This window comes from Amborella trichopoda, chromosome 4 (genome assembly GCF_054954075.1).
Source record: "Amborella trichopoda isolate Santa Cruz 75 chromosome 4, AtrichopodaSantaCruz75HAP2 v2.0, whole genome shotgun sequence".
In the NCBI taxonomy this organism is placed as follows: domain Eukaryota; kingdom Viridiplantae; phylum Streptophyta; class Magnoliopsida; order Amborellales; family Amborellaceae; genus Amborella; species Amborella trichopoda.
Genome location: NC_142339.1, coordinates 28287205 through 28338778, shown reverse-complemented (window position 1 = coordinate 28338778; position 51574 = coordinate 28287205). Strand labels below are relative to the sequence as shown.

General features: G+C 39.5%; 1 protein-coding gene and 1 long non-coding RNA gene across 7 annotated transcripts; one reads left to right on the top strand and one right to left on the bottom strand.

Annotated features, from left to right (window-relative positions):
- Window positions 1-14203: 14203 nt before the first annotated feature.
- Window positions 14204-32962, top strand: LOC18421756 (uncharacterized). Of its 6 annotated transcripts, none has more exons than XM_088865096.1 (4): window positions 14204-14246; window positions 15834-15969; window positions 16092-16189; window positions 32326-32962. In XM_088865096.1, the coding sequence occupies exons 2-4, from the start codon at window positions 15967-15969 to the stop codon at window positions 32549-32551; spliced, it is 327 nt and encodes a 108-aa protein (XP_088721222.1). In that variant the 5' UTR covers window positions 14204-14246; window positions 15834-15966; the 3' UTR covers window positions 32552-32962. The 6 variants fall into 6 exon arrangements, with proteins under 6 accessions (XP_088721222.1, XP_088721226.1, XP_088721221.1 ...); XM_088865100.1 differs by having other exon boundaries at window positions 14204-14320; XM_088865095.1 differs by having other exon boundaries at window positions 14204-14445.
- LOC148782391 (uncharacterized) lies at window positions 30291-38077 on the bottom strand. The gene is made up of 2 exons (XR_016054360.1): window positions 37923-38077; window positions 30291-31586 (listed from the first exon to the last, which is right to left on the bottom strand). It is a non-coding gene; the product is annotated as an uncharacterized LOC148782391 (long non-coding RNA).
- Window positions 38078-51574: the final 13497 nt, after the last annotated feature.

Below are 51574 nucleotides of genomic sequence, written 5' to 3'. Positions count from 1 at the left end.
CTCGCTCCGGGCCGACCCCATGGCCACCCTCACTACACAAGAGTATGATGCGCACACGCATATGCCACCATCACTATGGTTTCTAAGGGGAGGTGTCGATGCTGCAAACCCACTAAATCTCATTCCACATCCACTCAACTAGCTTTGCACCCCTACCTTAAAGCTGGGGATGTCTAGCACTCGGTCCACCTCGGCGCACCCTCCTGTCCTTTCTCTACTTGAGTCCACACTCTCAAGAGTGTCAAGGACAAGGTCTGGGCCACCAAAAGAGATCGTAGCAAGGGCTCCGGAGGCCATTATGGTGCCGAATTTTCGTCAGCTCCAAATTGGGGCAAGACAAGAAGAGGCACACTTATGCCCAACTGCCCAAGAGTTTGGACCTAGGAGATAGCCACCTGCACACCTACGACAAAACCATCTAAACTTCTTACCACTTGATACTCGAAGACTTTCCCTTCAATTACTCTACCACAAACATATGCCATGTGTGTTGGCTCTCGAGGAAGAACCTGAGGCAAGATCCACGTGCCAAGACAGGTCTAGCAACCTCCCCATCTCCCAGCAAGGCACAAACTTCTCGCCATGACAGTCACAAAACCTCCCGCTTCAAGCAACTATACGCTGTCTGAATTAATGATCTTTTCCTTCACCTGCCTGAAGCAGGCAGCTCGCCGTGAATTTCATTTGCAGTTTCAATTATGGGAATGCGCTACTGGATCTTAAGTGCCAAATATAAGACATGCATATTGATCCTTAAAAAAGCAGAAAACATCTATACATGTCAAACAAGTGAACCTTGAGAGGAAAAACCCATTCTATTTGTTAGGGAGAAAGTGGATCAATGAATGAAGGGCCATGCCCAATGCTTGACTATCGAAGTTCAAGAAGAGGAGCCAAGTCAATACAAACCACAGTCCTAAGACCATCACATACTAGCCTCCCTGCAAACCCAAAACCGTCACAATCCGACCTCCTTACGAACCACAAAATTCTCTGTAGTAGAACAAAATATCTCTCATCTTCCCATTGAATAGATTCTTATTTTTTATTTCCAAAGAATGTTGTTGTGTTCCCTGGAGTGGTGAACGAATCCTTTGAATCCGGTACCAACATGTATCATCCCCCCTAGAACAAGATTGTCACAAACCAAATCAGCTTACGCCACAGTCCCAAGACCGTCGAGAACCAGTGTTCACTCTAGCACTGAGAAGAGAGCAAGCCTAGTTGGGGCAACCTCAACCCTACCTACCCGGACTTCCAAAACGAGTCCCAAGATGGTGTAAGACCCCTGCCACACTCAGGGCATCATCACTAGAGCAGTGAGCAAATGTCATGATGCTCAATCAGGCCAATGACGATCATGAAGATCAAATGGCCCGCTTCACAAAAATGCTCAATCAATTTATGGAAAGGCTCAAAGCAGTGGAGATCGCAAGACAGCCAGTAACCGCTTCCCAACACGGGGGTACTTGCCCATTGTGCCACCATCGTTAGAGGAGGAACAAAGACCACAACCCCCTCTAACATCACAAGTGCCTCCCCATCGTGACCCCCAAGCCACACTGGTTCCATCAACTGCTTTGTCAGGAGGACATCCATACGATGATTCAGCAAAGCTTATGGGGCATTCAAGTCCCATGAATACAAAAGACAACATTGTACAAGAAGCCGTACCCAGCCTTCATTGACCAGGTCCCGTTCCCACCAACATACCCAAAGGAGAGATTGTCAGTTTTCAATGACTCTGGTTCATCACAATAGCATATAGCACATTTTGTTTCGGCATGCCAAGAGTTAGCGTCTGACGAATGACTTCTTCTCTATTAATTTGTGGAAACTCTAGACGGACCAGCGTTTAAATGGTATGCATGGCTACCTCCAAACTCAATCTATTATTTAGATGAAGTGGATCACCTATTTTACAAACGCTTCTACGAAGTCGAATGTGAGGTTCAAGTTATTGAGCTTCTCACTATGAACCCAGGACCGAGCGAGTCTGCTGATAAGTTCATCTAAAGATGGAGAGACCTCATAGTATATCAAAATAACCTAATGCTTAAGAGATTTTATTACGTGTCAAAGTCATTCAGATCTTGAGCAAGCCTAGATGCAACATGTGCCATCTCCTAGTCCAAGATGGACGGGATGCGATAAAAAAGGGACTTAGTCTCACCTTCAAGAACCAGAAGACGATGTGAGTCAGCATAGACCTCGAGTACTCGGGGACTATTGATTTTCTTCCACTCTGATGGGTAGTCAAGGACATGGATGGTTGAGAAAAGAGGCGGAGAGAAAGCCCTCCCCTGTTTCGTCTCACATTTCTGGAGACATACTAGTATGAGCAGTTTGTTTGGTTCAGCCAAAACCAATAGGCCTCAGCGGCCTACCCTGGTGATAATGAGGGACCACAAATTTGCTCAAACTGGTGAAGTCCAAGCAAGTCGGCCAAGTACCCATCACATGATTGTCTTCTTAAGATTCATGCCTCCCATGAGACAAAACTTTGCCCTTGCGAGCCACTGACTTCCCATATCGCTTGGCAAAGAGCACATGATATAAGCATCCTTGGTCAAGCCCATGCTAATGGGTAGAAGACACCCTCGAATGCTCAAAAAGTAAATCAACTCTTGGGTATCAGTGGGGGCCCCATCAAGCACATGGCGGAAGTCATCGATGAATATGTGGTCAGTCGGCCCACCAATGGGAAAAGGGCTCTCCTGCGAAAAGAAAGAACTGCCAAAAAATAGCTCGCGTGCGAAAGTCGGACCATGGAAGTGTGCCTTCATACCAGTTGTCCACAAGAGATGGGTGTTATATGTCATTTTTACGTACTTGTATTCCTGAGTCTCATAAGGAGAGAGCCAGAGATAACATAGCCTTCTAGTACCCAAGATACTGCCTGACCATGAGAACACTGTAAAATAAGCCTAAATGTGGGCAACCTTGAAAAGAGCACTGGAATGGCCTAAAAAAGTATGAAAAGGGTAGTTTCGGATGCCTGAATGATGCTCACAAAGTTTTGCCACACGCCGATGAGTTTTGACATGATCAAGACTAAACTCAATTCTCAAATCCACTTCATACCGTGCTGAAAAGAGGCCTTATAGCAATATCCCTATTTTTTAGGCTTCAAAACAATATCAGACCACCTCCATTAGATCCAGAGTGTCAAAAACCCCAATGATCAAATTTGGGCTCAATCGAACATTCAATGACCATTCTAGGCCCAAATTACTACAAACGAGTAGGATTCATATTGTTACAGTGTGGCTTTAATGGATTAGTTGTCATATCTGAAACTGTGTTTTTATCCCTGGGGACAATTTTCAAGTGCTCATAGGTCGCTCATTTGGAATCAGGACAAGCTCAAAATCAATTACGAGCTAGACCTCGATGGACCGATCATTTTGACATATGGAACATGCCATGGCGTGGTCCGAGATGTGCGAACTTCTAGAAAGAAAGTGGGCCCAAAACCATGAAAATCATAATTTTTAAAAGATGACATCTCGTACTTCGAGAGGACATAACCTAAGATCCAAGTATCAGATCGATACAAATATGGGTCTGTTGAGACCACATCAAGAAGTGGTAGAGTTTGCTATGATGTTTGCCCTCGACTAAAAGCCTGATAGTGCGAATTTCAAGGTTGAAGATGGCAAGAATTTCTCGATCGTAGGAATCCTATTTTTCGGTGACTTCCCATATTTGGAATGTACTCAAATGAAGATCAAACCAGACAAAACTTAGTGCAAAATGATCACGACAATGTCCTCTTCAAATCAATATCAACAAGGGGATTTGGAATGCCACGGATCGTACTACATTGGCGATCAAAAGCTATGAACTTGGCCGGATTTTTACCCTTCGGGAAAAGTTTGTTCCAAGTCAATTAAAGGACATCAAAATGTTCATAATCGATCAAGCATCAATTCTATAACAAAGGATCGCCCCAACCACTATCACAAGAGTTCGAAAAAGCTCTCAAAGTCCAGCAATGGCGAGAGGTCCCTCGAACATGGATGCTTTCATCATTAGCCCAAAAGATTTAAGGGATATTTGAGTCATTTTGTCTGAAAATGGGATTTTATTTTAATTCTTTTAATGTGTAATTTTCAACAATTTAGCTTAGTTTTGAGCGTTCCACCCATATTTGGGGGTTGCTCTATATAAACAAGCTTAGGTCAATATAAAAGGGTCAGATTATTCATTAATAAAATTGAGGCATTAGCTTGCATTTACTTGAATTTGCTTCTAATTCTTGGATCCAGTAGAGAGAAGAAAGAAAACTTTTAGAGAGAGAAGTTACCCTTAGCCCAGGCACCCTAGCCTACCCCGTCGTCCACACGTACCAACTATGACTCACAGCAGACTTGCGGTCCCGTCTTTCTCTCTGCGCTCTTTCATTCTTTCGTCACGTGATAATTTTTGAAGCCACAATACCTGTGACCCCGTCTCTCTTTCCGCACCTCTCTCTCATTCGCCTTGCGTATTAACTTAGAACCGTAGCAGACCTACGTTCCCGTATTTCTCTGTACGCCTTTATCGCTTTCATTGCGTGATAAGTTTCAGAGCCACAACACCTGCGACCTCATCCCTCTTTCCGCGTCTCTCTCGCTTCCACCTCGCGTAGTAATTCGATGTCGTAGCAGACCTGTGGTTCCATCTCTCTTGCATGATAAGTTTTAGAATCGCAACACTTGTGACCCTGTCTCTCTTTCCGTACCTCTCTCTCATTCGCCTTGCGTATTAACTTAGAACCGTAGCAGACCTACGTTCCCGTATTTCTCTCTACGCCTTTATCGCTTTCATTGCGTGATAAGTTTCAGAGCCACAACACCTGAGACCTCATCCCTCTTTCCGCGTCTCTCTCGCTTCCACCTCGCGTAGTAATTCGATGTCGTAGCAGACCTGTGGTTCCATCTCTCTTGCATGATAAGTTTTAGAATCGCAACACTTGTGACCCTGTCTCTCTCTCTCTCTGCGCCTCTCTCTCTTTTTGCCTCGCATAGTAACTCGGAACCGCAACAGACCTGCGACCCCGTCTTTCTCTTTACGCCTTTCTCTCTTTCAACGCGTGATAAGTTTCGGAGCCACAATACCTACGACCCCGTCTCTCTCTCAGCGCCTTTCTCCCTTCACCTCGCTATCCATCACACGCTCAATTTGATACCTCCCAAAGTAGTCTCAAGAGTCTTAACACTCGAATCACCGCTCTAACTTCCTCTCCATACAGTGGAGTCGAGTCATGAGAAATATACATGCTATTGCCCTCGCTCACTTGGGTGTAGTCATTCTGAGTAGGTAGTTGAGAAAGTTTGGACTCTCTAGTTGCTCTAATCGTCAAGTTTCGTAGCGTTTGCACGAATAGAGGGACCTCTAACATCCCTCTCCCTTTATCCTTCATTTGTCAACCAATCCTTGTTCAAGTGAACCGTTACAAAGGGGTATTTTCGTGTGCACATTGCAAGCGCTGGAGTAACAGAACAAGAAGACACATTAAAGTTTGAGGAGAGTTCGTGTCCAAACCACGCTGGCAGACAGCCGGAGGGCTTCGTGATTGTTCTAAGAGGGTGACTGTCATAGTGTATCCCCGATCCTGCAAAAGATGAGGTAAGCATCTAAATCACGTCCTTGTCAAAAAATCTCTCTTGTTGTTGGTTCCTATCCGCATAAAAAATAGTACACGCGTACGCTTAAAACATGTTCCGCACGTACACCCCTCGTGGTTGTTTGAGAGAGGGTTTTCTCTCACCAAGAAAATTGGGCCCCAACCAATGGGGACACATGAACTTATCCAACCCATCATTGATCTCATATATTTTTGAAAAGTACGTTGATAGCCACCCTAATACATAGTGAACTGGGAATGCTATTTTACACTGCTTTGGGTTGACCTCTTCCCTAGTCGCTCTCTCTGGACTGGTAAGCGTCTTAGGCTTTCCGTAACAGATTGCCCCCAAGCAATAATAGTTATTGCACAAAAATGGTTGTGCCAAAGCATATTGGTGCCCATGAGTTATCTCGCAAGCCATATAAAAGCAGCTGGCATGGATGGAGTCGCTTTTAGAAGAAGGCAGGGTGACCTTGCAAAGAAACATGGCAATGTAAGCTACCAAATACACCTGGTCTTTCTTGACTCTGTGAGGAGGAGATGCTGACTCGATCACCTGCTTGTCCCTTTTATTGGCAACTATACCTGAGATGTTGTTACCACCAATGACACTATAGTCAGGTTCAACGTCATCCTTCCGATCTCCATGAAAGAAAGCCAGCCACTGTGCTAAACTTGCATGGGTGTCCTTACCCTCAGTCCTTAACAACTGGTGGATTTTGAACGTTGCGAAGCCTTGGAGAAGGGGCTTTGTCGTTCACAAGATCATCCTCGAAGATGACGCCATTGTTGGGGACAAATTCATTATACATTTCCCCTAGTAACAATAAAGTGCATGCTAAGGAGGGAAATACATGTTTCCCTATGATCGAAAAGCCATAGTTACTCACATTGCTCCATGTCTACCAAGAGAGCCTTCATGGTGGTGGAGCATCTGTCATAGTAGCCAGCAGAGCATTAACAAGAAGCTAGCAATGAGACTGAGCCAAGGTAGTCCTCGAACTCTGCAACACATCAAAGGTCCAGGAGCTATATCCTCGTAAGTACTGGTGCTCACCCAGGAAACGGAGTCCACCACTGGACCATGTCAGATCCTTCTACACCAACATCTTCTTCCCAATAGTTGGGAGGTCCAAGATGAAGCCATAATCTTAGTGGAGGTAATGAAACAAGATTGCACTGACATCCTTCTCGAGTGAGTCTCCATCATCAGTCTCGTGAAGATGAAGACATGCATTGTCACTCACAAAGCTCACACTTAAGGCCCACCACAGCTCAAAGTTGAGCGTGAGAAGTCGAAGAGGTCGTTGCCTAAGGAGGCTAACTCTAGTATAAGTGTTGGTCCTAACTTTCCCAACTTTGGGAAGACATCTATTATTAGGCACCTTGCCTACACAAAAGACAAGGAAGACATGGGTTCATTCCATGTCATGGACTTCACTAAAGAGGCAAGCCCACCTGGGGCCGACAAAAATTCAGTAGCATCTCCCCTATAAAGCGGAGATATGATGACAAGAAAAGGTTCTAGGATAGACCAAGGCACCCCGAGGGATTCCAAGGTTGCAAGACTTATCGGTCAAGCCCGACTAGATGATGCCCTAGAAGAGCCCCCTCCTAAGAAGGAAAAGCTTGGAAAAAGTAGAAGAATGTTGAGAGAAAGAAAAGATAACAGGGACTATGCTTACCATTGGCCCAAGAAGTGCTCACCATAGGTCCAGTTTGCCAAAAGCATCACTATCCCCAAGCTTTCCTCTTTCTCTTTCTAAGGAACTCCAATGCCTTTCTCTCCATATAAAGCGAAAAATGAACAAGAAATGGTAAAAATGAGCCCCCCCTCCTTTATACATGGGTAAAAGGAGAAAATGGGGTATTTCTCTCATAACTCCTATATAGCCTATATTCCAAGCAAGTCCTCTTGATAAAGGTAGGCACTTTGCCGAAAGAGGGCACTAAGGTAAGAAGGAGGAGGACAAAAGTCCACTCCTACCCTTGAAAAAGTTCTTACAGACCTTAGACAAGGTTTTCCCTCACAAAAATGCCAAGGGAATTATCGTCCAAATAGACCTTTGAACACCAAACAATGTTGAAACAACGCGAAACCAAGATACTTCCCTCTCTCCCTCTCCCTCTTTCACCAGTCCTCTTTTTTTCACCTCTCTTTCTCACATGCACACTTCCAATTTTATGCCTTTTAAAGTGAGAAAACAGAAGAAAACATGGAAGAATCAAGCATATTTTGTGCATGAATCTAGATCGAAAGGCCCCACAGTGACTGCTAAATTGTTTACAGCAAAAAATCAAAGATATCTTTAAGTGAAGACCCCGGATCTGACACTACAAACTTGTTATTTTGAAAATGATAGAGAATTAGGATCAATTAAATTCTGATATAAGGGATGATCTCTTTAGATATGAATAGACCTTTCCGTTGACCAGCGGCAAAGTCAGCATTGATCCTTGCACAAAATACTTAAATAGAAGTAATAAAACCATTCTAGATGTTACAAATAACTAAAGAAATGAATGCAGATTTATCTGACCGGGCCAGTTGGCCTAGGACACCCGAAGGTTTAGAGCCTCGCTCGTATCAGGACTGCGGCTGAGTTTATGTTGTTTTGTCCTCTTTCTTCTCTTTTGAAGTTATCAAGTAGTACCTTTGGTTGGATTAGGGTTATGGTTTATTGACAAAAGGATTGAAAGTTGAAGATGAGTCTCATAAAGTTTGGGTTGATGATCCTAGGGTTCTAGGTTTAGGGTTTCACACACAGTCTTTAGGGATTTTTGCTCACCAACCTTTACATGGTCTTGCACTAGCCTTTTTATAGACCTAAAATGTTTGACACACAGTTTTTGGATAGGTTGGCCGACCTGCCAGCTCAAAATCGTGATTTGGTGATTCAAAGGTTGTGTGACACAAAATGTTTTGCTCAAACAAGAACGGGGCCAAGTGACACAGTGAGCTAAAATATGACCAGATTCAATGAATATACTCAAAGTGTGTCGATTTTGATCAACAGGGCTGGGCGACACACCTTGTGTCGCACTGCCCAAATCCCACCAAAATCGTGGGATTTCGATCCTTGCGATCAATCACACGTTTTTGAATGATCACTTCTACTTTTTGGGATTAAATGCCATTTTTAGCTTATTTTTTCAATTATTTCCAAAATGGGTGAGCTTTTAGGATAAGGGATCACATGGTAGGGACCATGGACTATAATTTTCTATGGTTCAAGGATTATTTGGAATGGTGTGGTCCTAAAGTTTTTTCTAAGGGTTTAGGAAAATAATGAAAACCTACCAAGTTCAAAATGGGTATCTGCAACGATTCTACAAGTCACAGTAAGACATGCTAGCCAAGATAACATAAATGAACAATTTCATCTACCAAGATTATGCGTGGAAACTCAAAATATCAAGATGAAGAACTTTCATGTTCAGAGCATGACCAAAAGAAATAAAATATTCGGTGAAGCATGCTATCGAACACTTGCATGCATATTTTCATATTAAAACTCATATTCAAAAGAAAAAATTTCATTCAATGGATGCCCAAGTTCCTAGTTTTTCAAGTGAAAATGAATTAAAATTTAGGGCAATTCATTAAAAGGAAGAAAAATGAAGTAAAATAGAAAAAAATGTACTAAGAAACTAAAGAAATTGTGTACCTAGCACTCTCCCTTCACGTTAGAAACGTATGGTCTCCAAGCCACCATTGTCCCTAATCACCCATATTGAAATATAGGGTATGGAGCCTAAAAGATGACTAAGCATGGAAGATAGGGTGTAGTGGACCCCAAAGGATACAAAAATCATGCAAAAAGGACAACTAGTGGCCCTCGGGTTTGAAACTCTAAAAGAAGAGAGAGAGAAAGAAAAACCAAGAAATGGGGGACACCATCGGCACCAACGTTATATAATTGCGTCGGGAGTGTTGCGCAATGTGCGATACGCTGCGTGTCACATACCCCCCATGGTCGGTCCGTACGGATTCTAAGAAGAAGAAGAAGAAAATGATGATGAGAAAATGAAAAGAAAAAGGGGCAAGGGCCTAATGGACCTTGTACCCCAATGGGAAAAAAAAAAGAAAGAGAAAAGGAGAAAAATCCAAAAAAATAGTATAGGGAAAAATGGTCCTTGGACCCAAGAAAAAGAGAAAGGGATCATCCTTTGAGAAAATAAACTTTATTATTCACTCAAAGAAATTCTGAGTAGAAAAATTTTAGAAAAATGAGTCTCTACAATAGATTTTCCTCCATCTACTCCATTGACTATATTGGGAAACTTGGAAAATAAAGCTCAAAAGATGAGACTGAAAAGTTAAAATCCTAGTTCTCCTTAGGAAGATCAAGATAGCCCTCCATTCCATCTTCCCCTATGTCATCTTTACCTATTCCTTCATTTGCACCTTGAGCCTCTATCGATGCATGCAAGCGTGAGAACAAAGTCTGTATTTCTTCTATGGTAGCTAGTTCCCTCCAATTTTTTGGTCTAGCTTTCTTGGTAGGAGGTTGAGGTACAACAACCTCAGGAGTTGAAAGAGTATGAGTGCTTGTAAGATGTTGAGGACAAGACATCTCCCACCATGATCGATAAATTTGAGAACACGATGGATCATTCTTGTTTGTCAGACCATCCTTCTTGAAAGTAGTTCGTACCTTCCAAGTAAGTACAACTGACCTCGAAAGACTGAAACAATGAAGAACCAAGGGATTGCTGATCAACAACATCAGATAGAGGGGCCACATGATATTTATTGAATCTGAATTGCCTCAACACCCTCTGAGGAAAATAGTGTTCCATGAAGAATTGACCCCTAAGTACTGTATAAGAGTGGCTTGGGTGGGGCAAAGTCAATATGGCATCCTTTAAGCCACGGAAAACCCATTGAAACTCGGAAAGATTATCCAATATCTCTCTATAAGAACTAGTTTCTACCATCTCCATTCGAGTGTTTATATAAGCCAGAGCCCTGACATTTGTTGTAGTAATATGAATTATGACTGGAGGACAGAGCACGACAATGTGCTCAAAAGCCCAAGCCTGCCCAGAAGAGAAAAAGTACAGTCATGAAAACAATCCCCAATAATAAAACATTATTAAGAGTTTTTTTCAAAATAAAAACAAAAATAGAAGAATATGGAAGGTAAACTATGAGATCCAAATAAAATTAGATATAAAGACAAGAAAAAGGTTACTTGCATAATTATCATGTTTCCCTCCAAATATTGGTGGTCATACACCACCCTACCGTAAATAGCCTAATAAATAACTGCCAACACAGTGGACAATAGAAGTTCCAGAATCCCACCATAAAGTTGATACCAAATGCACTAGAGTGCTATGATATATCTTAATACCCGTAGGAAGAAAGATGAGCCCTTCTAGGCAAACATGATCTATCCTTACAAGCAACCAAATCTTCCATATCGATCCAATCCCTAGAAGGAGCAAAACCAGCCCTTAAATTTTTTTTACTGAGGATCGAGTGATTATCTGTGTAAGAAAGACGTTGATACAGGACATCCACCGGAGACAAGCATGAGATTCTGGCAATCTCCTCCAAAGTCAATGTGGCTTCCATAGTTGAGAAGAAAAAGGAGTTAAAAATTATAATTGAGCTTCTCAGCCAGGGCCTCAATCATGGAAAAATTGATATGCGTTAGAGCCATAAGAAAGGCACCCTAGGGGGAGTGAATTCTAAGAAAATGTTTAAAATCTTCCCACTGACATGATGAATCATACCAAGAGTAAAACAAGGCATGAAGAATGGAACAACTTGTACTTCTCTCACTTGTACTCCTCTCAATATGCTACCAAAAATGTGAACAGTAAGAGAATTTGGAAAGTGGCATACCTCTCAAAAGGAAGATGACGATTCCTCCTTCTCCTTTTCTATAGATGATAGTAGAAGACTTCTCTTTGGAGCCATTGGACAACATTTTTTTTGTAAATTAAAGAAGAAGACCTAAAAACATTGCTGGAAATTGAAAGAAGAGAGAAGAAAAGAGCTCTAAAAGAAAACCAAGGAAGAGAACGAGTTTAAAATGAAGAAAATCTATCCAACAAAGGCCATATTGATAGAAACACAAGATAAATAATAATCCAGGTCAAAATAGGACACAAGAGGGCAAAAAACGCGCACCCTACTGGTATTGGACTCAAGTGTGGCATTCGGTGTGTCGCACAGGAAAAATGCCCTAAAAGTGTAGAAAAATAGTGAAAATCAAGGCAAATGAAAAATCAAGGATCTGATGCCTAGAAAAAGTGAAATCGGCTCCAAATGACGCACAAAATAGTCACAGGTAGCCCTCCACCATGTGTGACACATTCCATTTCAGGAAAATCTGAAACAAAGACCCTTCATCAATCATCTTCAGAATCACAAAATTCAAAAGTTCCTCTTTGGTTCGAGTTGACATGGCTCACCAGCAATCCAAAATCAAAACTCAGTCCAAGACATCCAACGCGTGCGATGTGAAACAGTCGAGAAATCTATCTTAATCAAATGTTAAACTCGTGCGATGAAAAAGGTCGAAATAGGAAGACGTCTAACCTATATGACAACACAAAGACTAGGTACTCAATATCTGAATTCAACATCAAACCTATGCTATGAAAAAGAGTCGGGGGCATGTACAAAATCCGTCCATCACTGCATGACATGAAACTGCTTAAAGGGCTCCATGGTTGCAAGAGCTGAAAAGCTAACTAGAATAAAATATTTTCAAAATTCCCCCCTATCTTTAAAATTCCCTTATATGTTCCTGTGAAGATCTCAGAAGTTCTAATTTCTTTAGTTAAATATTCGCCTGAAACTCTGCATTTGTTTTAAAACTCTTCATATTTTCAAAATCTTCTAAAATGTTTCAAAAAATGAAGGAGTTTTAAAATGGGCTTAGACATGTTGTTCCTGCTGCCACCACAGCCTTAAAGATAGTGCATTTTCAAATCGATGTATTATGGATAAAAAATATCCATTGGCATATTGCCTCCCTAAAAGGCACTGGTCATTCAAAAGGATGACTCCTCAATATTTTTTTTCTTTCCATTGTGTCTTAGGTGTCTACTTCTTTGTGAATACAAAAGAGGGATACTTTAAACTCCCCCTCAAACTTCTAGCTAAGGGAACTCCTAAAAACTATGATTATTAACCTGAATGACCACACAAGCTCTAGTGAGCCCTAGTGCACTTAAAACCCAGTTTGATAATCCCAAAATTTTGCAAAACCTATTTCAAATTATAGTAGACCCTGAGAGCTTTCCATTGGGCCAAGAATAATCCAAAACGGACCTACAAAGTAAAAGTTGGAAGTTTGACAATGTCAAGGAGCAAATTTACCAAAATACCACTGCCCGGGCCGCACGCCTCGCTCAACCTGATGGGCATGAGGCGGTGGGGACTTTTCCCGATTATTTAGAATTAGTCAAAATTATGCGAGTGCTTCAGAAAAATATGAAATTGTGAGAACTTTTTACTGAATCTGGACCCTTAGATCGAATCAATCTAATTTCAACCTTGACCCTACTTCAGCCTATAAATACTTCATCCAAAATCATCGGGAAAATCTAAAAAAAACATTGAAACATAGATTAGAAAATTGAAATTGGGAAAATTCCAGAAAATAGGATAAAACCCTAGCATATCAAATCGCAAAATTTGGATTAGAAAATAGGAGAACTCAAATCCTTTAAAAAATTAGGGAAAACCATCTCTCAATCTTAGAAAAATTTAGGTGAACCTTACATAAATCCCTAAGTCTTCTTCAAGCCTTAGGAACCTTAGATCTAGGTAAAAAAGCCTTAGATCTATCAAAATTCCAACAAGCAAATGTATCCCAAGAGGAAATGGTAGAACAGGAAGAACAGCCTGATCCAAGCCCTAAACTTCCGGTTTCAAGTCGGTAAGGCAAGTGCTTCCTCCTCCTCTTTAGTTTAGTTTTTTTTAATTTTAATTTATTTATTTTTATTTGAAATTTATGTTATTTTAAGGTAGTAAAATTTTAAGAGTATTTAAAAAACGATATACATAGATTTTGAAGCTGGAGCTGCCAATAGATTGAGAAAAAGAATCGAATATGTATAGATTTGCGATGTCTCCAAGCTTATAATTTGAACGATCTCACTCTCTCTGCTATTTCATAAATTTAACTCATTCTACATGATATTTGAGTTGATCTCGCTCTAAGAACTGCTCAAATCCAAGCTTAACTAAACCCGAATTTCCCTTAATCTGATTCAAAATACTTCAAAGCCATACCTGTTTGATTCAAAATACTTCAAAGCCATACCTGTTTGGTGATTTTACGAGCATTATTCAATCATGAATAATGACAAAATTTCAAAAAAAAAAAAGGCTTTAAATTCACAAGACGGGAAAAAAAGAAAAAAAAATTGTTCCTTTAATTATTAGGGCAACTAATTCTCTAGTGCCGAATTGCCGAGTTCCGCGAACCAAACCGGCCGGTTCTTTCAAGAAGCGCTCGGGACCCTATCTATTGAGAAAGTCGTAACGGTCACCGACCACTCCTGGGACGTTTCGGAACGGTTTGCCCTTTTTCATTGCGAACTGGAACTCAGCGCTCAGAAACTCAGCGATCGGAACTATTTCACGCTGTGCGCCTTCCGTAAGGTGTGCATCACTCCCTCACATTCCAGGCCTTGGCTTATTCCCCGAAGTTTTAATTGAGAGCCCTTTTCTTTCTGGTATTCTAAGAACCCTAGAATCAATATTAAGAGTTACAATTGTCTGTAGTGCGAGAGAAATATTGAGTAAGAGACAGAAGAATATTGATCATTCTCAGAGAGGAAACCCCACGCCATTGAAAAATGTCTGGAATTTACTTTTCTGGTTCCCTTCATATTTTATTGTTTTGATTTTTTAGGTTTTACTCTCTGAGCTGTGATTTGATTTTTAAGTTTTACTCTCTGAGCTGTAATCAAATTTTATGTTTTAGTTTTCTCATCTTATCCAATATCATTGCAGGTAAATTCTACAAATGCTGAATAGTTTTTTTAATTTTATTTTTTTATCCGTGCTGATTGTTTCTTAGTATGCCGTTGATTTCTGTGCTGATTGGTTTCTTAATCTCCTGTTTTTCTTTCCTTTATTTCATTAATGTTCCCCATCTCTCTCTCCAGAGTCTTGACCTCTTGGTTATTCGCATCATAATATAGTACAGGGTTAACATTTGGTTTATCTGGGAATTGGCATCATAATATAGTTCAGGTTGACATTTTAATGATGATGATGCAATCAAGGATTGTTAGTGTAATAAACTTTAAGGCAAACATTTTGATGATGATGATGATGATGATGATTCTATGTTCTATTGATTTTAGCACGGCTCGTAAATGTGAACTCAAAATTCTTGTTTTCTTAGAAATATAGAGTTTATTTGGCTTTAAGACTGAGTTCATTTGGATCAAAATTTTAACTGTAAATGCAGGAAAAAATGTGTTTTGAGTTTGATGGATTTTGGGTAAATCATTGTGGAAATATTTGAAATTCCTGGAATTATATTCTGTTTTGATGAAAGGGTCTTTGGATTCAGTTTGAAGTGTTTTTGGCTGGGTATTCTTTTAATTAATTCTGATAAATCCTATTTCAGTTTGATGGCATTCCTTTTGTGATTAACCTTAATATGGATTTCTGTATTTTCTTTACTGCTAGAATTCTAAAACATGTCTACAAATATTTTTTTTTTCTTCATGATAAAAGAGCAACCATGTCTCCGTTAGAGATTCTGTTGCATGTGAAGTCGTCCATGAATGTTATGCATGTGCTTGGTTTAGGGTTTACATTATCTTTGGCTCCTGGTTCAAGCTCCATGTGAAGAATGTGGAAGCTTACAGTGCAGAATATAGTGATTTGTTGTGTTTTTTTGGAGGTATATGGGAAAGCATATGCGTGCCATGGATGGTATCATGGCCTTGGCCATGAGCTGTTGAAGGCAGCCAAACTAAACTGAATGACAAAATGATTTAAGTGCAGTATGTAAAAATCTGGTGTATATAACAAATGACCATCTACAATTTGAAAAAACTACAGATCCATTTTATCTAACTAATATTCTCAATGTTTGTTCGTGTTGCATTGAGAGATTCACTAAGTATGAATTTTGGTATCTTTAATGTTCGTTTTCGTTAACTCCCCTCATAAATGTTCGTTTCCATTAACTCCCCTCATAAAATTAGAAAAAGCATATTGTCTGCTCAGGACTATAGGAGATGCATGGTCATAGGATCATCACCTTCCAATCAACATGTTGGATGCTGATTAGAGACAGTGGAATCCACTTTGATGTTCTGGGGGCCCATCTCTTTCTCTTAATCACTATTTGTCATGCTTCATGGTAATGACCATCATGACCACATATCCCTTGTTCACAAATGGATGATTAAAGCATATTGTGCTTCTCCAAATTAATAAAGGAAAAAAATGAACTTATCTATATACGTTTGTTGATATGCACAGCCGTTTGGAGGTGGGACTGGTGGGGGGTTGAAATTGAACATGGACAAAGTTGGAGTCTCAGAGAGCGGGAAACATCTTGAAGAATGTTCTGTTGCCAAGTGAGTGATTTTCTTTCTTTTACTTTTTCTTCTCTCTCTTTTGGTTGTTTGATGTTGAGTTTGTTAGAAAGAGCTAATGTCATGCAATGCAAACTAACTAGGACCTGAAATTTATGTTAGCTGGCTTACAATTCCATGCTTACCTTTGATTCTTAGCTTTTTTAAGAAGTAATTGCTTTACTTTCCCTATGTTCTTTTCTCTCAGGCTTTTGTCCTTCATCAACCATTTCCTGAGACTAGCTGTCACAGAGGCACTTTCTCACTACCTAACCCATGCGGCGCCAAGCCTAATTATTGCAATAAGTAAGGCTTGGCCAGCCTTCCACATGCGACAAAAGTGAACATGACAATCACACAACAAGGGTCTCTCGCACAAGCTAACAAGTCAAGGGTTATATACCACTTTATTACTTTGTACACTTATAGGAGTATGTTGCCACACATGGTCTACAAGAGTCTGGGTTAGGGGTTTATATAGACACCATTTAATACTGTTCAAGATTCAAATTCATACACGTGGTGATTAGCCTTTGTGCATGACCTGATCAAGTACACCTGGTGGCTCACTAGCAGCCCACCTGGTCCCTTAGCAACAACCCACTCCTTGGGTCAGTTATTATAGTCCCTCAATCTTAACTACCTACCTTTCCCTCGTCCTTGATTCATGGGCAGCTGGCAAATCAACCTAAGGCAGTTCCGTAACTGTCTCCCCATCCTAGTTGACCAACGCCCAATGGTTGTGCCCACATCTCTGGCCTGCCCTCCACGTGTACCTACTTTTGAATTTGAACTTGGCGCTTGCTCAGCTTGGGTGCCCACGGTCAACAATCATCCCAATCATGACCATTACGGTCTACACACCTGTCCAACCACGTGTATGGAAAGCCTACCCCTTATACATGGTCCACACCCATGTCCTGTTAGGTTGAGCCCTCCAGGGTCTATCCAACCAAACCACTGCTTCTTTAGCCTTAGCTACCTATTCAAAACTCTTTGCCCAAGATCTTGCATCAAGGGTTCTTTAGCCAGTAGCCCACCTGTGCGTGCATCATGCACCAATACCACACCACCCTAACCTCTCGCATGATCAAAGCTGAGTGATACTAACCTCCCTCATATATGGTAGGTGGTTTAGGCCAAATGGATCAGTACCTAGCTACTAGATCTGGGGTAGAGATCACCATATCCAAGCCCAAGATTGGGTTTTGATTGGAGCTGCATTTACCATTCCAAAATCCCTCCCTTTTGAGGTGAATCTGGCTGGACCCTCCTCATCCCATTTTTAGGTAATGCAAATTCGAGGCTTGTGGCCTAGTGTTTGAGTTGTGATAGATTTGGATAATGACATGAAACATACACTTTATAAATTTCTTCTAATTTCTCTTCAGATAAATCTTCACACTAATTTGGCTTTTCCTCTCATGACCAAAACATCAAAGAAAAAATATTCCATTTGGGAATTCTTGATTTAGATGTTCCAAAGTCCCATCAAAGCTACATGCTTTGAAAATATTTCTGCACTTTATCCCTTTGTTAAAGGGTCTGCAATCATATTGGATGATGGCAAATAACTTACGGTTATTTCATTTTTTAATAATATCATAAATATAATGATAGTCAATTTCAATGTGCTTACCCTTGGAGCTATAGTCTCCATTTCTAATTGATGAGATGGCAGCCTGATTATCTCAAAAGATTTTAACCGGTCCATTTGTTATATCCAGCTTCAAATTATTTATGAAGCGTTTAATTTGGACGGCATAAGTTATAGCAATGCTACAAGCAATATACTTGGCTTTTGAGTTGCACAACCTTGTTTCTTTCTAGGCCAAGAAACACATCTAGATCCAAAGAGAAATACAAGTCTTGAGGTTGATTTTCTATAATCTGGGTCTCCTACAAAGTCTGCATCAGAGAATCCAGGAGCCTCTAAGTTATTAGCTTGGAAGCACAATTTGTAGTTTTTAGTTTTTTTAATATACTTGAGTATCTTTTTTACGGCTTGCCAATGAAGCATCCCAGGATTACTCTGAAATCTACTGACAAGACTATATGTGTGACTCAAATCAAGCCTTGTACACAACATGATATAATTTATACATCCTACAACTTGAGCATATGGAATTCTTTTCATTTAATATTTGTCATTGTCATTTGATGGACACATTTTTTTTGACAATTTCAAGTCTTTACAAACGGGTGTATATATTTTTTTTGACAATTTCAAGTCTTTACAAACGGGTGTATATATGGGCTTACAATTTTCCATCTTAAATCTCTTTAAAATACTTTCTAAATAATTTCTTGAGATAAACATAGGAGTCTCGAACTTCTATCTCTTGTTATCTTAATGCTTAATGCATATAGGGTTTCTCCCGTATCTTTCATCTCAAAGTGAGAACTTAGCCATGATTTGGTATGGTTAAGTTTGCCAATTTCATTACCAGATAGCAAAATATCATTTGTATATAATGATATGGTAACAAATTGCTCTCATTATTCTAGACATATACACAATGGTCCAATCTATTGGCTACATAACCAATTTCAGTGATTGTGTTATGAAAGGTGAAGTACCACTGCATATAAGACTGTTTTAGACCATATAAATATTTCTTAAGTTTGTATATTGTCTTCTTGGCCTTTAATTACATTTCCTTCTAGTTGTCTCATGTATATATCTTCTTTTAATTCTCCATTCAAGAAAGTTGTTTTGACATCTGAAATAATTATAGATCATAATATGCAAGTAATGTTGGGATGATCCTAATAGATGAAAATTTTGCTACGGGAGAATAAGTCTATACATAATCTATACCCTTCTTTTGGGCAAGTCCTTTAGCTACCAACCTAGCTTTATATTTATCTATGAATCCATTTGCATTAAGCTGTTTCTTTAGGACCCATTAGCAACCAATGGCTTCTATCTTTAGGGAGGTCATTCAACTCCCGAACTTGATTCCTTTTAATATAATCAAGTTCATCATCCATGGCTTGAGTTGAGTCATGTGAACTAGTAGCTTCACTGTAGCTTTGAGTTTCATCTATTGTATCTTCACTCATGGGAAAATAATTATCTTCATTCATGAACACATAAAATTCTTCTAAAGTGGTAGATGGGGCTCTAATTCTTTTAGGTTTATCTGGTATACTAGTTTCAATTAAATCATTCTTACCAATTCTAGACACATCTTTATCAATTTCGTTTAAGTCAATAAGATTATTTAAAGTACGTTCATCATCTATATTTTCTAGGAAAGGTGCATCACGGTTCTCAATTAAGGATATAATATCATGGTTATAGAATCTACTAAAAAAAAAATATCATTACTATAGAATCTATAGCCCTTAGAATTATCTGAATAACCTATAAAGGAGCATTTGATAGTTTTACTTTATAGTTTATCTTTATTTTATGGTGGTACAAGCACATGTGCCCAAAAACCCCAAACTTTCAAGATAGTAAGGTCAGGTTTCCTACTACTCCATAATTCATAGGAGGTCAAGTCTATGGATTTAGTTGGGACACGATTAATAATGTACATTGCAGTGTTGAGCCTCACCTCAAAATGAGATGATAAATCTGAAGGGCTCATCATAGACCTAACCATGTCCATTAGAGTTCTATTTCTTCTTTCAGTCATACCATTTTGTTGTGGTGTACATGGTATGGTAGTTTGGTGTATGCTCCTTAAAAAATCAGTAAATAAGTCGGAGCAATATTCATCTCCTCTATTTATTCTAAGAATTTTAATTTGTCTCCCTAGCTAGTTTTCTACCTCAGTTTTATATTCTTTAAATGTTTCTAATGCATATGAATTGCTAGTAATTTAGTATACATATCCATAACGAGAATAATCATCTATAAATGCTATGAAATATTTCATACCTCTATGTGTTTTTACATTTAATGGGCCACATATATCAGAGTGAACAATACTAAGTAATTTAGTAGACCTTTTCCCTTTAGGAAAAAGCTTCTTGGTTAATTTACCAAAAATTCAGGGATCGCATGTTTTGAACACATTTTCTCCTAAGTTGGGGAGTATTTTGTCGTTTTTTATTTATTTATGTCCTAATCTTAAGTGCCATAAATATGAATCATCCACACACACATAAATATAAAGGAAGCATAATAATATGAATTTTCATTAATGTTCAATCAATACAAATTATCAACTTTAATACCATACAATAATGCTCGAGAATGTTTACCAATTGTGACCCAACGAGACCTGAACTTTATTTCATAGCCTTTGTCGTCTAGCCTAGGAACATAAATCAAATTGCGCCTCATATTGGGTACATACAAAGTATCATTAAGTAGGAGATTCGTTCCTCCAGATAGACACAACTTAAAAGTACTGGCATCAAGTACATCGCAATAGGTATCATTTCCCGTATAAATCTGTTGGTTACCATCTGCGATCTCCGTCAACTCGATGAATCTGTCATTGGTCATCGAAACATATCGAGTGGAGTCTGAGTCGACCCACCAATTCCTCTAGTCATGGTTGGCTGATTCTAAACTATGCAGATCAAATCATTTTTTTTATTTTGATTATTATTATTTCGATCATTGTTATTTTGGTTCCTATTTTTTTTTTTCTGCTTAGGATAATTAAACTTGATGTGCCCAGTTTTCTTACAATAAAAACATGTTTTGTCAGCCTTATTCTTGTGATTTTTTAAATTTTTCCCCTTTCCCTAATACCTATTATTGTTATTTTTCTGATTATTGTGTGGTTTTTTGGGAATTTGAGAAGATGAACTTTGAGCAAAGTGAAGCTCATTTGACTTCTTCCTCATTCTTCTCTTAGCTTCAATACTGAGGTTCATGAGAAGATTCAACTTAGTTATCGCTTGTGCTAAGTGGTTTAATGCAATTACAACAGGCTTCAAGATGGAGGGAGACTGTTAATGACAATGTACACTTGCATGCGGGCAGGGATTGGATTCTCAGCTGCAACAAGGTCCTCTGCAGCACTGTCATTTTGTTGACATGCTCGATCATTGAGTCCAATTCCTTCATTTTGCAAGAGTTATACTTTTCTAATAATAATTGCACATAGGTCTCAAAAGTGGTCCCCTATTTTTTAGATAGGGCACCCATCATACTTCGAGCTGTGGTGTGGTTCTGGCTATTTTATCATCTTCTAACCATTTGTCAAATTGCGTTTTGGCTGGACCATTGGCATTAGCCTCTAAAACTGTTGGTTCTGTATCTAGAGTATAATCCACCCTATCTTGGAAGAGATAATTAGTTCCATTGAGTTTTTCAAGTTTTGATAGAATTTCCATGCATAGCCTAGATGCCATTTGAAGTTTCAAGTTTGCCTAAAATTTAACGGTATAAAGATGTAGGCAAATTGAGCTCAAAAAAATTAATGAAGATTTGTGTTTTAGAATTGATTGTCTGCTAGTCAAATCAATTGGTTGCCGACTCTTTATGGGCTGCAACCTCAATGAAGAATACTTGAATAGTTTATGAGCATATTGGTGTGATGCAAGAGCTTAATTAAAAATACAACAGCAAAATGCTTTATGCAAGTTCTTGAACTATAAAGCTTAACATTATAGAGAGAGGAAGCAAGAGGATACAAGACTGATGTCAACAAATATGTCAATATGAGGGAGTTTGTTGTTATTGTTTATAATAGGTAATATTTGCTGTTCTCTACAAAATATGGACCACAATCAAGAAAATCAATTTACAAAATCTCATCATGAATTTTACCCACTTAAGCAGATCAAAGCATGAAAAAAAAATGCAAAGCAAAGACGATTATGATGCAAGTAAATATCCACAAAAGAAATATCCCTAAATTACCATCCAAGCATACAAAATAAGATGAATAAATAAATAAATCAAACTAATATGTAGTAGAAATAAAAGCTTTTTTTTTTTGTTTATAGTTTAAATGGGCAAAACCCAAAATTTAAGAACACGCTGGCTGTACAGCTAAACAAGGCGAGTGTTAAGAGCACCCAATGCATACGCCAACTGTTCTAACTTGAAAAAAGCTCGTCAAGGAACCCTACCACTCTCTAATGTATAATTTTATGAAATTTGGAAAGTTTTCCCTTTAAACCAATCTTGTGCAGCCAAATCTTCAAAGCTATTAAAGAGAGAGAGAGAGGGACAAAGAGAAAAGTTGGGGCTTCGTTCACCTACAATAGTTTTCATGTTAGTCTTGAAGCTGATAGAGAGAGAAAATATAGTTTTTGAAGGGGCAAGCAGCAACAAGGGATACATGCTTTAAACAAGCCAGCATCTATATCCAAAACTCAATTTTTCCTTGGAATAATATGTACTTAGAGAGAGAAAAGAGAAGACTTGATTTTATGACTCACCAATGGACAATAGATTTTCAAAAAATGTTAAACTTGATATTGGAGAAGCATTTATGGCTTCTACTAATATTTTATATTTTACATTTTACATTAACAAAGTTAAAGAAATGGAAAAAGAGTTTAGATTAACAAAAGGATGACAATCAATACAAAATAAAGACAAAGTACATAATAGAATAAGTTAATAAAAGAGATGAAAGTTAGAACTAGGATACAGACAATATTCATAATAGAATTGCCTTGAATAAAGAGAGAAACAATGGAGCGATTGTAAAGTTGCTTAGATTTGAAAAATCCGGTTTGGGATGATAAGCTAAATCTAAGTACGTGGACGTGGGAAAGGAAATACTTTTATACCAATGTTGAATTTGAAAAGAAATGAGATAACCCACCCAAAATCCTAGTTATTGAAAGGGAGCGCTGTTGGACAATAAATCATAGAGAGCCAGAGTTTTTTCAGAATGATTGAGAATAACTTTTTGTTTTTTTGTCTCTCCATAGCCATGAAACCCTAACTTATAGAGGGATGAGAGGAGGTCATTCTCTAACGTTCAGCTTTTGTTCCTGGAGTCTTTGAGAAGTGGCCCTCGATACTTAAAAGATGGGCAGTTATCCATTATCTGTTGGGAAAATGATTTTTACGTAAAAAAATCCTTGCAAAGAGAAACACTACTTAATACATAGTATTTGTAGGAAAAACATTAATTGGATTACAAAAGAAATATGTGGCACATGTGAGGCCCCATGGCTAAGTGGGAGATGTTGGTATGTGTGTGTAGCCATGGGGCCTCACCTGTGCTACATATTTTTTTATAATTTAATTAATGTTTTTCCTACAAATACTAACCATGGGGCCTCACATGTGCCACACATTTCGTTTTTAGTCCTTTTAATGTTTTCCTAAAAATATCATGTATTAATTAGTGTTTATTTCTTGGGAAAAATATTAGTGTTTATCTTTAAAAGGATTTTTTTTTAGAGAGAAAATCATTTTTCCAATAGATAATGGATAACTCCTCATCTTCCAAGTATTGAGGGTCACTTCTTAAAGATTCCAGGAAGGAAAGCCGAACGTTAGAGAACGGCTTCCTTTCATCCCTCTATAAGTTAGGGTTTCATTGCCATGGAGAGACACTGAGAAACAAAATGCTATTCTCAATCATTTTGGAAAAACCCTGGCTCTCTGCAATTTACAGTCCAACGACGCTCCTTTTTAATACTTGGGATTTTTGCCAGGTTATCTCCTATCTTTTAAAGTTCAAAATTGGTATCAGGGCGTTTATTTTCCCACGTCTAGGTACTCTTCTTTTGCTTACCATCCCAAATCAAAGTTTTTAGATCTATGCAAACTTTCCAATCGCTCCATTCTATCTTTTTGTTCGAGGGGATTCTATTATGTATATTCTCTTTATCCTAGTTCTGACTTTCATTTCATTTGTTAACCTATTCTATTATGTATTTTAGATTTATCTTATTTTGATTGTCATTCTTTTGTTAACCTAAACTACTTTTCCATTTCCTTAAATTTGTTAATGTAAGATATAAAATATCAACAGAAACCATAAAAGCGTCTCCAAAATCAGGTTAAATTTTTTTGACAATCCATTTTCCATTGGTGAAGTCGTAAAATCTAGTCTTCTCTTTTCTCTCTCTAAATAAATATTATTTTGAAGCAAAATTGAGTTTTGGATACTGCTGCTGGCATGTTTAAAGCCTGTATCACTCGTTGCTGCTCGCCCCTTCAAAAACTGTATTTTCTCTCTCTATCAGCTTCAAAACTCATATATAAGCTACTGTAGGTGAAAGAAGCTCCAACTTCTCTCTCTCTCTCTCTCTCTCTCTCTCTCTCTTTCGTTAATAGCTTTGAAGATTTGGATGCACAAGATTGGTTACATGAGAGAGTGGTAGGGGGTCATGAGAGAGTGGAAGGGGGTTCCTTGACGAGCTCTTTTGCAAGTTGGAACAATTGGCATACAGTATTGTGTGATCTTAAATTCTCACCTTGTTTAGCTGTACAGCCAGTGTTCTTAATTTCTGTGTTCGGCTTTAATCTATATACAAAAAAATAAAACCAGCTTCTATTTGTACTACATATTAGTTTGATTTATTTATTTATTCACTTTATTTTGCATGCTTGGATGGTAATTTAGCGATGTTTCTTTTGTGGATATTTTATTTGCATCATAATCAACAGCCAGCGTGTTCTTAATTTCTGTGTTCGGCTTTTAATCTATATACAAAAAAAAAATCAGCTTCTATTTTTACTACATATTAGTCTGATTTATTTATTTATTCACTTCATTTTTGCATGCTTGGATGGTAATTTAGCGATATTTCTTTTGTGGATATTTTATTTGCATCATAATCATCTCTGCTTGTGGATATTTTATTTTCATCATAATCATCTTTGATATGCATTTTTTTTTTTCTTTGATCTGCTTATTTAAATTGAATTTCTTGATTGTGGTTCATATTTTGTTGAGTATAGCAAATATTACCCGTTATAAACATTAACAATAGACTCTCTCATATTGATATATTTCCTCTCTCTAGAATGTTAAGCTTTATAGTTCGAGAACTTGCATGAAGTATTTCGCTGCCGTATTTTTATTTAGGTTCTTGCATCACAGCAGTGTGCACATAAACTGTTTGACAGTATTCTTCATTGAGGTTGCATCCCATAAAGAGTCGGCAACCTATTGATTTGACTAGCAAACAATCAATTCTAAAACACAAATCTTAATTTTTTTAGCTTAATTTGCTTACATCTTTATACCTTTTAATTTTAGGCAAACTTGAAACTTCAAATGACATCTATGCTAGTCATGGCAGAATTATCAAAACTTGAAAAACTCAATGAAACTAATTTCCCTATGTGGAAAAGAAAAATTGAATACATTCTCTTCCAAGATAGGGTGGATTATGTTCTAGATACAGATCCACTACTTTTAGAGGCTAATGCCAATGGTCAAGCCAAAAGGTGATGTAACAAATGGTTAAAAGATGATAAAGTAGCTAGGACCACTTGGTTGAATTTTATGGAGGATGAATTATTAGAGGTTTTGAGGACCACAACACAGCTCGAAGTATGATGGGTGCCCTATCTGAAAAATATGGGACCACTTCTGAGACCCATGTGCAATTATTATTACAAAAGTATAGCTCTTGCAAAATGAAGGAATCAAACTTAGTGATCGAGCATGTCAACAAAATAATAGTGCTTTCAAAGGACCTTGCTACGGTTAGGAATCCAGTCCCTAACCGCATGCAAGTGTCCATTGTCATTTAACAGTCTCCCTCCCATCTATTGAACTACTCTGCACAAGGGATAACTATGTTGAATCTTCCCATGCACCCTAGTATTGAAGCTGAGAGAAGAATGAGGAAGACGAAAAATGAGCTCCACTTTGCTCATTTTTTTCAATCAAACCTATGCTCTCTAATGCTTAACTTTTTGGCAACCTGTGCTCTGATATGACACAGTGGTATCAAAGCACTGGTTGCCAAAAAGATAAACATTGGAAAGCACATGTTGCCAAAGAGATAGGCATTGGTTTGGATTTTTATTACTTGGAGAGGAGATTTAGGACCAGCAGGTCAGAGACAGAACTCAAAGAAAAGGCGATAGAAATTTAAATTTCTTTATTTTATTTAATTTCCTGCATTATTCCATATGGCAAACCATAGCAGTCCAAATGTTTCTCAACCATCGATTCCAATTTTCAAAGGTGAATTTTATGAGCATTGGAAATATTAAAAATGAACTTTAATATTGGCAAAAAAGAAAGAAATTGAAATTAAAGATGATGAAGAAGAAAATATGAAGATGGCGTGAGAAGAAGAAATTTGTCAAATGAAGATACATATTGAAAGTCTTGAAGCCCCAGTGTCTACACTAAAAAAAGAAAATGGAGAACTTCATAAGGTCATTGAAAATCTTGTATGGCAAAATTAACAAAATAAAAAAAGGAATTTTGCATCGAGGGGGAATGTTGAAAATGTGATGCAAAAATATAGGAGTTGGTCCATGTCTCTAAGTGGATTTGTGGGTAGTTATAGGTTTTGCAGCTATGGTTGGAAGTTATCTTATAATGGGAAGTTATTTTCTACTCTCTCTTAATGGGTAGTTATCCTAATAAGAAGTTATGAGTTGTAGTGGGGAGTTATTTAAAGTTGTGTTACGTACCTAGTTAGTGGGTGGTTTTATAACTGTTGTAAAGCGTTTAAATAGGCACAATCTATTGGAAAGTAATGCACTTGTGATAAACCTTTTGAGTTTTGTAGTTCTCTCTCCAAGACCAATATAGTGACTGCGTATCTAAATTTAATCTCTCCAAATGGTAGTAGTAGCCACTTGTATTTTAAAAAACACCAACAGTGGTATCAGAGCTTTTGAAAAAACCAACAGTTGTATTAGAGCACTAGTTGCCAAAAAGATAAGCATTGGAGAGCACAAGTTGCCAAAGAGATAACATTGGTGTGGAGATTTATTACTTGGAGAGGAGATTTAGGACCAGCAGGTCAAAGACAAAATTCAAACGAAAGGTTATAGAAATTTTAATTTCTTGCATTATTCCATATGGCAAACAATAAGAGTCCAAATATTTCTCAACCATCAATTCTAATTTTCAAAGGTAAATTTTATGAGCATTGGAGTATTAAAATGTAAATAATGTTTGGGTTTTGATAAAAAATAAAATGCTGTGATTTTTTGCAAAATAAATTTTTTTTGAGTCTTGATTAAAAAAAAATGCTAAGTGATTTGTAGTGAAAAAAAAATGCTTTGCAATGAAAAAAATAAAAAAAATGCTAAGTGATTTGCAATTAAAAAAAAAAAAGGTTCTTAAATGTGGTGTTCTTGAAAATGAAAAAGGACATTTTAAAAAGGGGGAAAATAAAATTGGAGAGTTCTTGATGTCGTGTTTTGCAAGAGTTTTTAAAAATGATTTTTATAAAAAATTCTGAACGGGGAACACGAGAAGTCCTAATGGGAAATCCATGCCAAGTGTAGGCATAGGAAAAATGATTTTTTGAGAAAGAATATTCACCAAATTACCATGCCATATGAACCACAACAAACTAGTGTAGCTGAAAGAAGAAATCTAATGGACATGGTTAGGTCTATGATGAGCCATTTAGATTTATCACTTCATTTTTGGGGTGAGGCTCTCAACACTGCAATGTACATAATTAATCGTATTCCAACTAAATCCATAGACTTGACCCCCTATAAATTATGGACTGGTAGGAACCTGACTTTACTATCTTGAAAGTTTGGGGTTTTTAGGTACATGTGCTTGTACCACCACAAAATAGGGAAACTACAAAGTAAAACTATCAAATGCTTTTTTTTATAGGTTATTCAGAAAATTCTAAGGGCTATAGATTCTATACCCATGATACTATATCCTTAATAGAGAGCGGTGATGCTCTTTTCCTAGGAAAATATAGATGATAAACATACTTTAAATAAGTTTATTAACTTACGCAAAATTGATAAAGATCTATCTAGAATTGGTGAGAATGATTCAATTTAACCTATTATGCCAGATAGATCTAAAAGAACTAGAGCCTCACCTACCACTGTAGAAGAACTTTATGAGTTTATGAATGAAGGCAGTTATTCTCCCATAAGTGAGAATATGATAGATGAACTTTAAAGCTATAATGATGCTACTAGCTCACATGACTCAGCTGAGTGGATTGAAGCCAAGGATGATGAACTTGATTCTATTAAAAGGAATTAAGTTTGGGAGTTGGTTGACCTATCTAAAGATAGAAAAGTCATTGGTTGCAAATGGGTCCTAAAGAAAAAGCTAAATGCAAATGAATCCATAGATAAATATAAAACTAAGTTGGTTGCTAAAGGATTTACTTAAAAGAAGAGTATAGATTATATAAAGCCTTATTCTCCAGTAGCAAAATTTTCATCTTTTAAGATCATCCTAGCAACTAATGCTAGGATGATCAAATGGATATTAGAATAGCTTTCTTGAATGGAGAATTAAAAGTATATGAAACAACTAGAAGGATATGTAATTAGAGGCCAGGGTACAAACTTAAAAAATCTTTCTATGGTCTTAAACAGTCTTCTAGGCAATGTTACTTAACCTTTCATAACGCAATCACTGAAATTGGTTATGTAGCCAATAGATTGGACCATTGTGTATATGTCTAGAATAGTGGGAGCAATTTTGTTATTTTATCATCATATGTTGATGATATTTTACTAGCTGATAATGATATTGACATGATTAAACATACCAAATCATGGCTAAGTTCCCATTTTGAGATGAAAGATATAGGAACAACCTTATATGTACTAGGCATTAAGATAACAAGAGATAGAAGTTCGTGACTCCTATGTTTATTTCAAGAAAATTATTTAGAACGTATTTTAAATAGATTTAAGATAAAAAATTGTAAGCCCACAGATACACCAATTTGTAAAGTCAAAGAAAATGTGTCCATCAAATAATAGTGACAAAGTTGAAATGGAAAGAATTTCATATGCTCAAGTTGTAGGATGTATAAATTATACCATGTTGTATACAAGGCCTGATTTGAGTCATGCATATGGTCTTGTCAGTAGATTTTAGAGTAATACTAGGATGGTTCGTTGGAAAGTCGTAAAAAAGATACTCAGGTATATTCAGAAAAGTAAAAACTACAAATTGTGCGTCCAAGCTGATAACATAGAGGTTACTAGGTACTCTAATGCAGACTTTGCAGGAGACCCAGATGATAGAAAATCAACCTCAGGACTTGTATTCCTCTTTGGAGGTAGATGTGTCTCTTGGTCTAACAAGAAACAAGGTCGTGTAGTTTGGTATATTATGAAAGCCGAGTATATTGATTATAGCATTACTACAACTTATGCTGTTAAAATAAACGCTGTATAAATGATTTGAAGCTAGATATAGCCGATGGACCAGTTAAATTTCTTTGTGATAATCAGACTGACATCTCTTCAATTAGAAATGGAGCGTATAGTTCCAAGGGTAAGCACATTGAAATTGATTATCATTATATTTACGAGATTATTAAAAAGAATGAAATAACTATAAGTTATTTGCAATCATCAGATATGATTGCAGACCCTTTAACAAAGGGATTAAGTGCATAAATATTTTCATAGCATGTAGCTTTTATGGGACTTAGGAACATCCAAGTTAGGAATCCCCAAATGAGATTATATTTTCTTTGATGTTTTGGTCATTAGAGGAAATGCTGCATTAATGTGAAAAACCCCATAACTTTGGATGATTCTTGTGTCATGAGATGCATAACCATACTAGCGTGAAAAGCCTCATGGTAATGATATACTTCATGACAATGATATTCGTCATAGCCAAATGGGAGATGTTGGTATGTCTGTGTGGCCATGGGACCTCACATGTGCCACATATTTCTTTTTTAATCTAATTAAATTTTTTTTTTTAATGCTATATATTAATTAGTGTTTTTCTTTGAAAGGTTTTTTTTTAAAGAGAGAAAATCTCCCAAGTATTGAGGGTCACTTCTCAAATATTCTGCAAAGGAAAGCCGAACGTTGGAGAATGTCTTCCTTCCATTCCACTATAAGTTCATGGCCTTGAAAAGACAGAGAGAAACAAAAAGCTATTCTTAATCGTTCTGAAAAAGCCGTGGCTCTCTGCGATCTACAGTCCAACGATGCTTCCTTTTAATACTTGGATTTTTGGCGGGTTATCTCTTCTTCAGATAGATAAAAAATTGCCCAAGGAAATGAAATCCATTATGAATGCATTTAATTACTCAATACAACCATGGGATTGAGGGAAATGTATTTCTGTAATACTCAATGCCATGCATGAGGTGAGGGTCTGATTCCAAGACCACTCTGTCTAGACTTGGAAGGAAAATGGAAATGCTCTTGAAATCATTTTGAAGATCGCGAACCGCAGGCCCTCCTTATACGACCATCCTTGAGAAATGGTGGTGGCGATACGCAACCAAGAGAACATCAATGGCAGCAGGTCCTTCGACACAAATACCACCTCAACCAATCCTCCTGGCCGCAAACTGTCAAGTTAACAGCAGAGCCTTTGGAGTTTGGAGATCTTTCCTTAGCATCCTTAACCTCTTTAAAGAACATACCCATTTCCACCCCCGGGAAGGTAGTCGAGTTAGGTTTTGGTATGACCTCTGGATAGGTCAATCCCCTGTGAGAGACTTTTCTCCTTCCCTTTTCCTCCTAGCCCGTAACCGTCTAGCCACTGTGGCAGACCTCTTCCCTACCCAGGGCTCAGTCAGAGTTTGGAGTCCCATCTTCAGGAAACCACCCTCAGATTCGAACCTCCAGGAATTCCTTGACCTCTCATCCCTTCTTCACTCAACCTTCCACCCCACCCAAGGCGACGACAAGATCATTTGGTGCCCGGCACCTTCAGGGACCTTTTTGGTCTCTTCAACCCCACACTTTTCCCCATGCTCCTGTTTCTGTAGTGGCAAAGGCTTGGTCTTCTTTCGCTCCTCCCATGATTCAAGTTTTTAACTGGATAGCTCTCTCTCTGCGAGAGTCCTCACTGTCGATCAGCTCCAAAGAAGAGGCCTGCCAATCCCAAACCGTTGCGCTATGTGCTTGGCAGCTGAGGAAACTAACAGCTATTTATTTATTCATTGCCCCGTTGTTCAATACCTTTGGGGAGCTCTTCTCCTAGTTTTTGTACAGAGCTCCTAGTTTGTGGGGAGATGTTTTTTTGATGTGTATTGCTCCCAGAATGGGAAGCCCATTTTTTTTATACTTAGCCTTCTTTATACAAAGTCAAATATTCTCAAGAAAAGATCATGAACCCCTGGCAATATTTTTTCAAGGGTATTGTGAAATGACGTTTCAAATGTTCTTCCTCTATCATGCGTTTCATATAAGTGGTGAGCCACTCTTCTTGGGCACCAAATCAAACTGCTTTATATTCATATTCTGTACAGGCAATCGTTGCTTCCTCGAATCCCAGACCATGCACCTCTTATAAATGATTTGTAGAAAGCTCAGGATCCTTGAGACTTTTGATCTTGACTTTGGCTGCGAAGCAATGTAGGTACATATACTGCAAATTCATATCATGTAGGAATAAAACATACCTTTTCTAGCATATTATATACATTCGTCGAAGGTTGTAAGTGACGCATCTCATTAAAATCACAAATCTGTACCTCATTAGTTAACTATCATGATGGTTGCTTTCATGGGGGTGGTACAGGATGTTTCTATTACAACACACCTAAATCCTACTGTATTGTTCTTTGAATGTGAAAACATTTTCCTTAAGTGTACAGGTCGCACAAGCAGCATTGACTTTACAATGATTGTGAACTCTAGTAAGAATATAATCTCGTTATGCTAAGCCTAAATATGAGATGGTGGATAACTTCAAACTTCTGTATTGCAGTACTATAGATGTCATAATGCATAAGTAATATTTTATGAAGGGACTTGATAACATGGTAGGCTTTAGCTGTGTCGATAATATTGAATTTGGCATAAATTCATTGCTATGACTTTTGAGTGGATCATTTACAATGTAAGAAGTGGTCCCCTTATTATTTGTTACTCATATTTAAGCTTAGATTCTTTATTGTCTTTTATTACATTTTTCTGTTTCTTTTTTTTTTTTTTTTGTGTGATGGGCAGTCAAAGCTACAAAATATGTGAATATCAGATCAGTTTGTTGTTCTATCGCGTATCATTGTCATGATTTCCTTCATTCATCTATTGGTACTAGATGTATTAGAGAAGCTTTTTGACTGCAATGTATTTTCAGTTCATTAGGAACATGGGTGTTCTCAGTAGTGGGGGCATTGGTTGCTATTCCTGTGGGAATACGAAGGAAGTCTTTGGCACCGCTAGTCTTCTTTGGCACAACTGGTACCATGCTTGATATTATCATGGGCATCAGTGCCTGCGAAAGAGAACATGCTGAGCGCCAAATGAAGCTTTTGGAAGAACAGATGGCCAAGGATAACACTTTGGCAGGTGAACTGCAGTGACTATCCTATGTTTTCTTCTCTTTTCTTGGTTCTTTTCCTTGTTCGCTTACTGTGGGTAATGTGGGAATTGAACCAAGCCTGGCGTTTGATATGAAGAGGATTTAGTCGTTGAGGTTTAAATTTTGACATACGCAAGAAACAACAGAGATGCATTTCGATATTTGTACACTGTTTGTCTTCATAATTAATGGGCCTTTTCGTTCCCAAGTGGTGACTTCTATTTATTGTCCAGAAATATTCAGGGGATACAGGTGACATGCTAATGTTGGAATTTGAAACTGTAACAAAATGGCGAATAGAGCTTAGGTTCAGTCGCCTGAGGACTTGATGATCATTCATGTAAACCGAAAATTCATATCGGAAACACGACCCCAGTTTCTTGAGTGTACTAACTGTCGAAAAAAAGAAAAAGGTTTCATGAGAGTTATTTTCTGAATCCGTCAGGAAGTGTGCCATGTTGGGCACTATAAATGTAACATTTAACATTATCATGTTGTGTACGCCTCGTGTATTCATGTTCTCTATGTGTATTGGTATTCTATCCAAGGTTTTAAAAAATTGATTGTTAACCCCGTATCGTCTATCCAGAACCGGGTTGGATCAGTAGATCAGCAGTCCCGATCGGATAATCGGCAGGATTGGCTGGCTCGAGCTTTAAAAAATTTCAAAAAATCCCTAAAAATATTGTTGTTTGAGTTTCAAAAAAAAAAAAAGGCTGTAGTGCATTATGTACTTCTATTATGTTGCAAAAATATGTGAAAATTGAGATGTTTCTTGTTTGAGTGGCAATTAATATTAATTTTAATACTAATTTTATAGTGCTTTTAAAAAAAAATTATATTCATTTGTGGTTTCTAGTGAAGAAATGAAGAAAGTGATTGAAGCCTTCAGTTTAAAAATACACTGATTTTGTGCTCATTGATTGACGTGGGCGCATATGAAAGTCACAAAAAAAGAGTTTCTATTATGTGTGGTGCATCAAAGATGTCGGACGATTAAGACAAAGAGATTGATTTTGAAAATGCTCTGTCCAGAACAGATTGACCGAGAAGAGAAGACGAGGGATTGATTTCGTGAATAAATTGATCGAGACAAGGGAAAGTGGAAGGATGGGAACATAAAGGTTGGGGAAGGGGGTTGCATTACTTTGGTCTCACATTAAAGATGTCGGACGAGTAATGGGAACGAAAAAGTTTAAAAAGGAACCTTGCTGGTGGTATGGCGAGCAGAGTTAGCAAGTCGCCAAGTTACTCACGAAATTTTCAAGAAATCGACGATTTTTTGAAAAACGATTTAACTTGTGACTTTTTCAATAGATCGGTTAAAACGTGACTTTTTCAAATTTTGAATAAATCGTTTCGAAAAACCCTTTTCTATAGACCATAGTTAACAAGTATGTAGTAAACTATTTCTTTCTAGAAATATGAAAATTGAATTCACCTACCTAATACTTATCTTGACAAATAGAATCAGTGTTTTAAAAAACGCCGAGTCGAACCGGACTCGCCCGGTTCGACTCGGAAATCGCGAAAGTGGATCGAATCGGCTGAAAAATCTGAAATCGTCCGGTTCTAGAGAGAACCGGACGATTCTGTACAGTGACTCGCCGATTTACTGTACTAAATCGGCGAGTCCGTACGGTTTTTTTTTTTTTTTTTTTTTTTTTTGTAATACTTGATCGATTTTTTGTAATCCATGAACGAATTGTTTTTGTTTTTTTGTAATCCATGATCGAATTTTTTGTTTTTTTGTAATCCATGATCGAAATGTTTGTTTTCTTTTCTTGTAATCCATGATAGAATTTTTTTTTTTTTTTGTAACCCATGATAGAATTTTTTGTAATCATGATCGAATGTTTTGTAATACATGATCGAAATGTTTGTTTTTTTTTTGTAATCCATGATCGAAATGTTTGTTTTTTTTTTTGTAATCCATGATTGAATTTTTTGTTTTTTGCTTTTTTTGTAACCCATGATAGAGTTTTTTGTAATCCATGATTGAATTTTTTGTAATCCATGATCGAATTGTTTTTTTCTTTTTTTGTAATCCACGATTAAATTTTTTGTTTTTTTATGTTTGTTTTTTTTTGTAATCCATGATCGAATTTTATGTAATCCATGATCGAATTTTATGTAATCCATGATCGAATTTTATGTAATCCATGATCGAATTTTTTGTAATCCATGATTGAATTTTTTGAAAATTTGTGATTTTTTTTTTTTAATCCATGAGCGAATTTGTTTTTGTAATCCATGATAGAATTTTTTGAAAATTTGTGATTTTTTTTTTAATCCATGATCGATTTTTTTGAAAATTTGTTTTTTTTTTTTTTTAATCCATATTATTCAAAGGGAAAATGAGAGAGATGATGATTCTGAGGCCACCCTATCCCAGCCATATTATTTACATATCGAGTCCCAACAGCAACAGTGTAGGGATGAGTACGACAATGCAGGTGAGCATAAAGGATGGACAATCTTCGGGGATTTTAGATTGGGAACACAAAAAAACACTAACACTCAGGGATTTGGGAATAGTCAGACGCCTGCTAATATCGATGATTCGTTTTTAGATCGAATCAATGAATTGTTAAACGAATTCAATCAATGGCACCAGCGTGACCAAGAAGAACAATAACGTCGTCTATCATTTTATTTTTAGATCATATGTTACTAATTTTATGCTTTATTGTAGTCCATGTATGTTGATATACTTATTCCATGATAATTATATGTTTATCCTTTTGTGTGATGTAAATTAAATGCTGAATGGCGGTTCATGCAGGGAAAGAACATATCAATATTCGCATATTCATTCAAAAACATGAAAATTCTTAATGAAGTACCTTCATTTCTTATTGAATTCCTAAAAAACAATATTTATAATGAATTTTAATAATTTTTTCGGATTTTTTTGAAGCTTTATTCTGACCGATTCACCCGATTCCCGATCCGGATCGCCGATTCGCCGATCCGGATCGGTTTTTTGGAAGCCCGATCCGGGTCACCGATCCGTTTTTTAAACCATTGAATAGAATAGATAACCATCTTATGATTTAGAGATATATCACATTGAATATTTGAAATTTATATTTATAGGGAGGTCATTTTTTATAGTGAGTGATATATATATATATATATATATATATATATAGTAAAAGCATTACTCCTTGCTACTATTAATTTTTTCTATACTGAGTAATATATATATTTAGAGTTTCAAAATTTCTAATATTTTATTATATCTGATTTTTTTAGTCTGGTCCGATATATTCACGATCTCTTTACAAGAAGTATTTTTGTTGATCCATATTTTTTACCTAATTTTTTTATCCGACGTTTTTACATAAAAAAGATTAGTTTTCGATTTCATGGTGAGCCGATTTATTGATAATCCCTGACTTGCTAACTATGATGGCGAGACATGCGTGAGCTAGAGACGAGAATAAACGCATAAAAAAATCTGAAAATTAAAAACATAAGTGAATAAATAAAATTTTTTGTTGAATTGGGTGAGGAGACCATGTTATCTGATAGAACTGGCCAATTCTGTCAGAGAAGTGGGGGGAACCAACCGATTCATAAGAGAATTAGCCGGTTCTCGATATTTCGTTGGAACTGGAGCGAGGTGAGTGGTTCTGGATTCGGATTAGCTAGTTTTGATTTGGATCGGCATTTTTTTAAAACAGTAATTCTATCTATAGGTTTTTGGGGGCTTTTTTCGTTATCTATATTATTATTATACTATTAAGTGACATTTAAAGAGTGGAGATATGTTGCCAGAATAAAAGGGGATCCTAAAGAATATGCAGGGCACCTATATAGATTTGGAGATACCAATGTACTATCTCTCGTATAATAAAGCACATCTATCCCAATAACAAGATTGAGAGATTTAAGGAGGCTTTGAATATACAATATATGAAAAGAGAGAGTATTTGGCGAATCAGCCGATTCACCTATTTTTGTATACGCACTGTTAAAAATCCATAGTTGGATTTTAGATATAAAATTTTAGAGTTGGTTAACTCAATTTTTAGGATGATTATCAATCTGGAATTTTTCTTTTTCTGTAAAATAAAAGTTGGTATTTTTAAAAAAATTTCTCTACCATTCGTTTTGGCTTTCTTTAGCAGTGGCACCATTTTGTAACGTCCATAGTATAGATGAGTGTTTGATGATTAAAGGGACACATAAGAATAGATGAGTCGGATGACTCATATAAGAATATGAAGAATGATCCTACAGAGCGTATCTAAATTTTGGACCTTCCATTCTAAAAGTCAAAGTCTTAAGCACCACTAACTTAGAGAGCCTGTCATAAGTTTTAATGTTCCGTTACTTTTGACCTTTTGGCCTTTCCTTTATTTACCTCCTTGAAACCCTCTGTCTTATCCCCACCACACCCAAGTTAAAAGTCATTTATTGTTTTCACCGTCTGTCATAACAGTGGAACTGTTTTGGTATATAGTTTTGGGTGCTATAAAGGCAAAGGCAAAAATGGACACAAGTTGAAATTTTCACAATGAACTTGCGCACATGCAAATGCAATATTACAATTACATCCACTTTAACCAATAAAATGAACACCACTTAGCTCTAATATCAACAATAAAAAGAAGATTACAACTCTATGAAGTCCTAATTACAAGATCTTAAGCACTTCACACCCAAAACATTCAAATTGTCACTTTTCAATGACAATTTACATGGAATGCGGTAGTCCTCTTTTCACAACCAAATATATAACATAAAGAACTTCAATACAAACTCAAATAATTCACAACGATAACAACAATGAGTAGAGTGCCAAACTAGTATGGGCAAAACCAAAATTTCAAACCCTTTGTACCCGGATCACAAGATGGACATTTTAAGGACTTAATTTTGTCCCATAAATGAGAGCATGGATGGTTTTAATACTCAAGGAGATCACTTCACTATGGAATCTGGAAGCTTATAATCAATTTTATACCACTTTAATAGGTTTCAAAGGACTAAGACAATCAGCATATTACTTTTCATGGAGCTTAGGAATACAAAGCAATTTCTCAACAAACACAGCTATCACGAACTTTATATTTTTTAATCTTAAAATGTGAAAGTAAGTTCACTAATCTAATATTTAAACTCACTTGAATACTCAGAAAATTCAGGTAATGAAAAACTAGACAAATCGACGTGTAGATGATGAGGATTCAAACTAGACTACACATAATCAAGGCATGGTGTATATGATTCAATTCTAACATGAAGGACTATGGAAACTAAGGATAATATGATGGAAAAACTTCCATAAAATAAAATTTACAGCAATCTATTGATGGGGGAAATAGGTTTTACTGGAAACTAAACTTCAACAAAATAAGTACCTTGAATATGGAGTTGATCCTGATCTTCAAGGAGAAACTAGCACACCATGGGAGAATAGATTACCAAAACTTGATGAGCAAAGGAAGTCTAAAGGGGTAGGTACGTGGGGCTCTTTTGGTCTCTTTCTCTCTCAAAGTTCATAAAATGGTCTCTTAAGTTGGGTAGAATGATCCTCATGTTGTATTTATCTTAAGTGATAAATTGTTAAGTGATTTTAGTTCTTGATGCTCTTCATCTATGACATATGAGATGCCATGATCCTAGCCATTCATCTCCATCCAACCACCTAGATTAAGGGATGAGATTTTGACAGCATTATCACACCATAAATCCTAGGTTGAACTTTTTATACTCTGGCCCTTGTCCCATAGATAATTTTCACTTAAGTTCATTGTGAAGATTCCATAAAACCCCTTAGTTTTTAATAAAATCATTAAAGTACTACATGGATAAGGGCGTGTCCATTTTAGTAATTAGAAAAACCCACGTGTGAAAAAAATATCTTATAGCACATCCAATGAAATTTCAACAACCAATATTCTTCACATGCCTCAAGCCTATTGGACAAAGGCACATGAAAAATTCACACATGTCAAAATATCTTCCATATGGATAAGGTTTTTAATTCAAATTATTTCTCAAATAACTTTGGCCCCACACATGACAAAAGGATCACATGTGTGTGAATTAAGCATGTGACAAATTAAATAAAAAACCTTATAAAATCAATTTTCAAAAGGATGCGGTTTGTATAGAGCCGAGGCTCTAAACAATCAAAGTAAAGTGCATCTTCAAGTAGTATCGAGCAATGTGGTTTCAATACTGGAAATCTTTGTGATAGCCTTAAAATATATTTTCATCTTTAATTATAAAATTTAAAGCTTGAAAAATAGCACAGATCGAGCAGGTCTATGAAAACCTTAAAAGTCTTGAAAATTAACGGTCAAAAAATGTGTTACAAGATGCATTATTTCCAAAACTTGAAAATTCATTTTTTTCCATGCATCTTGATGTCGAAATAATCAATTTGAGGATATTTGGACATCAAAACAACCTTTTCTAGTGAAATTTTTGAGGTGGCCTCTAATTTGATTGTTTAGAGCCTCAGTTCTATGTAAACTTTTTTCGTTACAAAATCATACGTGTACTACACAACAAATAGTACAATACCAACTAGGTCCCCATGCAATGGGTTTCATGTCATGATGTCAGCCCTTAAGGGGTATGTGGGAGTGCCACGTGGCATCCCATGAGATGTCCTTAATTAGTATTTTGTTAAAACAAATTTAAAAAGCTCATTTTTTGGCGTTTTAAATAGTAAAAAAACTTCTAAAAAATTCCCACAAAATCTATAAATGATATTTAATAATAAACACATATTTTCTCATAAAAAATAGAATAGGACTAGAGGAAAATAAAATATTTAGGCTTAATACTAGCCATTGGAGCACTCCATAGTCTGAAGGTTATCCAACGAACCTATGCTACAGAGTCTATAGTAGGGACACATAATTGAACACATCAAAGTCACCCTAACAAAGCTTTCCATCATCAGGTTCTCAATGGATTACAGGTGTACTCATGTGGGACATGTAAATGCTTTAAGACATGGGTCCTCTCTAGGCACATGTACACCTGCTCTTCTAAGTCTGATCACACTATAGAAGAGTGACTTCCCATACAACTGTGTGCACATGCCATAGATTGGTCTCAATCAGGTACAGACTTATATCTTGTAAGACATGACCATTCCATACAAGGCTGATACTCGGAAAATACTGGGGTTCTATTGTACTTAATTGGTTCTCTTAGCCCTAGTCAATCACATCAACCATAAGGCATCTAATTAATATAGCCCTGACTTGAAGGTGACTCTCACACCTCCGTAAGAGATTTATCCTTTTTAGTGTATAACCCATCTTTCAGCATGGACAGAACATCGTGGAACCATGGTTTTGCCTTAACAAGCGCATCAAAAGCCACGAGATACACTTCCCCATCATTCTCATTCTCTTGCTCTATTTCGTTTTCAATCCTCAGTGGGGAACGGTTATATTTGTTCCTGATGTAGAATGGCAACATGGTGATTTCTGGAGGAATATCGACTATTGAAGCAAGGGTTGCAAGCGTGTCGGTGAACTGATTATTTTCCCTTGTTACGTGCTGAAAGGTGATTTTCTTAAAATGTGGGATCATCTTTTCCACCTTATCTTGATAGGGTTTGATTTTTCTTCTTTCACCCTCTAAATCCTTTGAACTTGGTTTATGATGAGTAAGGAGTCACCAATCACTCGTAGTTTGCTGGATTTTCATTCCCATGGCATTCTCAAGCCCGGTTATGAAGGCTTCGTATTCAGCAACGTTATTGGTACATGGGAAATTCAATTTGATGGCTATTGGCATTAAAATCTTCTCGAGTGAGCATCGTATGATACCTACACTTGACCCATATTCGTTCCTTGTACCGTCGAAGTATAGCTCCCAAATTGAGTCCTCAATTGTGAAGAGGTTCTCATCAGGGAGTGTTATCTGACAGTGACTGTTCAACTAAGTGGTCAGCAATGGCTTGTCCTTTGATCGATTTTTGAGTCAAATATTCGATCTAGAACCCGCTCAATAACACTCTCCACTTCGCCAAATGTCCGTTACAGACTGGTCTTTCCGATAGGTACTTGAGTGGGTCTATTTTTAAGATGAGCTTGACTGTATGAGATAAGACATAGTGTGTTAACTTCTGCATGGCCCGCACAAGCGTCAAGCAGTGCTTCTCCACATCCATGTATCTTGTCTCGTAGTCCACCATAGTTTTGCTGATGTACTATATCGTTTGTTCTTTTCCAAGATCGTCATATTATCCTAACATTGCCCCACGATCTTATCTTTCACTGACATGTATAAGAACATGGGTTTATCTAGACTAGAAGGACTAAGGATGGGAGATTTGGTGAGGTACTCCTTGATTTGATTGAACGCCTCTTGGCATTCATTATCCCGTATGAATAGGGTATCCTTCTTAAGGAGCATATTGAACAACGTGCACTTATCCACCAGTTGTGAAATAAAACACCTTATAGCTTGTATGTGACCTTGAAGCCCACAGATTTCTCTGATGTTCCAGGGAGGGGGCATTCCAGTGATAGCTCATATTTTGGACGAGTCCACCTCAATGCCCCTTTGGCTTACTATAAAGTCTAGTAATTTGCCGGATTCAACCCCAAAGGCACATTTCTGTGGATTGAGTTTGAGTTAATGTTTCTGAAGTCTTTCAAAAATGGTTATTAGGTTAGTGAGGTGATCAAACCTGGCCTTGGACTTAACCAGAATGTCGTCGACATAGTCTTCCATGATGGTGTGCATCAAGTCATGGAAGATGCTAGTCATTGCCCGCTGATAAGTTTCCCTTGCCTTTTTTAGGCCAAAGGGCATGACAAAGTAGCAGTAAGTTCCCCATTACATTAGGAGTGAAGTCTTGGTTTGGTCTTCTTCTGCCATGAGGATCTGGTTGTAGCTTGAGAAGCCATCCATGAATGACAACATCTCGTGCCCCACAATGTTGTCGATCAAGGCATCTATATTTGGTAATGGGAAATTGTCTTTAGGACATGCCTTATTGAGGTCTTTGTAGTCAACACACACTCGGATCCTCCCGTCTTTCTTGGGTACAACCACTATGTTGTCCAACCATTCTGAGTAATCTAGTGAACTTCGCCTTGAGCAGTTTGTCTATTTCTTCCGTAATTTTGAGCTCATGGTGGGTCATTTGATGTTGGAGTTTCTGCTTTATAGGCTTTGCCCCTTCGTTGAATATTAGGTTATGTTGCACCAATGTGGGATCTAGACCTGACATATCATCGTATGACCAGGCGAAGACATCTTGATATTATTTGAGAAATGAAGTCATATTTTCCCACTCCTCATGAGATAGGGAGGTTCCAATCTTGATCAACCTTGGGTCCTTCTCAGTTCCTAGGTTTGCGTCGATCGTCGTTTCGATGATAGCCGTTGGGTCACCATCGAACCTCTTCTTGAATTGCTCAACATGGGAAGTGAGTTCCTCAGGTTGAGAGATTTCTTCAGACTCTTTGCTCTCATGATCTTCGTCTTGGTCATCCAATTCATCGTCTTGGGTATTGTGCACTGTTATTTGGCTATCTTGAGTGTTCACCATTTTTTAAAATTCTTTTTCATTATTTGTTTTGAATTTTCAATGGTTTTTGAAATAGCGCAAGAGGTGTCCCTCATGGGACTTGCAAGATAAATGTTGGGGACTGGATGCACAAGGTGGTTAAGTGGCCACCCTGCGCCTATCCCTTTTTTGGCTTCGGAACTTGAAGGTGCCACTGGTATGCGTCTAACAATTCTTGAGATAGAGGAATGATCGACCAATTTCGTTCTTGGGTTTGTATCGGCGGATGAGCATGCTTGGCTGTGTTAGCGCCAATTGTGCATACCTTCAAATCCAAATCAGTAGAAAGGTCATCAATCCCTAGTTCTTGTGCGTGTTGAGGTGTAGAAGAGGTATTCCCAACCATTGGGGAATCAAGGATCACCTTTGGTCGTTATGAAGGACAGAGATCGAGAGTATCGAGGCTTTGAATGCCTCCAGATACAAAGCCCGGATGGCATGAAGGCTTCATCCGGCTTTGCAATAAGGTGAGAGAACACTCGAGTCCTCTGCGATCCCTGTTTTCAGTTTTGGCTTAGGGTGATTCAGAAATTGCCTCCGTTACGCCTTGCCCTTGACTCCCAAAGCCTTGGCCTGGTTGGAAGCCTTGGTAGAAAAGCATGTGTCAAGCCTCGAGGGACCCGAAATTGTATCGATGTTGACAATGGATAATGTCATCCATCGATGCGGAAGTTTACAATATTTGGGGAACAGAGTTTTCGGCCTCTAGGCGTAAGGTGGCACAATTGGCTTGCTCAAAGGAAGCGAGTAGGATTTCTCCAAGCTCGACCCTTATGGCTAGCTTCCCGTTACCTATACTAGGATTGAGAAAAGAAGGTGGTTCAACACATACCTTCACGACGCTATTTTAAGTCAAAAATTTGAGGCATTGATGGAGTGTAGAGGCGACCACGAGGTTTTCATGCAGTCATGGTCTTCCTAGCAGCATGTTGAATGAAGGTCTTATGTCCAAGACATCAAACTTTATCGCTTGGACGATAGGGTCAATCATGAGTGTGAAAGTCAGTATGCCTTCAGCTTGTCTCTTGGTCTCGTCGTATGCAGCGATAGTTAGTTGACATGGCTCAAAGTCATCAGTGCTTTTACCTATCTTCTTCACTATTTTCATAAGGCATATGTTTAAGGATGCCCCATTATCAACAAGCACTCTCCGTATCTCATATCCTTGCATGAAAACGGTGATGTGCAGAGGTTGGACATGAAAGTTATTGAAGTTGGCTGGGATGTCATCATCCGTGAACGCGATTAACGTTGGTGCCATCAGTTAGTTGATCATTTCACAGAACTCATCCGGATGTGTATTGCTCGGGATGTGTGTCTTGGTGCGGACCCTTTCGATCAGAGCTCTGTGTGCTAGTGAATTGGCAAGCAGCTCCAAGATGGAGATTTGAGCTTGGATCTTCCCCTGATGAGCTAGTAGATCGTAAGGGGTTGTAGATCCTTGAATTTCTTTATTTGGCTTGGACTGTTATTAGGTGAGAGGCTTCTGTTGTTCCCGAATGCCTTCTTTAGCTCTTCAAGCTTTATCTGGCCCTTCTGAATCACCGCCTCGATAATATCTTTCAACATGTAGCAATCATCTGTAGGGTGGTTAATCCTTCGATGATAAGCACAATAGTTCGCCTGAGTATCAAGTTCAGCTTGATTAGGGAACTTGGTCTCTAGGATCTCGCTCATGTTATGTTCCAGTAACAATCGAAGTAGTGCAGGGACCCATTCCTTTTCAAAGGGTAAGACCTCATTCCTATGCCTCGACCAATAATCATCCCAATTAAGGTTCGCAGATGGGGGAAGTCGGTTGTGTGACTGTTGTTGCTTGCCTATTTGATGTGCTTTCACTGTGTTTACCCCTTTAAAGAGGTCTAAAGTTTGGGAGGGAGCTTTCTTTGGATCGCTTATGCTGATCACTCCTTTTGGTTGGTTGCCACGGGAATTAGTCCTAGAGCTATCATTGCCCTGATTGTTTCCTGAGCTTGCAGACTGTTGTTGTGACCTGCCATGGTGGTGTGACAAACTTTCTATGCGGACCAACTTGGAGATCAGCTCTAACATGGAAGTCAAATTAGAGGCCTCAATAAGTAGAACAATCTCAGGTCGCATGTTCTACACACAGGTTTTAACCGCTTCATTCTCAGGCATGGGATTGGGATGACAAGCCGCCAAATTTCTCCACCTCGATATAAATTGATCCACAGGCTCATCGGGATCTTGGGTCAAGCTGAGAAGCTCTATGGTTTGAACCTCTCTCTCGACCTCATAGAAACACTGGTGGAATAGTTTCTCCATTTCCGCCCAAGTATGTACTAAGTTTTGGGGAAGTCGAGCATACCACTGGAAAGCCAGGCCATCAAGGTTTTCAACAAACTGACTGACAAGGTGTCTACCATCAGCCATCATCTCTCAACATGCTGCTTGGAAGTGGGCGATATGCTGGTTCGGGGAGGTGGTTGCATTGAATAGGGAAAACTTCCCTTTCAATGTATAAAGGGTATGGCTTTTGATAAGGCATTGCACCCTGTATTCCCAAAATTTTTCTATTCTTTAAGCTATGCGTCACCATAGCATTGATGTCTGCTTGTGAGACAGGGTGAGGGACAGAATTGTCCTGTGAGGCAGAGGGAAGGGCTACCTTGGAGGTGCATCATCTGAGTGATGGAAATCGACATCATGATTAGCTTATTGTCATACGGCATCTATGCAATCATCTTCTCCATCATTGCGGCACCATGTCTTCAAATTTATTCGTGCGCTCTTCCTTAGAGTCGTTAGGATCATTCATAACCATTACGCTGACTGTTTCTCCAAGGAGGTCAATGTTAGCTGCAGTTGACGGTTTCCGGACTTGACGGGTAGCACGCGGTAGATCAGTCAGCACGGGATCAACATGCCCCAACTGGACTTGATTCTTGTACACCGACCATGTGAGGACCTGTCTGAGTGGCTGGGTCATCTTCTTCAACATTAACCACAGTGCATGGTTCATGGATTTCTTCTTCAGGCTTTATAATTTGAAGAGGGTAGAAGGGGTTCAGGTGAAGAGGGTCATTAGAGCTAATTTTCCCAACCCTCTTGGTTGCTTCCCTAGTCAAAAATTACAAACCCCTATTACGTTTGGCTTTGAGGTTTTGATGGACCTCACGCCAGAACTGTGATCGAGACTGCAGATGGTCCACCATTCTTGCGCAAGAAAGAGTTGTTTTCATTAGGTGAAGCAACAGGTGAGGGCCAGGAACTGGGGTCATCCTGGGTTGGGGAGGATGAAGGATTTGATCTCCCATCAGGTCTTTGCCTCGAGCTCTCTTATGGGCTCCAACGACATGATCAAGACGACGGGGCTGGTTCAAAATGGTACTCTTGGGGAAGGTCTTCGAGTACTAAGGTTGGAGATGCTTGCCCAAACAAGGAGGAGCAGGCAAAAGCAGGGTTGACTTACAAGGACTCCTTATTCATGGGAGTGGGGCTGTCTGTGATGACGACACATGTGCATCCCTTGAAGAAGGATGACGGGTGACTTGGGGGTCAGGCTGGGCTCGAACAGGTGGTCTGGCTTTAGGAGGCCGAGAACCGCAAGCAAGTGTTTGTGGCAGAAACAAAGATCTTGCATCCCCGCATCCCTTCCACCTATACCTGCATCAACAGACAACACGGCGGAAACGAATATCCTGCATATCCTCGCCTCCCTTCCGCTCGCACCTACATCAACGCCCAATGTTGTGGGGATGAAGATCTTGTGCATCCCCATCTCCTTATGCAAATTGGAAATGGCGTCGACAGCTGGAAAGGAACATACCACCGGCCTAAAGGTTTTACAAATCCTGGTTTTGCTAAGAAAACAGGGTGACCCTCCAACCCTTCGGCCCAACAGTCCTCCAAATCACCTCAAGGTGCGGCAGATACCTAAAGTTTTGCACTAGATACCTAAGATGTTGCACATTAAACGGGGTAAAAGTGATCAATATCGGCCTTCTATGCTACACCCGCAGGATGACCCCAGTTCCTTGCCACTGCAGGAAAGGAGGGAAATGAGACTAAACCTACAATGCAGTCCTGTCACACACTCGACTCCCGAAGTGTACCGGATCTATCGGCTACCCTCTTAGGGATTCGGCTTGGCCATCAGGAAACAAATAGTAACTCAGCCTCCCTGGACAAACATCTTGTGGTTGCTTGGCAAGACCCGGTACCCATGACAAAGGAGAAGAATCCGACTCTGCCTGACAGAGTTGAGGTAATGGGGAAAGAAGATGTGGAAACAAAGGAAGATGTTCACCTGAACATTGCTCCTTCCCCACTACTAGGCTTCCTCTTAGAAACCCCTGGGATCCCCAGCCAGACAAGCACGCGGAGCGACCCCTCGCTGGAGGCTGTGGCCATGCCCAGGTGGGATTTGTACGGATCTAAGGCCCATCAAATTATGAGGAAAATGGGCTATGATCCGTCCAGTAATCAAGGTCTGAACGACAGTAAAGGGTGCTAGCCCCCTTTCCCATAATGGAGGCTGTGTCAGCTTGACACCGTCAGAAGTAGAGCCTTGGTTACTAGGCGAGTCAGGATTCCTCAAAAACGACGGGATGGAAAAATTCAAAACTAAAGTTCAAAAAAGAAAGAGAACCTCAACACAGTAGACAAAATAAGGAAAACAAAAGGGGGTCCACTTTATTCACATGTGCAAGAGGTTACAATATCCCAGCGCTAAAAAAAGAGGAGGAAGAGGGGAGAGATTGTCAAAAACGGTCAAGTGCCTCATGCATCTTCTCTCTTAGAGTCAGCGCCTCATCTAATGTTGCCTGCTACTGCCGCTCGAAGAGAAACGTTTCTTGTTACTCTCTCACATGAGTTCAAGAGCTCTCCCATGTTCGAACTCACGTGCGCCAGGCGTCTGGACCATAAGGCCATTCCCTCCCTATTCCAATTCAATGAGCCCTCAAAGCAACAGCATGAGCTTCAAGCGAGGCTATCTCTCCCTCCACCTCGCTATCACATGGGAGAGCTCAATCTCTTCCCATGCTGACCAGATGTCCCTGACAATGAGTCGCTTTCTCTCCTCTACATATTCCCACAGGAAGGAGCGTTTCTTTGCTAGCACCCCGCGTAAGGAAGATATGCACTCGTCAAGGAACCTTGGCGTCGTGACCCCATTGAAGACAACCACCAACCCCCAATCTGAGAGATCCCTCAGTAGGTCCTTCAGCTGACAGAGTGTCCTCTCTCCAGGATACATGGCCCCTAAGCCTACTACGCAAGCCTCGACGGCCTCAAGCTCTCTCCTGAGGTCAAAAAGGGGGCATTCATGCAAAACCTGGATGTCGACATGAATCATTCGCCCCAGGACCGAGCCCTCGGAGCCTGGCACTGATAAAGCTAAAATCATGGGTCCGGCAGAGCTTGAGGGTTGAGCGTCAAGCCCCAACTCAGCATCTGGAAGAGTCACACAATGCTCGCAAATGGGCCCTCTTGCCTTAACCCTTGAAGCCTCAGTGTCCGATGACAACGGTGGCATCGCCAGGCAAGGAGACAAGGCCAATGAATATTCTACCTTCATACTCTTGGCTACACAAAAGAAAAAGCTAAAAGGGTTAGGTCAAAAACAATCCACCAGCCACCTGCCCAGACACAAACAAAGCAGCATTACCTGGAGGAGGAGACAAACTGCTACCAGCCATGGTCCCTGCTCAAAAGTGCAGCTTTGAAAAGAGGCATACACTGAAAAGGAGGCCCGAACTGAAGGCACAAAGGGTGCTTAATCTTACTTGGGATGTGAGAGGGAAGAGCAACCACCCCTCCTTGTATAAAGCCCAGTAGTAAAAGAGCCAATCAACGGGCGACTCGGTCTCCGATCACAGAGGAACACCTGTGGCATGCGAAGCGAAGAATCAGAAGCAGCGCACTAAAGCACCGTTGGCATGCGAATCAGAGCATCGCACAAGCAAGTGCCACAAGCCTTGAAGGTACGATCATACAAACAGCACGCGGAGCGACGTGCCACACGTGTTAAAGATTACATTCAGTCCTGAGGAAGCACTAAGGGCACATAATCAAACTGTCGTACGACATCCACGCTGCCTCTCTCGCCCAGCATTAACTGCTCTGTATGCATAATACGGCCCATCAAGGATGGCATGCCTACCGTCATCCAAATGCCACTCACGCATGCAATCCCACCCCACTCGGTCTGCCTACAACATGGGCCCACTTTAAGCACCCAAAGCACGCCCTTACACCACTCTCCTTCATGGGCAAGAAAACCCCATTCCTTGTATCGTCAACATATGAGACCCCTTGCGGTCCCTCAAAAAAAAATCACCGAAAACATGATGATGCGGGGACTTGAGAAAATCAGCAATAACACATCCCCCAAGGGCCCAACCATCACATCGCAAGCAGCAATTGCCCCAGGGGCACAACTGGCATTCCATCGGCCATTCCTTATCCCCATCATCAGCAAGGATAAGGACTGCGCCGACCCACCAAAACGGGAGCGGCAAGCAGCGGCGCAAGGCAAAGAAGGAGATATCAATGCAGTGGAGGGTTTTTAATATGCAAACAAAAAGGATTACAGAATTGTGGTTACAACAAACCGATAACAACAAGAAAGTACATCTGTTCCAAAATAAACCCCCTACCATTCAACAATCCACTACTTTCTCACAGCGGTGGTAACTGCCAAGAGGTTGCGTCCATTTCTTCAAGCAAGACTTGAAGAGGACAGAGAGCCTCCTCCTTCAACTCATCCTCCAATGAGGATGACGAGCCCACAACGCCTTATACACGGCCGGGGGACTCACGCCATGGATCTCGTACAAACATATGAGCTCCGGAGCAACCAGATCGCCCTCTGTCACAGGTCCATCATCGCTTCCGCATGAGCGAATACCTTCACAAGGACACCCAACGCCTGCGCACACCCTAAAGGCCGGTGTCAAGCAGTCAGCCCCCGAAGCGGGCATCGCTCACCGGTTAAGTTCTTCAAAGAAAACAAAGTCTTCACACTGCCTCCACATGAAGGAACATCAAGAAAAGGAACTTCGTCACAAAGGGGAACTACTCTCCCGCTCTCCAGCCTAGCCCCTTTTTAAGGGACCTAGGCTCATCAAAGCTTGCTGCTTCCCAAGCATCATGCCTCCCAGCTTCTTAGCCACGTGTCACCACAACGATGCCTCATTGACTTGCGACAATTAAACCTTCTCACGCCTACCCTGTCAGGCATTACTCACGAAGCGTCACGGTCAAATCTCACATCGCGATACTGCCAGCCTGACGTCATCAGCAGATCATGCAAGAGAATCTTATGCAAGGCACCGCCATCCATATGGCACTCTCCATCTGACCTCGCCCCAGCATGTTGGTGACTCGTCAGCCGAACACTACCTCTCTAAGCACGCTTCCCTTAGGGCAACCATGTCATTCCACCCCCCGTGGGTACCACTTCATTCTACCCCCCGCGGGTACCACTTCATTCCACCCCCCGCGAGTGCCATATTCATTCCACCCGTCCTGAATGCCACCTTCATTTCACCCCCCGTGGGTGCCATCTTCATTCCACCTCCCACGGGTGCCCTCTTCATTCCCCCCCCCCCCCCCCCCCCCCCCCCCGTGGGTACCACTTCATTCCACCCCCCATGGGTGGCATCTTCATTCCACGCCCAGCAAGTGCCATTTTTATTCCACCCCTCGCAGGTGCCATCTTCATTGCACCCCCCGCGGGTGCCATCTTCATTCAACCCCCCACAGGTGTCATCTTTATTCCATCCCCCTGCGGGTACCACTTCATTCCACCCCCTGCAAGTTCCATCTTCACTCCACCCCCCGCCGGTGCCTCCAGCATTCCACCACTACGAGCACCATCTAATACCTCCCTCAAACACCACCATCATTGACCCCGCGCGAATACAAACTGCCTAAGTCACAATAAAGCTACTCTTCGGGGCAACACCCCTGGGTAGACACCATGCCTTGGCCACCAGCCGCTACAATCAATCCAAGGCAAGGCTACACCCTCAAGACTCCTCTGTCAAGCCTCACTACATTAGTGACCTCTACAAAAAAAAAGAGAAGCCGAGCACGATGGCAACCATCACGAGTAAAAGTAAAAGAGCTTCACACAAGGGGGCTATGGGTAAAATCACCCAACAAAAATAAATAGGGGCATGGCTGATGTCGGTGGTGTCCTTGTTTCCCTTCGGGTGGGGTGGCAGAAACCCTCTCTTGAACAACCGCGGAGGTCCGACACGTGGTGCACGTGCAGGCCGTCCTACTAGTGGATAGGAGGCCGATAGTGAGAGATATTTTTGTGACTGGAGCGTGAATGCACTTATGTCACTTTTGGGGTTCGGGGACATGCCTAGGTGGATGGCCCTCTTAGAGCAATTATGAAGCCCTCTGGCTGCTTGTCAGTGCGGTTTGTACGGGAGCCCTCTTCAAGCTCGCAACCTCTCTCCTCTCACTCTCTCTATGCTATTAAGATGGACTCCGTCTGTCCCTCCTCTTTGGTTGCCCCCTCGGAGGAATTTGCTGGCTGCTAGGGGGCGTGGGAAAACCTGAGGGTCAGGGCCCTCCGGTTTTCTCACGTTCGTGAGCTTGTGAATGGACGCAGGCTACTGCACTGGCGAGGTCATGCATGTAGAGGTGAGAGTGAGTGAGAGAGAGAGAGAGAGGGAGAACAACTCAGCTTAGGAGAGATGGGGGGTGACCTACGCAACAGGGGTGCCCGCGGGATCACACACTCAGCGGTATCCTTACTCTCACAAAATTTTTTTTCTCTCTCTCTCTCTCCTCTCCCGCAAAATCTGGGGGCTCACGAAGAAGACAAGCTAACAAGTGAAATCTAGCCTTGATTCTTCTCAGCCTTTAGGGGTCTTGGAGCTTGAAAAAGGGGGGTTTTCTACAAGTGAGTTAAGCTTACTTATATAGAGGATTCACCAAATGAGGGTGAACGCTCAAAAGTCAATCTTAATTACAATTAAAGAAATTCAAAACAAATCTAAAAATTAAGCGCAAATGACCAAAATATACCTGTGATCTTTTACCCGAATGATAAGACCATCCCTACATGTAGGTTGCTCCGCCATGGAAAGACCTTAGAAGCTGGTCTGGCAACTTGCGGCTATTGTTCAGTTGTTTCAGCGATATATCTTCATTTTTCTCTCAATTGTGAGCATTTTCATGCGCCTTTTCCCACGAGGTCAAAGTCTAACCAGTTTTGTGAACTTTGTTTGCCAATGCATCTTTGAGCTGCGTTATTTTAACTCATGTCTCTGCTTGCAAGTCAGAGAGGAGGCTTTTGTAGTCGTTTTACACCAAGTTTGGGCTAATTTGGTGTCAACTTGCACATTTGCTTAATTTGGAAGGTTGCTAGAAAAAAGGGATTCCGGCAACCGACTAGATGTGCTTGTTTGGCGACCTAAGGACTTGCATTCATCGAACCACGGATTGAATTTAAGAGTTGGACCAGAATGTAGCTCTGCA

Excerpts from the sequence above, each read along its gene's own strand:
- LOC18421756 (XM_088865096.1), top strand. Across the intron at positions 16,190-32,325 it reads GAAGAATGTTCTGTTGCCAA|TTCATTAGGAACATGGGTGT; the intron begins GTGAGTGATTTT and ends ATGTATTTTCAG.